This window comes from Prunus avium, chromosome 3, assembly GCF_965620075.1.
Source record: "Prunus avium chromosome 3, drPruAviu1.hap1.1, whole genome shotgun sequence".
NCBI classification, from domain to species: Eukaryota; Viridiplantae; Streptophyta; class Magnoliopsida; order Rosales; family Rosaceae; genus Prunus; species Prunus avium.
In genome coordinates, this window is record NC_142286.1 from 7,597,473 (window position 1) to 7,669,561 (window position 72,089).

The 72,089-nt window shown below is 38.6% G+C and overlaps 3 protein-coding genes, 1 long non-coding RNA gene and 1 pseudogene across 4 annotated transcripts in view; 1 reads left to right on the forward strand and 4 right to left on the reverse strand.

Moving 5' to 3' along the window:
• The first annotated feature begins 4,437 nt into the window (after nucleotides 1–4,437).
• Nucleotides 4,438–8,600, forward strand: LOC110773708 (putative disease resistance protein RGA3). The gene is made up of 4 exons (XM_088249969.1): nucleotides 4,438–7,480; nucleotides 7,612–7,674; nucleotides 7,832–7,894; nucleotides 8,366–8,600. The coding sequence occupies exons 1-4, from the start codon at nucleotides 4,525–4,527 to the stop codon at nucleotides 8,380–8,382; spliced, it is 3,099 nt and encodes a 1,032-aa protein (XP_088106095.1). The 5' UTR covers nucleotides 4,438–4,524; the 3' UTR covers nucleotides 8,383–8,600.
• Nucleotides 8,601–31,488: 22,888 nt separating this feature from the next.
• Nucleotides 31,489–32,557, reverse strand: LOC148295531 (uncharacterized; annotated as a pseudogene).
• A 5,133-nt stretch (nucleotides 32,558–37,690) lies between these two features.
• LOC110770798 (protein LURP-one-related 5) lies at nucleotides 37,691–38,920 on the reverse strand. Its single transcript, XM_021975017.2, has 2 exons — nucleotides 38,464–38,920; nucleotides 37,691–38,282 (listed from the first exon to the last, which is right to left on the reverse strand). The coding sequence occupies exons 1-2, from the start codon at nucleotides 38,716–38,718 to the stop codon at nucleotides 37,872–37,874; spliced, it is 666 nt and encodes a 221-aa protein (XP_021830709.1). The 5' UTR covers nucleotides 38,719–38,920; the 3' UTR covers nucleotides 37,691–37,871.
• Nucleotides 38,921–67,148: 28,228 nt separating this feature from the next.
• Nucleotides 67,149–68,061, reverse strand: LOC148295532 (uncharacterized). The gene is made up of 2 exons (XR_015834695.1): nucleotides 68,009–68,061; nucleotides 67,149–67,879 (listed from the first exon to the last, which is right to left on the reverse strand). It is a non-coding gene; the product is annotated as an uncharacterized LOC148295532 (long non-coding RNA).
• Nucleotides 68,062–71,373: 3,312 nt separating this feature from the next.
• LOC110770797 (protein LURP-one-related 5) overlaps nucleotides 71,374–72,089 on the reverse strand; it is a 1,425-nt gene continuing 709 nt past the window's right edge. Inside the window, exon 2 of the mRNA XM_021975016.2 lies at nucleotides 71,374–72,032. Within this exon, the coding sequence (XP_021830708.2) occupies nucleotides 71,640–72,032 (393 nt within the window). The 3' untranslated portion in view covers nucleotides 71,374–71,639. The remainder of the gene's footprint in view (nucleotides 72,033–72,089) is intronic.

Sequence of the window (72,089 nt, forward strand, 5' to 3'; positions counted from 1 at the left end):
TCTTTGTGTGATTGAACATGTAGGCCTATATTGTCGAAATCACCTCTATGAATTTCAAGCATGAAATCAGCAAGACAAACTCATGATACCTGATGAAATCAAGATAACCAGGTTGTCAATTAACACTTGATAAAATCTCAAAATGAACTTAAACATATGCGGATGATCCTAAATCTAAATCCAAGAGGAATACTTCTGATCATCATCTTCAAAACCGAATGCATAACCATGTATGCATGGACAAAGCGAATCCAATGTATGCCTAGTAGGGTTGATTGCCTTGCCCCCACTTGGAATATTGTTTGTGGTTTGTTTTTACATAAGTACTGACACTAGGAAAATAGAATTAGCCCAAGCCCTCCTTTTTGTTTTGTTACTAATTCAGATTTTGGCTTTACTTTCCTGGTTTAGTAGAAAGAAAATTAGCTGCAAAAGAGGGATAAAATGCCCAAAACCAAAAGAGAAAGAAAGAAAGACAAAGGATGCCTGTAGAATTGTTGTTTACTTTTCTCTATTTGTCTCATTTACATATGTGTATATATTTCTAATTCCTTCGATTTTTAGACCATGTATGTATAGATAATTAGTTTTATTTTATTTTAGTGGATTTTAATTTGTAAGGATTGAAATATACAAAATTCTATAGTGAGGGTATCATATATGGACTTCTAATGTGGACCTTCATATTAACCACATGATCATTTCATTAAACTTTAATAAAGTTACTATTCATATGAATCATGTGGTTAATATGAAGGTCCACATTTATGGCCCATATATTGCACCCTCACCATAGAACAACTCATTGAAATATAGATGAAGTCGATAATTACGGGTTATTTTGCCCCCACATAACCAAAATCATGAGCTACTTTTCAATGATTCACCTGGGTTTTTATCTGAACTATTGACTTTCAGCCCAATTTTGATTTTAAAAGCCACATATTGATCCAAGCAGCTGAAGATTTTCACGGCAGTTGAATTTTCTTTCAAGTAGACCAACTGGATGTTACATGAAGTGCTTTCAAATGGATGTGGAAGAAATCACTGGAATTCTTGCGCCTTTCCAAATGGCTTCGCCCCTCTGCAACAATGAACATTGTAATAAGTCCTCCTAAAAATTGGGGTAAACTGTCAAATACCACTCTGAACTATTACGCTTGTCGAAATCTCCACCCTGAATTATTTTTTCAGCTAATTTAGCCCTCAAACTATTTTAAATGATCAATTTAGCACCTAAAATTGTCAAGTTTTTAGACTTCCATCCAATTTTATGTTAATTATAAGGGTAAGTTTGTCATTTTACAAGGACAATACCAAAAAATAATAAAGAAAATGTAAAATCATGATTTCTTATCTCTCTCTTTCTTTGTGCTTTTTCCTTTTCCGTCTTCTCACTCTCTTTCTCTTTTCTTTCTTCTCTCCCCGTCTATCTCTCTAGATATGCCCTCTCTCTCTCTCTCTCTCTCTCTCTCTCACTTTTCCTTCTTATTCTTCTCTCCTCTCACTTTCTTTCAAGAATCCGATTCAAAGTAGGCGTTGTCTTCTTCCCCAAGTGCACAACGCCTTCTCTGCAACTGATATTCTGATATTTTGGTGCACCCGCCCCAAATTCAACACCATCAGCCAGTTCAATTTGAAGAATTTCATCCCAGCCTTGAACCATTTTCCACTACACCTCCAACCAAACCCAGAATGCGTTGGACACAAGAACTTCATGAAGCCTTTGTGGAAGCTGTGAACCAGCTTGATGGTAGTGAATGTGGGTAACACATGCTACCATGTTTTGTTTTTGGTCATCATGTTATAGTTCTTCATTTCCATGGGTATGAGAAGTGACAGCTTCTTTTGTCATTGGCTAATAACTAACAACAGGAGCTACTCCTAAGGGTATTCACTCAAAAACCCTTGTGGATGTGGGATTGCAGATAGAGAATCTTGGGAGGAAGGGGCTGGGGAAGACGTTGATTGCCTTTCCCTTTTTTTTTTTTTTTTTTTTTTTTTTTTTTTTTTCAATTTTGTAGTTTTAACAATTTAATTATTTTAAACTTAAAAAAATTAAAATTTAATTGAATAGTGAGTCACATGCCTAACATGTGACATTTAGACAGAAAATTGGATGAAATTGCATGAAAACTAACGACATGGGCTAAATTGACCATTTAAAATAATCTGAGGGCTAAATTGGCTGAAAAAATAATTCATTGTGGAGATTTCGACAGCCGATATAGTTCAAGAGGGTATTTGGCAGTTTACCCTATAAATTATGCCTTTATTTATGTTCTATTTTCCCCATGATATATCAGGCCACCCTATCCTTAAAAAAGAAAAAAACAATACAAAACCACAAAAGAAGCCACTTTCTTTAGTCCATTTTCTGTGTATGTACTTTTCCCAACTCAAAACAAAATTAAGTGAAATCTCAGATGACAATAGAAAACAAGACTGTGAGAAGGGGAGCAAAAATTCATATGCTCATAAAACCATCCTCATCATGCTCTTTTACCGATTATACGACACAAATTTCTCACTCCTATAATGAAGTTTACATCTCTTTGCTTTCCATTTCAATGAAATATATACCACATAAAACAAATGTGGCACTGGATATGTACAATACATATTTGATACTCAAACCACTACTTTGTAAAGTCCATTCACAAAGGATTGGCCAAATCAAGTATGTACGTAGACAACTAGTTTTGTAACAGCTGCAACCACAATGGAACCAGCCACCACCTTCCCCAGATATTCCAGTAAAATGCAGTAGTGCAATGATTGATGTCAGACCAAATTAAGTGGGCAGTGGCATTGGTGAGAATCCTAGAAGACAAACCCTTTCATTGGAGCTTTTTATGAAATTGGTTGTCTATATAAGACATGGAAATGCAAGTTGATCAAGGCTTTTAGTACATGGCGTGACAGTTCTAGAAGAATGAGCTGCTATTCTTGGATTATATGCATTATGTGTTCTTTATTTGTTTGCTAGTTTGTATAATTGTCATTCGTAGGAATATCTTCTCCTTTTTCTTTTCCCTTTTTTTTCGTCTTTTGAATTGTATTTCCCACAATTACATGGTTAAGTGAAATGTCATATATGTGAGCTTTTTATATTTAATTTAATACTAAAGAGTGTTTTAACTCGTTAGACTCGAGTTAAATTTAAAATGAACAACTTAATTATATGGGTACAACATAATTATATAGTACACACTATTGAGTATAAGTTCATTATTTCGAATAGAGAAAGTGTGCAATTATGGTAAGTGGGCCACTTTAACTTTGGAAGGGTAAAGTGAGATTTAACTGAAGTTTCAGCCAGCACAACAGTAAATAAGCCTATTTAGAGTTGGAGAATTGTTATACAGATTTTCTTTGATTGCAATATAACTGCTTTGTGGGAGCACTATTTATGCTACAAGGTTTGTAGAAGGCTCATCGGTCAAAATCACAAATAGGATTAGAACAGAAAAATCTTGTGAAGATTCTCATAAGAAAGAAAAGTCATCCTATGAAGATGATTGAGACATTGAAGACTTATTCATCTTGTTTGTATAGTTTATTTCCCTATTTCTTCTCTTGTTCTATCAAAATTTATGTCATATGGACTTTTGCGTCAAATTTGTATCTTGTTTTAAGCCATTCTCTTGTCTGTAGCCTGTCATGTTGGTCTCCGTATTGAAGTTGTTGTGTTACCCAGTTTAATGTGTTGACGATTTCATGTTCTCAAGAATTTTAGCCTCCGGGATTTCATCATTTCTCTTATTTTTGCGTGCCAGCCCCTCAGACAGAATATTAAATGTTTTTTCTTCCTCCTTTTGGCGTGATGTAACTTTGGTTGCTTTCCACCCTATGGACAATAACATTATTTGTTCCATGTCCCGATTGACACTGTAGGTAGCACAAACTGAGACTTTTTATACTTGATGGACGTTGAGTTGTAAACGTGTCAAAGAAGTTCTTAACCATTAAGGTATGCAAAGTCAAATTCACCCAAATGGTTCATAGCAGTATCAAATCCAATTTACCAATTACAAGCAACATTCTCTAGTCTTGTTCTTATAAAACTAGCCTAGACCTCACTGGTTTTTAGCTTATCGGGAAAAAAAGGAAAAACAACTTGTCGATTTCAGCTTCACTTAGGAGATAAGAAGCCATCAAATTTTTTTAGTTTTCGAATAAGAGGCTGTTTGGAGGATGCTTCGACCAAGCAAACAAGAAAAGAATAAGGGAACAAGGTAGGGGAAAGAAAAAGTAAGGAATTAAAAGAGAAGAAACAAACAAGTTAGGGAAGAGATAAATTCTATTCTTGTTGATTGGCAAGTGTGTGTTTGTTGTCGTCGTGGTGCCTGAATTGACTTACAAGCATTCTTCATCAGCCTCAACATTATAAAACTAGCTGGGGAGAAATGAGAATGCCTACAACAATTCCCAACACTACCTTGTTATCATTTGCATTAAAAGATTTCTTCCCTTTCCTCTTTCCCTTTTTCTTCCATAGAAATCCATTTCTAGAGCAAACAAATGGCTGAAGCACTCATTTCCGTGCTCCTAGAACAGTTGGCCGCAATCATTAAAAAAAAAGTAGAACAAGAGGTCAGACCAGTTATGGATGTTAAGAAAGAAGTGGCAAAACTCACCCGCAATTTCAAAGCTATTAAAGCTGTGCTCGAGAATGCAGAGGAGAGGCAAATGAAGGAGGTGGCTGTGAGATACTGGCTGGACAGTTTGAAGGATGTATCCTACGAGATGGACGACGTGTTGGATGAGTGGAATACAGAAATTCTGAAACAACATATTCAAAAACAAGAAAAAGAAGCCGGTAATGCTGGTAGTACTAGTACTACCAATAAGGTATGTTTCTGCATTCCTGCCCCTTGGTTTTGTTTTGGCCAAGTCCGTCAAGTAATTCTTCATCGTGACATTGCTGTGAAGATAAAAGAACTGAATGAAACATTAGCTCTGATTGCTAGTGAAAGACAAAACTATAACTTTCAATACATGAAAAGAGGAGTTGAACAAATTGAACGACAAAAAAGTTCTTCTTTCGTTGAGAAGACATTTGGTCGAGTCGACGAAAAGGAAATATTAGTAAAAAAGTTGCTGAGTGAGAGTAGTCAAGGAGAGGCAACCAGCCTTGTCATCCCTATTATAGGGATGGGAGGAATTGGCAAGACAACTCTTGCCCAACTTGCCTATAATGATGAAAAGGTTCAAGCTCATTTCAACACTAGAATATGGGTTTGTGTCTCAGATCCTTTTGATGAGATCAAAATTGCCAAAGCCATCATTAAGGGCCTGAAAAAGTGGAATACCCCAGCTTCAAATGAGTTGCAAACACTCTTGGAGTTTATACACGAGTCTATTAAGGGCAAGAAGTTCCTTCTTGTCCTAGATGATGTGTGGAACAAAGACTATACAAAGTGGGAACCATTAGAGCTAGCTTTACAAAATGGAGCTGTGGGTAGTAGAATATTGGTGACCACAAGAAGGGAGGATGTTGCAAGGATGATGGGAGCATCCACTGATATGGTCAATTTGGAGGTGTTGAGTGAAGAAAATTGTAGGGCATTGTTCTATCACATTGCACTGACTGATAGAGAAAAAAATGAGTTTAAAGGGTTAGAATCTATTGGTAAAGAACTTGTCAAAAAGTGTAAGGGCCTGCCCCTTGTTGCAAAGACATTGGGTGGTCTCATGCGCTACAAGAAAAAGAGGAAAGAATGGGAAGACGTTTTGAATAGTAAGATATGGGAGTTAGATGTGGTTGAGGAACAAGTTTTCCAACCACTGTTACTAAGTTATTATGATTTGGCCCCGGCAATTAAACATTGTCTTTTGTATTGTGTCATTTTCCCAAAAGATTATAACATTGTCAAAGATGAGTTGATTGAGTTGTGGATGTCACAAAATTATCTTAATTCAATCGGAAACAAAGAAAAAGAAGCATTAGGCGAAATGTACTTTGATAACTTAGTAATGCGCTCTTTCTTTCAAGAATTTGAGAAAGATGATCTTGGAAATATAACGGGGTGCAAGATGCATGATGTTGTGCATGACTTTCTACAATTTCTAACTAAGAATGAATGCATAGTCTTGGAGGCTGAGGGTGGTAATAATAAGAGAATAATGGAGTTTGATGGATATAAGAAGGTTCGTCATTTGACATTAATGTTTGCACCCGAAGATCCACTAAATCCGATTTCCTTGTGCAACTGCAAGAATTTACGGACTCTTGCAACTTTTGATTCAAAGATTACTAGTTTTGGTCAAGAGTTAATTTCACAAGTAAAATGCCTTAGAACGTTGAATTTGAGTCGTAACTCCTTGAAAGAAGTTCTAAATGAGGTTGGAGAATTGGCACATTTGAGGTATTTTGATCTGTCTTATAATGTTGATTTGATGAAATTGCCTGACACCATGTGTAATTTAATCAATTTGCAAACCCTGAGACTCATTGGGTGCAGTGGACTTAAGAGATTACCTGAAGCCATGGGAAAGCTGATTAACTTGGAGCATCTTTATGTTATGGATTGTGATAATCTAAAGTTGCCCAAGGGGATTGCAAGGTTAACAAGTCTACGAAGGCTTGATGAAGTTCGCATCGATGGCGATGATGACATTGATAACAACAAAGAAGCATTATTCGAGTTAAGTGATTTGAGAAACTTGGACAAGCTTCGTGGGAGTTTCCGAATAGAATTTCTGGAGAATCTCAAGGACGCGAGGCAAGCCGAGAAAGCGCATTTGGTGAACAAAAATTGCCTTCTTAGTCTGGAATTCGAGTTCCCCCTTGCTAGAACAGGGCAGCACATCGAGGAAGAAACAGTGAATGCCTTACAACCACATCCAAATCTGGAATCCTTATATATTCATTGGTACAATGGCACCACACTCCGACCCCATTGGATGACGTCATTAAAAAAATTGAGAAGCCTTACCCTCCGATATTTCGAGTATGTTGAGTTTTTGCCTCCTTTGGGGAGATTGGAGTCCCTTGAAGTACTGAAGATAGAAGATTGGCGGAGCTTGAAAAAGGTAGGAGTTGAGTTTTTGGGAATAGATGGAACAATGGAAACGCAAACATCGTCGTCATCACCAGTTATTTTATTCCCAAGTTTAAAAACACTTGTATTCGGCTTGTTGCCGAAGTGGGAAGAGTGGGAAGGAATGACAGGGTGGAGTGAAGAAGAGGATTCTCATAAGACAAATACAATAATGCCCTGCCTTTCGTCCTTAGAAATTATTGATTGCAATGTGCTTAAAACACTGCCAAACTTCTTACGAAATACACCACTGAAGGAGTTGGTCATCGACTACTCTCAAACACTTGAACAAGGTTGCCGAAAAGGTAGAGAAGAGTGGCCCAAGATTTCTCACATCCCAAACATCAAAGTTGATAAAGAATTTGTACAAAAAGACGGAGTTTACCAAACTGATGATGATGAGACGTCAAGTGCCGCTTCCACCTCTTCTTCTGGTAATGTCTATTAAGATTTCATTTTGTTAATGTCTATCTATATTATTCATTTATCATCACAAATTTTCTTCTTTTCTTTATGTTTGTTTTTTCTTTGGGAAATTCCATGTCTATTTATTCGAATATGAAAGAACAAGAACAAACTGATGATGAATCCCTAATGGAGGAGGACCATGCTGCTTCCGCCTCTTCTGGTAATTATTAAGATTTCTTTTTGTTAATGTCTATTTATATTATTCTCTTTTTTTTGCCAATATTTATATTATTCATTTATCATCACAAATTTTCTTCTTTTCTTTATGTTTGTTTTTTCTTTGGGAAATTCCATGTCTATTTATTCGAATACGGAAGAACAAGAACAAACTGATGATGAATCCCTAATGGAGGAGGACCATGCTGCTTCCAACTCTTCTGGTAATTATTAAGATTTCTTTTTGTTAATGTCTATTTATATTATTCATTTTTTTTGCCAATATTTATATTATTCATTTATCATCACAAATTTTCTTCTTTTCTTTATGTTTGTTTTTTCTTTGGGAAAATTCCATGTTTATTTATTCAAATGCCAAACTGATGATGTGGTGGGTGTAAAGTAAAGACAAATATAAAGTGGTTGGAGAATGTTTTTATTTTTTTTATATTTTGCAAATATTTTTTAAGAGGATATATATTTAATAGTTTGAAATTCATTGGGTTATGTAGGTATTAAAACATTTCTCTAAAATTGTCTCGGACTATAAATCCTCTATGTGCCGAGAACCCCCATTTTCAAATTCCAGTTACGTACTCTACTGCTTATTAGATGAATGTTTTGCAGAAATTATATCTATTATATCTACACTTATTGAAACTGAAGAAGGTTTTGATTTTCTTATATGTCAGCAGTTGAAGGTATTTTCTAGCATGCAAAGAGGGAAGTCTCATTTGAATTCACACTTTGAAGATAATCTTGTCGGAAGTGTGTATGTTATATAGTAGGGAAAATAATTATAATATCCGATATGTATGTATAGCCAATAATTCAATCATGAACTCTGTTGAGATGTTTTATTATATTATGATCTCTGTTGAGATGTTGTTATATATCACTCTAATCTGAAATATCAGATAATATGTACAATATACCCAAATAATTCAATAATCAACTCTGTTGAGATGTTATATTATATTCTGATGATCTCCGTTGAGATGTTATATATCACTCTGATGTATGATCTGAAATATCATATAATATGTATTGTATAGCCAATAATTCAATCATCAACTCTTGATAGTCTAAACTACTCTAATCTATGAGGAGAGGAATCGAACTCGGGCACAAAGAGGCTGACACATTGCTCATGGTCGACTGGCTACATCTGGCTAATGCTACTGGCTTTTATATCTGATTTTCATGTAATATGGGATTTTCTTATCTCAATAGCTGAAGATTTTCACGGCAGTTGAATTTTCTTTCAAGTAGACCAAATGGATGTTAAAGGAAGTGCTTTCAAATGGATGTGGAAGAAATCATTGGAATTCTTGTAGCAGCTCCACAAAATTGATGAAATACAGGGCTCCTAAAGTGAGTGAAACTTGTCACGAGGGTTTTCCTATCCTAGCTTCGCCCCTCTGCATGGCTCTGCTTGATCAAAAATAAAATGGCTACAATAACAGGAGTTGATATCATGATAAGAGCCTGTATGATGTTGGGTCTGGTTATCTCAGGAAAAACTATGCTTCCATACTTTATAACAGCTGCAACCACAATGGAACCAGCCACCACCTTCCCCAGATATTCCAGATCGTCCTGTTTACAACTAAGAAAACATTTAGACCATGTGAATGTTTAGAGAACCATTGCATGTTTTAAAAAAATAATAATAACAAAAGATATAGTGGTGCCTTTTAAATCTTGTGGTTCCTGATTAGTTAGTAAGGAAGGAATTTTGGGCAGATTTTTTATAATCTTCTCTTCCAATAAATCGGGTTCTCTTGTGGCATCTTATCAGCTCCATTCCCTCCGTTTTAGCAAAAGGAGTCATGTAGCCAATCGCTATCGGTTGGGACAAGATTTAGTTGAGTTCATATACCAGGTGTATTATTCAGTCCTTTCAATTTTCAGTTAATTGCTTGCATCTACAAGGTTGGACTAGTCATATATATACACCCAAAATCTACAATTTAGGTCAAATGTTCTGTTTGCTATTTTGCTGGAGAATCACTGGTTCCATGAGCCAACAATTAACATTGTAATAAATCCTCCTATAAATTGCGGCTTCGTTTCTGTTCTATTTTCCTCATGACATATTAAGCTACCCTATTCTTCAAAAAGACAGAACAATACAAAACCACAAAAGAAGCCACTTTCTTTAGTCCATTTTCTGCGTATGTACTTTTCCCAACTCAAAACAAAATTAAGTGAAATCTCAGATGACAATAGAAAGCAAGACTGAGAAAGGGAGCAAAAATTCATATGCTAATAAAACGATCCTCATCATGCTCTTTTACCGATTATACGACCCAGATTTCTCACTCCTATAATGAAGCTGACATCTCCTTGCTTTCCATTTCAATGAAATACCACAGAAAACAAAAGTGGCACTGCATATGGACAGTACATATTTGATACTCAAACCATTAATTTTGTAAGTCCATTCACAAAGGATTGGCCCCATCAGGTATGTACTTAGACAACTCAAAGCATGTTAGATTGGTTTGTGAAACATGTTTCTGTCAGACTGGCTAGGCAAGAGATAACAAATCAGCGAATTTGAAGTCACCCATAGAAGAAAACAAACTTACTATTTTTATAAACAGCTCCATCTGGTCAAAGTTTTGTCATTTATTTTCTTGAATAATAGAAATTGAAATCTTCACATGAAATTTGAAAACTAGACTGTTAGGAGGGGACCAAAAGTTCATAGCTATTATGCTAAGAAAACCATCATGCTCTTTATTTGGGCTTGAATCTCTCTACCAGACACAGATCTCTCATACATATAGACTGAAGCTTACCTCTCTTTTTTGTACCAAAAAAATTAATTGTAGCATTGAACACAGACAATTCATAGTCGATATGCTTGTACAAAATGAACAAAGTTGCTTTCTATATAAATTATACCATCTGACCAGAGCTGCTTCCAATCTCAGAAATGAACACCTAATAAAACCAGAGAAAACATTTCCCACCAGACCGAACCCACGAATTAGACTCTTAATATTTATAAGAAAAATTAGGTATTAGACACAACAATCGAGACATAGAGTATTTCGGTTTGGATTTTGATACATAGGAACCAAATTTTATTTTGTTAAAACAGCAGGGTCAGCCTTGTTAGGCCGGTTTAATTTTTAAGGTGAAAGGATCAGTTTATCCTTTTATAGCCTAAGCATCTGCTAAACCTAAGAACAATCGTCAAAAGCCACATCTGTTCTTTTCTTATGTGCCAGATGAAGTAGTCAAAGCATGGAAAGTAGACTCGAGAAATCAGTCATTTAGCTTTCGGTTTGCGTTTCCTGAGCTCTGTTCCTCTCTTTTCCATTTCTTCTTCAAATTTCACATAGCAAATTAGTGCGATTTTTCATGTTCAATTTTTTGCGTGATTTCAGGTTCTCTTAGTGTGCGGTCGCTTGAAATTTGTTGAAAGTTTTGGATTTCTTGTGGTTTTTGAATTGGAGCTTGCATTGATTAGGAGGTATGTATTTTTTGTCAGATCTGAGTTTATTTTCGAATTTTTTTCTTTACTATTCTACTTATATTTTTGTTGGGATTGTCGATTGATCATTGTTTTCATGGTGGTTCTGGTAGTATCTAAGTATTGCATGTATGTTTTGTTGTGGAATAGCAACTGTATTTTTGTTTTTGTTTTTATTTTGGCTTTTAAAAAAATCAGATTTGAGTTTGAGGTGCTGTTCGGTTGGGGATTTTCCTAGAATATGTTGATTTGATTTGTTTAGTTTGTTTGTTACTAGGTTCTGTCATGTAGTTTTGGTCTTCAGGTGATGACTTTGGTAGTGTTTGACTCAAATTCTGCAATGCCGTTTCCGTTTCTGGATAATTGGTTTTTCTAGAAATTGTTGTGTAGTTTTCGTTTTATGTACCCTTGTTTAGGGATCATTTATATTTCAGTATGAATGTGTATATGGAACTTATACAATTCTATCAATAATTGATATGTCTTTGGATTGTTTTAGTACTTTCATCATGGTTTTGACTTTTGGTTCATCACTTATTAATAGGTGAATTTTTGCACAAACTCTGCAATGCATGCAGTTTTCGTTTCAATATATATGTATTAATATATGGATTTGCATTTTATGAATATGTGTGTATCTATTCTGTGCATATATACATCAACATGGTCTCTAGCCAAAGTGATCATTGGTTATGTTGATTATTGCCCAAGATGCTGATAACATTTAGTATACATTTCCTGTCATGTATGCTCTGTTTAAATTTGGTCTTTAAATTTATGTAACTTTGATTTTGTGCATCTTTTCTGTACCTATGACAAGAAATCTTTGGATATAAGTTTGTTAACCACTTCCTCCAAAACTTGCACTTGTTGTGTAATGCATGTTATATCATTTGCCCCTACCATTAGAGGTGGACAAAAAATTGCCACCACTTTCGGAGGCAGGCTCGTTTTACGGTGAAGGAGTTTCGGGATTGATCATTTTTAATAATATACTTTGGCCTACCAAATTATAATGGAGATATAATTGTTAATTTCAAGTTTATGGCATGAACTACATTACTGTTTCTGAGGTCAAAGTTTGTGTGTGAATTCAATTTATGATTGCTTATATTAGAGATAGTTCAGTGAATTTTCATACACGTGCTGCATTGTAGTTTTGCATACACAGCACTGCAGTTTTGCAAACACTGCATTGCATTTTCCGTTTAATTACAATTGGCTAAATTGTTTTATCATTTCCTAGCATTGGAAGTAGAATCTTATGAACATTAATAATTATATATGATATTATGAAATATACTTTGTTTTTCAATAATGAAACATGGAAGATTACATTTTTTAAATTGATAATCCCACATAAATATGAGAACTTTTGGGTTTTCTAGAAACTGCAGTGAAGTTTTCGATCTTCTTCTTCTATTGAAGTTTTCATGTTTGGACGTGAAGCTAAGTTTTTCTGCTGTTGAGGTATGTATTTTCTTGATCAAATTGTTTTTTGAATTTTCTAGTTATTTTTCAGTTTTTATAAGTTGATTTTTCAACTCTTTGATGTAGTTTTTGTTTTTGTTTTAGCTTTTTATTTATTTATCATATTTGAGTTTGAGGTGCTATTTGGTTAGGGATTTTTGTAGAATTTGTTGTAAAGGTATAAGTACTTTGAATCTCTTGTTCGTTTATAATTTTGGTATTATTTTGTTGATTTTGGCGGTGAACATTGAGGACTTCACTTCATCACTCAAGATCTTATCGACATCCAATGCCCGCATGAGTTGCGGTTCACGTCGGTGTCTCCCATGACACGGGCGTCGCTAGTTTACCTCCTCGTTGTCTCTATAAAGCAAATCTCATTGGTTGTCCTGCCTGTGCGGTGTATTGATGGACTAAGCTTGCGAGGGGGTTCTCTGCGACTTGTCGTCGTATACTAGCTCTTCTGGAGCGGGTCGGTGAGCGCCTTTCTTCAAGCACCTCCTGGGGTGGATCGTTAGGTTGATTTCCCTAGGGGCCTAGCCTGGCGTGAATGCTTTCTTGTGGGCCCAGGCAGGCATGGACATCGGATCGCTGGCCCAACCTTTCGTTTACATTGGTCCTTGGACCTAATCTTGCACGGAGGCTCAATCTGCTTTGACTGGAGCTTGTGGATGCTTGTGGCATGCCAGCATGCTAGGTAACACGTTCTTACCCTCCTCCTTGCCTTCTGGTTCCTGCTAGACCTGCCTGTGACCTTTTGAGTTGCCAACTGATGCATCCATTTGTTCTTCTCTCTTCACCATGGGATCCAGGGCCAAGGTTTTGGACCAAGTTGATCTGCCTGAGGAACTGTCCAACCAAGTTATTTTGGTCATCTACTCTTTGAGCCACCTGCTTGGATATGGATCGGAGAATTGTGTCGAGTCCAACGGCACGCAGGCTACGATTTCATTCGAGGCATATGCAGGTGCATATGTCATGCGCAGAGGCAAATGAGGGAATGGACGTAGTTGTTCCACGACGGAGCCAAAGTTGGTTGAATCGTCATGGTGGTTAGCCTCTAATCCAACCATGAGGCCATGGGGATGATGTCTGGATCCGGTCGCAAGGCCGTTGTTGTGTAGATACAGCTGCACCAAAATGGATTAAGCTGCATCCTCAACTTGTGATACTCGCAAGTGCACGAGCCGTTCGGTAGTATAGCGTATGTAAGTGCGAGGTCGATCCCACGAGGATTGGTGATTGAATGATCCCATTCATTTTCCCTACACAAAACAGAAATGAAAAAGAAAGGAAATAAATAAAACAAGGAAGAAAGAAAATAACTAACTCAAGTAGATAAGTTCCCAAGTTCAATTAGATTAATGGATTGGTTCTAGCTAAAGTATGATTAAGCCATGGTGTGTGGTCATAACCTTGTGTTCCTAATTCCCTAATTTGATCATTTGTTGTCTAACCTAAAATTAAGCATTAGGAACCCATTAAGCATAGAAGAACAATTTAAACAACCAAGCATGTATCTAATCCCTGTTGTCGAATGTCCATACATACTCTTCCTATTCATAGTTCAATTCGAATTAAAGCATGGTGTCTACTCTTAATTCAAACCAAGATAGCTAACATGCAAGCCTAAATGGTGATCAATCATTCAAACTAGCATATTAACTTATAAGCATAATGAATAAGAACAAAAACCATAATTGAAACTTGGAAACTAATCAAACTTGAGACTTAAGAAATAATGTACATAAGGAAAAGTAAAGTAGAACTAAGAAATACTTAAGCAGAATTTCAGCACAAATATTTCATTACTACAATTGAAAACTAGAAGATGAAACTAAGAGAATTTGAGGGAGAGAAGGGAAGGGAGCTCTAGAGAAGTGTTTGAGAGCTCCCCCCCTTGGGGTGTGTTTACAAGCTTAGAGAACTTCACTATTTATAGGCCTAGGGGAAGTGAAAATCTGAATTCAATATGGCTAATGCATACAACACTTGTTTTATAAAATCTGAAATGGTTGATGCACTTGTATTAGAAAATCTAAATTGGGTGATGCACTTCACCAATAGATCCCACCAGCAGCCCTAGCTCATCTTCATGTCACCATGACCAAGCTTCCAACCAGAAATGATAGCTCATACCTAGCTCACCATGACCAAGCATCCAACCAGCACATGCTGAGGTCAGCATGACCAGCAACTTCAAGGGCTTACAACTTGGGCTTCTCTTAATCAAATTAGGACTTTAAGCACTCGAAATTGAAGTTCAGAATGTCTTCTTTCCAGCCATATATCATTTGGGCCAATCCAAGGTCGGAGGAGGAAGTTAAGGCCAAAACAAATTTCTAACTCATTTTGCGCGCTGATAAAATCCATCCTGAGCATGGCACTGTGTTTGCTAGGTAACAGACTCCATATTTATCCAATGGGGCTGAATTTTGGATATGTTATAGTACACACCCATTGGAACAACTTTCATGAAGAATGTTGCATCATCCGAGCTATGTAGGTTGCTGAAACAAAGCTTGCAATATGACCTACGAAACTGGACTGGCAGGGGGCTGTAGCCAAAATTGAGTTTGTCTTTAAGCTCTTCTTCCCTTCATCCAAATTAGGCCTTAACATGCTTGAATTGCATGAATTATGCTCTCTAAAGCCATCATTATTACCTAAAGCTCAATGAACTGAAAGATAAACACAAAAAAGATTAAAAGCACAAGTTTAACTCAAAAACATAACCAAATCATAAGCTAGAAGGGTACAAAATGATATACAATTATGAACCGATCAGCCGTGAGGCTACAAGTTTACGGCAACCACGAGGACATGTGCTTGAACCATAGTCTCGGCCATGGAGCCTTGTGGCGGTGCTGGGCTCATGGTGATGGCGCCATGTGGTGGAGCGATTGTGACGGCTGGAACTGTGGTGGAGCGACTGTGACAGCTGGAACTGTGGTGGTAGCCACTGTTTCGGCGGTGGAACGTGGTGGAAGGCTTGACACCATGCCGTCGTGATGGCTCGGACCCATCACGGATTGAGTCGTCACAGTGGTCTTGCTTCTCGTGCGCTTGCTTCCAACCACGGTTTTTTGGAAGGCTTCAGTTGAGTGATGAATAGGAGGAAACAGATTCCTTTGATTCAAGAACACACGTTGAGTATAACTCATGGTCTCAATGAAAGCACCAAATATGTTGGAGCAAAATTCCACACGGGGAATATTCACACGTAGATTCTTTGACCCTCGAACTTCCTTCTATTTCTTTCCTCGATCCCTGCGAAAAAGATCGGAGTAAATAAACCACATCTAGGGGTGTTTGCAAAGGCCCTCCAATGTCAAAGTTAGTTTGATTGGACCTTGAAAAAGATACAACAATAGCTAAAGTGGTCGGAGTATTCTCTCACAAGTCGGGTGACCGAAGCTGTGTGCGGTGGTGGTCGAAGTCATAGGGAGAAAGGAGAGAGAGAGAGAGAGAGAGAGAGAGAGAGAGAGAGAGAGAGAGAGAGAGAGAGAGAGAGAGAGTGGCGGCAAGGGAGAGAGTTGTTAAGGTTTTTAGAATTACCTTGTGTAGCCATGTATTTATAGTGCTCCTTGTAGGCTAGGGTTTGAAGAATAATCCTTATTTAATTAGAATTATTCTTACTCAAAAATAGGAGATTGGAATTAATCAAGGAGATTTGGTGGAAATCTCATCCTTGATTTAGGGAGATCTTCTCATCTTAAATCAATTATAATTTCTCTAATTAAATAAGAATTAATTAGGGTAACTAATTGACCTAGGGAATTTCCCGTTTCCACGTATCACCTGCACATTGATCGCCGAAATATATGCTCCCACATCTCTCTGCACCATATTTGATGGGTTTGTTTTCAGTACCTTATTTCTTATATGTTTTGTTGCACTAGAAATGCATGTGAAGCCTTAATAATAGGATGTTCTTTCATGTGTTCTTGCAGCAATAGAGAAGCAGCAGTGTCAATCAAGTTGAATGACTCGCCACAATTAGAGAAATAGGTTTTTTTCCCGGTGTGGAGACCTCTACCTTGCCCACTTCTTCAATGACTTCAATGTGAACTATTATCTTAACATAGAAGCACCACAAGAGTTAGATTTACTTTGGGATCACTACTACCAAAAAGGCAAAAGACGATGGGAATTCACCGTCGTGTATCCGGTTTTCAAACCGTCGTGAAATCGACCGACATCTTTTCCAAAATAAAACCACGATGCTAAATCCCCATTGTTGTTATAACAAACAACGTCATTAACAAATTACAACCGACGTCTGTGTACTAAAAAATGAGCCAAAAAAATTGTCGAGGATAAGAATAGACGACCTATTTTAAAAAACAAACGTCGTTTACAAGGCAACACATGACATATTTTAACAGAACATGGCCGCAAGAGACGCATACCACGACGAAAACTAAAATTCACAGCCGTTACATAAACCTTTCAAGACACATGATCAAACAAGAAACGTGAAATACAGTTATGACGTCTTTAAATAAATAAAAGACGACATCATTAATTCATACTACATCACCATTATTTATATAACCGTCGTGAAATAAATTTTCCACTTCGTTTTTTTCCATTAATATTGACGTGGAAATAGCGGTTAGGGTAATTACTTACGACACATGTATTTCTATAGACGACGTTATATTTAATGAACAACGTCGTCCACAAATAAAAGACAACCATGTTTCAGAATTTATACATCATCTTTAAAAACACGATCGTCGTCTAATATATTTTAGACGGCACAAATTTTCAGTCGATCGCCGTATAAATTTATATTAACGACATGATCTGAAAATAAACGACGTGGAAAATATGTTAGGGTCATGACTTACAACACATTTATTTCTACAGGCGACGTTGTATTTGCAAATTTTTCAGATAACCTTGAAGCTACAAAGGCATCCCAGTCAGCTTTCTCAATGAATTTGTATATTTCAGGGGGTTGGGTTAATTTCTCCTTCTCCTTGATGAATGGAATGATATGATGCCTCGTTAGTGTAGACTTGAAATCCTTCCATTTCTTGGCAGCAGAAGATAACACCAGTTTTTTGCCCCCTTGACCAACCACAAAAGCTATGTCAACGGCTTGCCAAATCTGCTCTTTTATATCCTTGAATATTTCAGCCCATTTCTTGTCCACAAGTGGGACTCTGGAGCGTGCCAACACACCAATGTAGGACTGCATCTCAGTATGTGCAGGGCCACATGGTTTCCCCCTTTTATTGTACTCAACAACAAGCTTGATTTTCTGAAATTTTCTCTTCACAACACGGGGCATTGTGCTTATACCCCGACTTGACTTTGGCTCCTCAGAAAATATTGTCGCGCTGCCTGGTTATGTCTCAGCAGATGAAACAAACTTCATCTTCTTCGAGGACTTGGCTTGAGGATTTACAACTTTAAGCTCCTTACATTCATTTTTTTTCAAGCCAGAGTCCTTACTTTGAGATTAAGAAACCATGGTTACAGACAAATCAAAGCTGCAAGTGAAAATATTTCAATGAAATTAAGAAAAAACGGGACAGTTATTTATAAAAACCGACGTATTATAATATTTCAAACGACGTAAGAACATAACAATCGACGTAATAAAATATTTTCACAACGGTACTTAACCACCGACGTGATTAAATATTACAACGATGTTAATAATAAACAACCGACGTCTTATGATATAATTACAAAAAACAGAGGGTTAATTACAATAAACAAACGACGTTGTTAAAAACATTCGACGTGGTATTGCAATTAAAAAGACGTAAATAATAATATACCGTCGTCTCTACAACAGAAAAACAAATTTGGAAAAACGTAAAATATTTTCAACCGAAAAATAATTAAAATGATTTTCAAAACAAAAACCATTGTTCAGAGAAATCAAACCTGCGATGAATATATCCTAAAAAATCAAATACAAAAAAAGACGATCATTTTAAAAAACAACATAGAACACTTTCACACGACGCTAGGATGACTGACGAACCGTTGTGGTCTATAAATCTAACCACGTAAATAAGAAGCCATCGTCATCTTATTTAGTCGAAGTAAAAGAAACAGAGTAGTGTTCAAACTTGGAAACTTTCCTTCTTTGTCTGCAAATTTTATCAAACTTGGCAAGAAAAAATGTAAAAAGATTTAAAAAACGAAAATGATATGCGCATGCAAAACAAGAACAAAAATAGTGAGAAATGCTTACCCTTTGCGTGCAATGAAAGTTTTCTCCTGGAGTTTGGTGTTTCAGTTCAGAGACGAAGACAAAGAGGAGAGGAAGACGAAAAGTTTTCTCTCGGAGATACAGAAACAGCGCTTTGAGAATGAAAAATGAGATAAGCTTGAAAGTTTTTCTCGGGTTTGGAAACAGTGCAAGTGTAGGTCAGGTAGGCGAAAAGTTTAAAATATTAACATACATTTTCATAAAACGATGCGATTAATAGAATGCGCCCTAGTATGCGACATTATACGGCGCTATAGGTTTATACCGCCCTATTACATTAGTTTCCACGACACCTAGTTTTAAGAAAACGCCGTTTTTATTTCCAATTACACGACGCATTTGTCTTCAAAAAGATGTATCCCGTCATTTTCAAATTTACCCAACGCCCTTATACTCAATAATAACGACGTGAAAAATATATAGCACGTCGTTTGAAATACGCATACCGACATGTAACTTTTTTAAGTACACAATAAATTAGTTTTCCAAAAAATTAAAATGTCATTTTTTTTATATACCGTCGTTGTTAATTAATTTATACGACCTGATTTTAGTTTTAAACGACGTTTATGTTTTCATATAAACGTTGATAATTTAATATAACCGACGTGGTATAAAAGATTAGTTTATAAATAAGGGTTTTTCTGTCTTTCTTTCGTCTTCATTTTTCAATTAGGGTTTCAACTTCTTCTTGCCCTTGGCTATGTCTCACCTCTCTGGAGGCACATCACCTCTCTGTCTCACCTCACTTTCATTTTTCAGTTTGGATGTTGATGTGTGTGCGCGTTTGTGTATCTGAAAGACACAAACACGCTCACATCATCTAAAAAATTGTCTTTCTGCTGCGGTCGTCATTTTTCTGAAAGCAAATGTTTTGGATGTGGATGTGTGTGTGCCTTTGTGTATCTCAAAGACACAAAGACACACACATCATCCATTTCCAAAATATTGCCTCTGTGTGTTAGTTCGATTATGATGAGGAACATAGTTCATTCTGGTAAGACTTCACTTTAATTTGATGGTGACGACGGTTTCCTATATAAACTGTCGTGGGTTATCACAAATCTTGTCATACTGTTTATCTACCGCCGTAGGAAAAAAAATCCAATAAATAAATCTTAAAAAGCAATTAAAATTAAGACGACGATTTATAGATAATGATAGACGTATAAAGTCAATTAATACGACGGTATTTTTAACTCCACGAAGTGGTAAAAAATTTGTACGTCGTTAATTTAACAAACCGTCGTGGTTAGTACAAATTATGCGGACAGTAGAGTTATGGATATCATCGTAGTATACTGTAATTAAAAAGTCGTTAAATTTATATTTACAGTCGTGGTAACTTAATTTAAATCAGCGAATTTTTTGGTAATTAACCGTCGTCGATTTCTTTGAATTAATGCGTCTCTGACTAAGAAAATTGGGTCGTTTTTATTTATGAGTTAACACAGCGTCTTATTTTTAAATCATCTTCTTTACTTTCTATGGCGGTGATTTCATAGCTGCAGTCGTTGTTTTTAGGTTCAGATTTTAACTCGGAACAAAACCTTTGTAATAAGACGACTCTTGTTTAATTTGGTGCGTCGTGGTTTAAAAATATCTATGCATATACCGGTTTTTTAGGTGTTTAAGTTATGTTTCTAATACCGTCGTCTTTTAAAAAACAACGACAGTTTTTTGATCTACCGTCGTTGTTTTCTGGTCGTCTTTTGCCCTTTTTGTAGTAGTGGATATTGAAAATGTTATTTTGCTATTTTGGACATACATTTGGTATATCGATGGAACAATGTAATTCTCAACTTTTATTAATGGGAATGTAAATATTTAATTTTATATTATAAATCAAAAAGAATATAACAGGGAATTGTGGTAATTGGATTGACAAATATAGTACTACTGGCAAAATTAGGTGATGACTTAAGACTTAAGAGTCACATATTGCAGAAATTTAGACCTCTTAAATAAAATATTATTGTTGGAAAAACTATTTCCGATAACAATCATTGGTCAAAAATAACAATTCGCACAAAGAAAAAAACTATTTGCGACAGTCATATAAGTATTTGCGACCACATTTATTGGACGGAAATAAATTCACATGGTCGTTTTGAAATCCTATTTCCAACTGACATTTAACCAATATCGACAACTCGTGGTGGTCGGAAAAGAAGTATTTCTGATGGAGTAGTCGGAAAAGAAGTATTGCCAACAGGAGCAGAGGCACATTGGGACCAGTGCCGTCCTAGGCTCCCACTCAATTTTATTTTAAAAAAAGAAAAGTATTATACTGTTATTGGATATCCTACATTAATTAATATATTTATTGTACCACATGGGGCGTACCAGCTAAATCCCACGTCTCCTCTAAGGCCACCACGCTTCATTGTTGCAATCTCATTCCCAAAAGGTTCAACATGTTATAAAAATAAAGAAACTGGAGTATGGAAAGTACCACTAAATATTGGTAGTAGAATTATATCTGCTCTTGTGGTGTTTACACTGACAGAATTTCCTCTAAGATAGAACTCACTCACTAACACTCAGATTTCTCACTCTTCTTTCCTTCTTCTCTTCTCAGTTGGTGTGTTTTACAAATGATCGGATTTGTCTGACTTTGATTTCTTGACTCTTCTGAAGCTCATGTGTGTAGATAAACTTTGGTGATATGTGCTTGGTCTTGTCACCCTTGATGTATCCTCCTGTGATCTGAGAATACAAGCTGCATTGTCCTCATTCAGGATAGTTGGAGTGTCCATTACTGAGGGTAGGGCACATGTGCTTCGGATGTGATGGATCACTGACCTTAACCAAATACATTCACGACTGGCTTCATGGAGAGTAAGTATTTTTGAGTGATTGGAAGATGTGGCTACCAATGTTTGCTTTGTTGAGCACCATGAGATTGCAGTTCCTCCACATGTAAACACATTCCGAGTTTGTGAGCATCCTTGATGTGATTCATAGAGGTATCCTGCATCAGCATATCCAACAATACTTGGAGAATGGGTTGGTTCATTGGAATAGAATAAGCCCATGTTTGTTGTCTCATGAAGATATCATGGGATATGTTTGATGCTGGTCCAATCTCGGCTTGTTGGAGCAGAACTGTATCTTGCCAACAAATTTACTGAAAATGCTATGTCTAGTCTGCTACATTGTGCTAAGTACAATAAAACACGTATTGCACTAAGATATGGTACTTCTAGACCAAGTACCAATTCACCATCCCCTTTTGGATGGTATGGATCTTTTTTAGTGTTAAGCAACCGAACGACCATTGGAGTGCTAAGTGGATGGGCTTTATCCATGCCAAACCGCTTCAATACTTTTTCAGTATAAGCTGATTGATGCACCAAAATTCCATTAGCAATATGCTCAATCTATAAGCCAAGATAATATTTTGTCTTTCCAAGGTCTTTTATCGCGTTTGAGATAATCGGGATTCTTTTGGAGCTCTTCAAGAGTCCCAATTAGATTCATGTCATCGACATACACTGCCACTATCGCAAATCCAGACTCTGATTTCTTAATGAACACACATGGGCAAATAGGATCATTTATGTATCCTTCCTTTAGTAAATATTTACTGAGATGATTCTACCACATTCGCCCAGATTGTTTTAGCCCATATAATGACCTTTTCAATTTAATTGAGAACATGCCTCGTGGTTTATTCCTGGCTACTTCAGGCAGCTTAAGTCCTTCTGGGACTTTCATGTATATGTATGTATTCAATTCTCCATATAGATATGCGGTGATGACATCCATAAGTCTCATTTCAAGTTTTTATGAAACCGCCAAACTTATTAAGTAACGAAATGTGATGGTGTCCATTACTGGAGAGTATGTTTCTTCATAATCAATTCCAGGCCTTTGTGAAAAACCTTGTGCAACAAGTCGCGCTTTATACCTTGCGATCTCATTTTTCTCATTGCGCTTTCTTGTAAATACCCATTTGTAACCTACAGGGTTCACATTGGGTGGAGTTGGAACAAAAGGTCCAAAAACACTCCTTTTTTTGAAAAAATTTAATTCTGCCTGGATTGCATCTTTCCACCTAGGCCAATTCTGTCTCTGTGTGCATTCATCAATGGAGCAAGGCTCAATATCATCATCTTTTATCATCTCAGTAGCCACTAAAAATGCAAATATATCATCCATGATTATCTCGTTTATGTTCCACAATTCATTAGTGGATGTATAATTTATGGAGATTTCTTCACTTTCAAGCACAACTGCCATTTGAGGGGCGCCTGTCTCACCAAGGACGTTTTCCCTTTTAGGGAGTACCTGTGCCTCTTCGAGGGCATTTGAATTATGAATTGTGGGCTCTTCAATTATTTCATTTGGATTCATTTTGACCATCGACTTCCTCTTTCGACGGACTGAGTCCTTTGAGCCTAATGGTCTGCCACGTTTCAGGCGTGCAACAGATAAATCATTTGTTGGCAAATTATTTTGTCCATTATGGACATCAATCCTTGCAGGTGCATTTGCAGCTGGGATATGTGATTTCGTCACCTTTGTTGCATCATTAAATGCGTCTGGCATCTGATTTGCAATACTTTGGAGGTGAATGATCCTTCTCACTTCGTTTTCGCATTTAGCGGTACGAGGATCAAGATGAGACAAAGTGGGTACATCCCACGATAATTCACGTCGTTCTTCAGGAACAAGTTTGCCTTGTTGTTCTTTAGGAACTTATTTTTCTCCCCCTAATAGTGGGAAAATTGTCTCATCAAAATGACAATCCGCAAACCATGCGGTAAAGATATCACCTATTAGGGGCTCCAGATATCTGATGATAGATGGTGAATCAAAACCAACATAAATTCCCAATATGCGTTGAGGGTCCATCTTAGTACGTTGCGGTGGTGCAATAGGCACATATACCGCACAACCAAAAACTCTTAAATGTGAAATGTTTGGTTGATTGCCCAACATGTTATAAAATATGCAAGTAATGGATACCCACCGTGCCTAACTGTTGATGCTATATATCTCATCAATGATGTATGTATCAACTTACCATTGTAATATTATAAGGAACTATTGTGCCTATAAAAAGGCATATGAATTAATAAGAGATAACAAGAAGAGAAACCGGATGAACATTTCTATAGTTCTTCCTCTATCAATATTCTCCTAAATCCTCTCTAAATTCCTTCAGTTTTATAACACGTTATCAGCACGAATTCGCTTTCAATATACCAGCTGAATTCTCTGATGAATCCCATCTGCTTCAATACTTTTCTTTCTCAAAATTCCAGCAATCAACCTCTCAACTGTAGCAGAGAGTATAGCCCTCTCCAAAACATGTCTACAAACATATAAGAGAAGAAAAGGTTAAAGGAAACACAATCTAGATAAACACCACCTGTGCCCAGAAGAAAGAACAATCGTTACACACCTCGTGTCGGCAACTCGTTACCTGACTCTGTTAAATTAGATGAAGGAAGGTGCAGTCAATCCCATAAAAGACCCAAGGTAGCTGTTGTCTGCTAGAAAGAGAGAGAGCTGCTGACTATCACGAGAGAAGCTGCTAGGAAGGATTGTTGACAAGAATGAAATGGAAGTTTATTCTGTGACCACCCAAGAGATAAGCTATGTTTTCTTTATGTTGTTTATTGGTTATATTATTATAACTAAAATTTACATTATTCATCATGCTAACCATCCAAACCTGTAAAGGCTTGTTGGAACAGATGTATTGGAGCTTGTGCAGATGAAAGGAAGAAAAGCAGTCGAATTAGGACGCCCTGATTTCTTGTTTCACTAACATATAATATCGTATATATATTGCAGGTGTGATGGTGGCAAGTGGAAAGGCAAAAACATGCATAATATTCATCACGCACTAGTTTTTTCACTTGCCTGATTACATATATCATATAATGATATAATATAATATTTTATGTCAGGAGAAGAGAAATTGATTTAGGGAGACAAGCAAACGTGACATCCTCCAACAATTTCCACTTTGCAGTTTATGTATATTAATATAATAAATTAATTATACTATCTCCACTTGATGTTGAGAACCCACCGAAAAAGGGGTGAAAAAGGTTGCACAAAGCCAAACTTTATATACCTTATATTGGCATATGGATATTAGTGAAACCATGATTGACAGAAGCAACCACTGTCACCTTATTATATATGGTTCACATTTATAAGGAAAGATAATATTGGTAAAATTTCCGAGTGAATGGAATATCACTATCCAAGAGACATTTCTCCGTATATTGATTAAAATCCATATGCGTTATGACGGAGCTGAAAAAGGACTTAAGACCCGAAGATCTTGATCCTTAATATAAAAGGACCAGAAGTTCCTAAATTCATGCATATCTAAAAGGGGCAAGAAGATAATTTTAAGTGGCGGTTTTATCCCCACATTTATTTACTTTTATTTAAAGTATGGAGCAGAATTAGTGCACATACAAGCACATTTACTTTATTATTGTATGATGCGGAATTAACCCTCATACAACAAGCAATTTACTTTATCGCTCATTTACTTTTATTTAAAGAATGGTGCGGAATTATCGCCCATACAGCAAGCAATTTACTTTATCGCTCATTTACTTTTATTTAAAGTATGGTGCGGGATTATCGTCCATACCAGCAATTTATTTACCAGCAATTTATTTACAAGTAATTTATTTTATGAATTAATTGTGTGATATGATGAGTCTTACAACATACAGAGATCAGGACCAAAAGTCCTTTGATCCTCATCATACAACTACATCAGGACCTGAAGATCCTTGATGATGATAATGATATGAGAGTTGGAAATCTCTCCGGTACTATATGTGTAAACAAGTGATCGGACTTGAAATATCCTTGATCCTTGACATGTAAATAAGGACTTGAAATTCCTTGATAATATAACAGTACCGTATGCATGAATAAGTAACCATTTTGGGTAAACTATCACTATCTACAAAAAGGGGACCTGCAGTTCCTTAGACTCATGAACAAGCAATTAAATGAGATGCCAGAAGTTCCTCAGAACATGGATAATTATGAAAGAGTCTGAAGTCCCAAAATGTGAACATAAAGTTCCAAGGATGTCCATATATGATTTTGGCCTGAAGCTCAGAATCTAAACAATGTTAAAGAATGGATAAGCCTTGAGGTATCATTACAAGAAATGACATACCATATGTTTCTTTGGTATAAGAAGTTGATGAATTTAGCAAAGAATGATTTTGCCACAATCAACACCCCATGAGCTGAATTAAAACTCCCCATATTTTGGTATGAAATATGACCTGAGCCGGAAGCTCATGAATCTCAATATTTCATAAATCCTCAAACTAGAAAGTTTTGAGTGCATCCACACAAGTGTCCACATGTTTGAACTTGGAGTTCATATGATTTAAAGGCTTAAGTGGATACTATGAAAATTGGAATTTGAAGTTCTATATTACAAAGGAGAATTATTACATACTCAGAGTTGCTAAAATATTTAAATGCCTCATATTTGGGCATCTGTAGGAGAATTTTTGTGTTCCTCATTCTCCTCATGAACTTGCAACACAGAAACAAGTTCCTCCAAATCTTTATTACTTTTCTCCAGTCTTCTAAGTTTTTGATTAGCCTCAGTCAGCATTCTGCGCAGTATTATGACTTGAGATCTAAGTGCCTGCACCTCTTGTGCTCTGGCCAGCAGTCGTTGTCCCAAGTTGGTCACTGATGCAGTATACTGCATGCCAGCGACCAGAGAGTCATTGACAACATCACTATCTGATCTCAGTGCTAACACTATTTGCTCCTGGGGAGCAGTATTCAAATCAATATTATTTTGGGGATAGGAAGACATTTTTGAGAAGAAGATGTGGAAATAAACCACTTAAGTAATGGCAGAAAGTAGGAAACGTATTCTACTGATGAACCGTGCATTGTAAGCATCATATATATAAGTGAGTAACTGACAACCATCCATATAATTAGACTTCTTGTTCCACAAAATCTATTCTGCCCACTCAAGCTTGTCGACCATGGTAAGGTATTCGATCCGACCTTTGAGATATTTTTATGTATAAAAAGGATTCAATTCTTATCGTTTTACTCTTTGCATAAATTCCGGATTGTCTTATTGAGAATTTTATGAAAAGTAATCTGATTGATTAGAGGCTAACGTATGGTTTCGTTTAAGCTACTATTTTATTTCTGCTATATATATTCCCTACTATTAGACAGTTTCAAAATACCCTTTGTTGTTGCTTTCTAAACAAAGGATGAGATATCAACCTGAGTTCTCTCAACAGTACTTGGCATGCTCAGGAATCCTACAGATTTCCTTGGAAGCAAGATTATCTTTGATCAAGACCTTCAGAAGCAAGATTATCTTTGATCATGATCCACTACTCTATTAAAGTAGTTGTTTGATCATGAATCAGCCTCGTTCACCGGGCTTCTGGGTCAAATTATGATAGAAGAGAGGAATAAGAGATCCACATGCTTCATGGATCAGAATATGGAACATGGTATGTTCCGATCTGAACATATATGCCTCTCTCACATATGATAGAAGAGGAAAATCCATATGCTTCATGGATCAGAATATGGATGATATATCATCAGAACATGAAGCATGGTACGTTTCCATCATAACATGAATCTCTCCAGTATATTTCATGTTCTTCATGTAACCTCTCTACATCCTAATGATCAAAGGAAATTTGTAAGCCTCACACTTTTTATAGATTGTTGTGAGTTTGCTTTTATATTATAAGCATTTTCCCTATCACTTGTTGTTGAGAACCAGAGATTCTCTGATATACTGTATCTTTGTGATTCTATTAAGGGAAACTGAATTTTCTGTCTTTTGTTGTCTCCGAAAGAATATGCTTATAATACTTTTGGAATCGTTTAGATGAGACCATTTTTCCCGTCGTTAGGGGGAGAATTGGGGTTAACAACGTAAATGATTATGGAATATATTGTCTCATCAACGCATGATTATACTACTTGATATATGTAACAAGTATGAAAGATTAATGCAAATTCTGAAAATTGCAAAACACTGCATATATTAAAGGCTCCCAAAGAGTAACTCATGGGTATGACAGTGTGAATTAAATGCACGCCTAATGCGTAGCAAATAGAATGGATTGAGGTTCCAAAAAGGACAATCCATCAACATGTCAATATGGTGCACGCTGAATGCGTAGCAAATTGTCTAAATTTATGTCCCAGAAAGACAATCCATTGACATGGTAAAATTAGTCTGTGGCATGCCTAAAGCATGATAGATATATGTGTTCTAAATGTTCCAACTCCTGGGATGGAGATTATTCACGCCCTATTTTAAACACTCCAGAGGAGGTTATGATCCACATTCTCACATAATTCATCTTATAAGAGATGTATGTTTAGAAGGAGACAATGAAAGTCCCTAAAAATTGCCTTGGGTACCCGGGAAAAGGCAAAGAAATACCTATTGATGCATGCGCATGCACATAAGAATGGTGAGATCACAAATTGATGAATGATATTCTTGGTTTTAAAGTAGCTACTCAAATCATCAATGGGCTATGTTGAATGGAACCACGTTCAATTATCAAATATTGACAAGATCATTGGCCAAAATGGAAAGAGGCAAATGAACGTGAAAGAACATATATGAACCCCAAAAGATGTTAACCTAGACGGTTATACATGGGTGTTTGAAATAAATTGGAATACACTCACTTCTATATGACATAGAGTTTCTGGAAGAAACTTGGAAATATGAGATTCTCCATACTTGTAGATGCAACCATGATGAAATTATTGCATATCTATGGAGACTAACACACTATCTTTAAGGGTTATTAAGTGCACGGAACATATCGCCATAAGCGATGTAAAAATGGGACAAAATAGCTGGGTATAAAGCTATATAGTATGTCATGAAGTGTAATCCCTGAAAGAAAATCCTTGAAGGATTCAAAATTGCATGAAGCAAGTCCCTAAAGGACAAGTGCATGAAGCACAAATTTTGTACTCAATATTGATATGAAAATAGTATATATTGCCTCAGTGAGTACATTCATTATGAAATGTTGCAACACATTACAACTTCTGAAGAGTTGATAATTGGTTAAAACTCCTAAAAGAGTTCAAGAAATAGAGTCTTGACCTAAAGATCGAGCATTGTGCCAATGAGATTCTTGGCCACCAATCAATTTATACTAGGAAAGTATCGAAGCATTTTTATGTGGATTATCCGTTGAGCACTTAAATGATTTCCTGATAACTAGACATGGTATTTCCAGTTAAAGCTTAGCTCCATCACCATTACAGGGAGGGTGATGTGACGCATATTTAATGCTATCTCCACAGATTAACATATACGGGCATATTCTATACAAGTAAAACTTGCAAATAGCCCATGATTTATTAAATACGCGGATTCTGGAAATTTCTCTAATTTGCATAGAGATTATTCACTTGAAGTATATTTACTTATAAGGATATATTGATTTCATATCACTTACAGGAATTCATGATACTTATATCTTCCACTCACTCCGAAAAGTTTTCCTTTCCAAAGAGATAGTCATGAAGATATCAGGGGGAGATATTCATCTGACTAAGCATCTATATACATCGAAGCTACAAGAGCAAATATGGTGCAAAGTATTACCAAAAGCCTACTCTACAAGAAAGGAATGTGCTATCAATTTCATTTGTGATGGGTCATCAAAATATGAAGTTATCAAAGGAAAGTAATTCTTCAGGGGGAGCATCCATCAAAATTGAAAGTCAGATTTATTCACTAAAGGTGTATCAAAGCTGTGTCAACCACAACATTCAGAAAGATGGATTATCTTAAAGATATTTTGCAAAGCATCAGGGGGAGCGTGCAATCAATGAAGACCTTCATACACTGTACTCTTTTTCCTTCGTCCAGGTTTTTATCCCACTGGGTTTTTCCTGGCAAGGTTTTAACGAGGCAGTGTCGCACGCTAGTCAGTGTTCATTATACACATGACAAAGTTTTATGCTACACATGGTTATGTACTCTTTTTCCCTTTGACCAGTTTTTGTCCCACTGGGTTTTACTGGCAAGGTTTTTAATGAGGCATATTCCATGCACGGTGGATATCCAAGGGGGAGTGTTATAAAATATGCAAGTAATGGATACCCACCGTGCCTAACTGTTGATGCTATATATCTCATCAATGATGTATGTATCAACTTACCATTGTAATATTATAAGGAACTATTGTGCCTATAAAAAGGCATATGAATTAATAAGAGATAACAAGAAGAGAAACCGGATGAACATTTCTATAGTTCTTCCTCTATCAATATTCTCCTAAATCCTCTCTAAATTCCCTCAGTTTTATAACACAGCACAAGTTGTACTGGAGAATATTGATTGTTGGCAATGGGGCTCAACCGCACAAGTGATGCTACATGTAAAATGGCATATCCCCAAGCAGAAACTGGCAACTTTGTCTTCATTAGCAAGGTGCGAGCTATCAATTGAAGACGCTTAATCAAAGCTTCTGCCAAGTCATTTTTAGTATGAAGATGAGGAACAGAATGTTCAATGTCAATGCCTAGTGACATGTAGTAGTCATCAAAAGTCTGAGATGTAAACTCACCAGCATTATCGAGTCTGATTGACTTGATGGGATAATATGGGAATTGGGCTCGTAATTTAATTATTTGAGCTAAGAGCCTAGCAAATGCCATATTTCAAGTGGACAACAGGCAAACATGTGACCATCGGGTAGATGCGTCCACCAAGACCATAAAGTACCGAAATGGTCCACAGGAAGGATGAATAGGCCTACAAATGTCCCCTTGGATTCTCTGTAAAATTGATTGGGATTCAACATCAACCTTTGGTTGTGATGGTCTGATCACCAACTTCCCTTGTGAACAAGCTTGGCAAGAGCTGTCACTTGATAATATAATGTGTTTTGTCAACAAGGGATGTCCTTTAGAGTTGATGATGATCCTACGCATCATGGTGGATCCAGGATGACCCAATCAGTCATGCCAAAGCTTAAAGGTATTTGAATCAATGGAATTCTGGTCCATGACACTGTGTGCCTCAATTGTCCGTATGGTTGTATAGTACAACCCTGATGAGAGCGCACAAAGCTTTTCTAATATACACTTCTGGGAATCACTGGAGGTAATGCAAAGATATTCCATGTGTTCCCTCATTCTTTGTTTCAACATGGTAGCCATTCAAATGTATATCTTTGAAACTCAACAGATTCCTTTTAGAGTTAGATGAATATAAGGCATCTTGAATAGACAGTATTGTTCCATTTGGTAACATAACTTGGGCTGTTCCTGAGCCTTCAATCAGATCTGCAGGACCTGATATGGTTGTTACCTTTGCTTTTGTAAGTATCAAGTTTGAGAAATACTTTCGATCTCGAAGGATCGTATGAGTAGTCGCACTGTCTGCGAGACAAATATCTTTGCTAGAGCTCTTGTTTTGGGGGCATCCGTAATTTATATCCATGCCTTCAAATAAATAAAATAAGCTGAATCAATAAACAATTATTCAATGTAAAGAAAAACATTGCCACTTTTATTGGATTGAAATGAAGATTAAAAACAATGCTTCAGATAATACGAGTGCTACATAAAGGAATTTAATCTAATTCGGACCCATAAACTTCATTCCCTCTTTCAATAACAAAATCAGAAACATCTAGATGTGTCTTGTCTAACTGACGTGATATTTCCGATGGGCCATCTATGGTTGGCGAATCTGGTACAATATGATCAATGTAATTTGTCTCCACTTTCCTGTTCTTAAGTGAAGCTTGATAGAGATCCGCCAAATGCTTCGGCGTACGGCATGTACGCGCCCAATGTCCCTTTGAACCACATCTGTGACAAGCGTTTTCAACATTTCTAGGCATATGGCTTGTCTGCGCCTTCCCCTTATTCCAGGATGCATTTTTGTCATTCGTGGATGGATGGCTCCTTGGACCCAAGCCATATGAATGGGCACCACAATCTTTTCTACTCCCTTGCCAGCGGCCACGCTTGCCTCCTCGCCCATGTCTATGGATACTGTCACGAGATGAGATGGCATTTACTTCCTAAGATGCAGCATTTACTTCAGTAAGTGGTGCTGAGCCCGTTGGGCGAGATTGGTGATTTTTCAACAAAAGCTCATTATTCTGCTCAGCCAACAGAAGGCAAGATACAAGTTCAGAGTACTTCGTGAAACCACTATGCCTATATTGCTATTGTAGGAGCACATTTGAGGCATGAAAGGTACTCAGACTTTTTTTCTAGCATATCCTCCTCAGAGATATTTTCACCACATAGTTTCATCAGGGAGGTGATTCTGTGCATAACTGAGTTATACTCAGACACTGTCTTGAAATCTTGAAACCTCAAGTGTGTCCATTCGTATCTGGCTCTTGGAAGGGTTACCATCTTCTAGTGATTGTATCTTTCACATAGAGCTTTCCACATAACCAACAGTTCATCAACCACCACATATTCGCTTTTCAGCGCTTCATGAATGTGACGGCGAAGAAAAATCATGGCCTTCATATTTTCTTCAGGTGATGCGTCACTTCCATCTACTATTGTTTTTCCAAGGCCATTGGCTCGCAGATGGATCTTGGCATCCAGGACCCATGATGGATAGTTGTCCCCAGAAATGTCCAAGGCAGCAAATTCCAATTTTGTCAGGTTTGCCATCTTTAAAAAAAAAAAAAAAAACAATGGGATGCATTAGAACTTGCAATAATCTTTAGGCTTAATATATTTTTGAACTTCAGGCCAAAAATATCTTGCATATTTGACCCAAAACTTCATACTCGAGATCTGGGACATTAAGCCATTTATTAATAGGAACTTCAGGCCCTATAATTGTTTGAGGAACTTCAGGCCCTCATTATTCATGTATATTAATTGATGATAAAAATAAAGTGCTAATAATAAATTTGCTGGTATGGACGATAAACCTGCACCATACTTTAAATAAAAGTAAATGTGCAATAAAGTAAATTCATAAAGTAAATTTGCACCATACTTTAAATATAAGTAAATGTGCGATAAAGTAAATTCATAAAGTAAATTACTTGATGTATGGGCGTTAATTCCGCACCATACTTTAAATAAAAGTATATGTGCAATAAAGTAAATGTGCTGGTATGGGCACTAATTCTGCTCCATACTTTTAAATAAAAAGTAAGGCAGTTGTGTGGACGATAAACTCGCGCCACACTTTAAATAAATACTGCCGTATGGGTAATAAACCTACTCCATACAGTAAATAAAGTAAATGCTAAAGGCAGTTGTGTGGACAATAAACCCGCGCCACACTTTTAAATAAATGCTACTGTATGGGTAATAAATCTACACCATACTGTAAACACGCAGTAAATGCGTTGACAAAACCACCACATAATATATATGAAGTATATATTATATATTGTGGGCAATACAACTGCACCACTATTCAAGATATAACAATATGGGTTTTAAGACCACACCATCATTTTTATTACGATAATATGCGTTACAACGTGATGGGTAATGAAATTACACCACCATAAAATAACAGGATGGGGTATAAAAACCGCACCATTCCAAATTACAGTACGAAAAAAAATAAATTAAACAAACATGGATGAAACAACATAAAAATTGTAAAAATACAAAAAAGAAAGTTTGCATGCCATTGTAGTAGTAAAGTGAGGAGACACATGACAGAGAGGAGGCAGAGAAATAACCACATAGTGTTAGGTTGGGAAAATTTAGAAGTAAAGAGGAGAGACTATCGTGCTAATAATGTGTTATAAAAAATAAAGCAATTAGAGTATGGAAAGTACCACTAAATATTGGTAATATAATTATATTTGCTCTTATGATGTTTACACTAACAGAATTTCCTCTCAGATAGAACTCACTCACTAACACTCAGATTTCTCACTCTCCTTTCTTTCTTCTCTTCTCAGTTGGTGTGTTTTACAAATGATCGAACAAACCTATTTATAGGTAAATTTATACAACATCATTATTGTATCTCAACTTTTTCTTTATGTGGACTTGGTCTCCACTAACTTTACAAAACAATAACTATTATTATATTACTTTTTTACACAAATCCCTAAAAACCTAAGAGGTTTTCACCCCTTTTTCTCTTTCCTTGGTTCTTTCTCATTCCTTGTGAGTTTCTCTTAATAAACTCCATATTATATCAAGTTCTAGTTAGGTTAATTCATTTAATTAAAGTGTTATAATCTTTCCTTTAGTTTTTATTGTTTTCTCCCCACCTATGTTTTTTTAAGTCTCTGAAATTTTGATTTTTTTCTTTATATTTCTTTTTATGGGTCTTTCAATTTATGTGTAGAGAGAATACTATGAATATTGTGAAGAATTGGTTACGCAATTGAATGGGGGATTTATGGATTAATGATTGTTTGGTTGCATATATTGAGAAAGACAATTTAGGGTTTGGTTGTTATGCAACGATTTCAAAATATGAAAATTTGTCGAGGACAATTATGATTGTAATGAATAGGCAATCTATGATTTTTGATGTTTTGGTATGTCTTGTGAATTCGAATTTGTTATTGTTTATATTTCGTGAGAGACCCCCACACACATGAAATCCTGGCTTGGTCACTGATTGTCAACCAAATAATTACCGACGACCTTTGACCGAAGTTTGTCGTCGCAAAAGCGAATTTCCAACTAGAAAAGGTCTTTACCGACCACAAAGTGCCCTCGCTAAAGACATTCTGTTTTGTAGTGATTTGTGAGTTTTTATAATGAATGGGCTTTGAATTCAAAAGTCTTCATTTGAGTTTGCAAATTTTCAAATCAATCAATCTAGTCTTTAATTTTTTGGCTCACGTTTCAGTTGGGTCGCTTTCATCGCATTCCGTCCAAATATTCGTTACAATCAATCATGTGACCAACTTTAAAGCTATTTTATATTACATCAAAATACAACCTATCCACCTATGACAAAAAGTAAATCTCACATATTTTACTCAATAAGACAATCTGCTCTCCTTGATGGAATCCAAATATAAAACCCTATAAATCGAGAGAATATAGTCTTGTGATAAAAACTCTAAATTTGTGGATTTCTCAATAGTTTTTAAATTGCAAGCGATTATATCCTATTGACCCACAAACAAAAGTACTTCATATCGTTTTGATTGGGGTTCTGAGAACAAATTGCAAGGGTCTACATCTTCTTGTGGTGTTAAAGCAAATGCTCTTCGAGAGTTGACACACAAGACAGCTACAATTAGTTTCTCTTTCAAGGCGCGTTGCTCAGCAGCACAACCAAACTTTTATTGATTTATGCATGTTGCTTTAAAATACTATTTAACCACGAGTAAAATAATCAACGCCCGTACTATTTAATGAGGCATATTTTACGGAAGCACGTTATATAAAATTGTGTATTATTTGTATTATTCACAAGTAAATATAAACAAAAAACACTTCTTCTTTTTGCGCATGAATATTTTTTCTTCTTCCAAAGAGGCGAGCTACGATTTTGGACCATCCTATTCGGATCACCCATATCTTTGAGAAGTATGCTACTAATATATTTCTCTTGGTTTTTAAATCGAGATGTACGACATTTATTGATGAACAGGAGAGAGAGAGAGAGAGAGAGAGAGAGAGGGCTATGATTAAGATAGTTCGCCATTTTGGACTAACCCAGCTGGATCATCCATATATATATATATATATTTTTTTCAGAAGCATTGTACCATTATATATTTCTTTATTTTGGGCATGAATATTTCCTTTTATGTGCTCTCGAAAAGCATAGTTAAATAATATTCCTTTATACAATAATATTAATTTTCAGCAGTTTATTTTAGAGATATTAATTAGTCATATACTCATTATTAACACTAATGATATAAATAAACATTACACCATTTAATTTCTACAAACAAACCCAAAAAATGATAGTTTGTCGTATTGAATTTAATTTTAATTATTAAATTACTTTGATGCTCTATTGAGTGTTTTGGTTTATTTATGAGGTTTTGGGCTTGGCCTTATTTTAAGAAATCGATGACAGTTTTGTAATTTATAAGAAGTTAAAAGCCTCTTTGTTATGTTGTAAATGGGTTTTAGGTGTGTTTCTAAAGTCCATTTCATATAAGGTTTTTTTTTTAAATAATAATAATTTAGGCCCCTATATTGGGTATAATAATGAATCTCCTTTTATTTTACTATTGTCTGTAATTTTCAGTATTTTTCTTCTCCCAATTTCATGTTGTACAATTTTTTATTATCAAAATAACAAGAAGCGACATGGGCGAGAGCTTGGAAGTTGAAACGAGTGAAAGAAAAAATGATAATTTGCCTGCCCTGCGTCATATATACAGAGAAATTCGACCTAATATACATGCACAGTTAAACGTTGTATTTGCTTATATGGCAAGGACATGGAATTAGCACCTCTAATATGGGGCCATACAGCAGCTTGACCAAGGACTTTAAGGCTCATTTTTCCCATATCACCAATTTTATTTTTTTGCAGATATCTTCTGTTGAAATAATTAAACATCTTCCCTTCAGCTTTGGATTTGATTCCCAAAATATCTCCCTTGATTCATGGTTTATGTTTTTTAGTGGGACAAAATATAGGAAAGAACTTGCATGCCAATTTCGCGATTGGTGGGTCAAACTGAATTATTTCGAGTGCTGTTATTTCCATTTATGTTCTATTTCCCCACGTATCTTATCTTTTCACCTACCATACTGTCGATTGAGAAATTTTGAGAAACCAACCATATGTATCATTTTAACTGAAAATCCACCTCTAAATTCCTTTACGTACTTTTTTCTCTTTGAGTACAAGCATACTTGTATCAACCTTAGAGGGGAATCAATCCGGGTTTTTTTTTAATAATTATTTTATTTTATTTGTAATCTTTGATTTCGAGTTTCAACTCACATCATAATATACAAATTTGAATAAAAAGATTGCTATTACCAATCTGCTCCATTAATTTATAGCCAGCTGCAAAATGTTTCTTCAACAATTGGCTAATAATATGGTGAAGAGAGGGTCGAAAAGGAGAGGAAGAAGAAGAGGGGTAAAGGGTTTGCCAATTAATTGGGAGGAGAGTGAGTAAATGGGAGCCGTTGAAAATTTATTCATAAAGTTAATAAAAATATTTATTAATGACATATTGCTTCAGATGTCATAACATTATTATAGTCCGTATGTGAGTTGAGGTTTTCTTCCCTTAGAAGTAATTTTACAAAGGGGTAAATTTATCTTTAAAATTTTGAAGATAAGGTAGGGGGGAAATAGTAGCACTCATTATTTCAATTAAAATGAACAAGAGTCGTGGCCGTTGTTTGGTGTGTTGAGACTCGACTTATTAAATTGGACAACAGTACAACATATAGGTGTCTTACAAGACCCATATAAAAAGGGTGTGACTCATAACAATTGGGGCTTTTAGGTAGAACTCATAACAATTGACTTGTATTCAACTCCAATCCAATCTAAGTCGGGTCATCAATTCCCTAATTTAAAATAGGGATCGAACAAAAAAGATAGGCGGCTAGGTGGGATAAGTGTGGGATGGGAAGTAAGAGCATGATTGAATTATTTGAGAGGGTAGCATGGGAATAATCGTGGGTGGGAAAATAATATTCTTATTCTTTCGAATTTGATTAGGTGATAAAATAAAGTAGATAGGAAAATAAGATGGAGAACAACAGTGCTTTATCCTGCTTATCATGGATTTTACTTTAAATTAAGGTTAAGTTGACTTTGCCCATACTTGATTAACGATTCGTATTCTCTTATTTAAATGGGTTAAGTCAACCGCGTAGATCAATTTGACCCACTTGAGGTAATTTTTTTTATTGTTTTTTGCTTGCCTAGAGATAAATCTCTTGTTAAATTATTAAAGTAGAAGAAAAATACAAGCAAGGCCATCACTCGAAAACAAGAAAGTGGGGTCCCATGTCCTGAAATACATTCCAAAGTGTCGAATCGACATTTCCTTTTCTAATCGTCTGCGGTGGGGTCCACCACAACCCCATCATCACCATAATCATCAACGTTGATCTGATCATCAGCGTTGATCTGATCGAGAACGAGCACCAATCCCATAGCAAACGCGGCGTCGAAGCCGGGCTTGACGCAGAGAGCGAAGACGTCCTTCCCGAGCATCGTGTGCGTGGAGGCGTCAACTTTGCGTTTAATCTCAGCCACTAATTTCTTCTCCGCGTCGAAGATCGTGCAGGACCGCTGCAAGAATGAGCCCTCGATCTGGTACTCCTCGCCGGGGTCTCCCAAAACCTCAACGGTCACGGTGGACCGCCCGATCATGGAAGATCTCCGCACGCTGAAGATGTGCTTCTGGCCGTCCGTTCGCTCCCCCACAAACCCTTCCCACCGTTGATGCAGACTCGGTCGCTGTAAATTAAACAGGTTTAGGTCACTGAGTTAGGAAACCGTGTTCATGGACGAGTCACTGAAAATTATTACGTTAAAACGGCAATAAAGCAAAAAACCCATTATTTGATTGGCACGTAATGAATCTATAATTCACTGAGTTCACTCAGTGAGTCAACTCGTCCATAATATTTTCTCATACCTTGCGGCGCACAGTGAGGAGGCAGCGGCCGTTGGGGTCCATGAGAACGAGTTCACAGCTGTCACGCGCGTCCTGGGCATACGAGTCGACTCGGAGGACGACCTCGCCTTTGCAGCCATAGACAATGAAGCCGTCGCCGGCGAAGAAGACGGAGGTTTTGGAAACGGTGAGATGGGTCTCTTGTTCATACACGAACTCAGATTCCACAAGTGTCCCGTCTTTCATTTTCGTGTCGTCGATGATGTTGTCTTTCATTTTCGTGTCTTGAAGCTCTTGAAGCTCTGGCTTTGTAAGATAAGAAATGAAGCTCTGGTTTTTTTGAAATATTTGACGTTATGAAGAAAAAACTTATTTTGAAGTGAAGAAGGGGGTGTGTATGTGTGTATATATGAACACTGAGAGGGACAAGGCGAGGGCTTTGGAGCTTTGGATTGGTTTTGCGATGTGCCTCAATGACATCAATATTTACGGCTTATAAATATGGCCAATAGGCTATGGTGATAGGGTCATAATGCATGGTCACACACACACACACTCTCTCTCTCTCTCTCTCTCTCTGCCTTTGTTATGGACAGATAGGCGTCTCTCTCTGTCTCTCTCACTGTATCTTTGCTATGGACAGATAGGCGTCTCTCTCTCTCACTGTATCTTTGTTGTGGACAGATAGGCGAGCGTAAGACTCGAATATACATAATACATGACTCGGTTAATTTAGTATAAATGAGTCAACAGCTCCCTAATGATGAACGGAGCACTTGGTGTTTAGTGACATTTAATCTTAACTGTGTAAGAAAGAAGAAGTCGTGAATTCAGATTCCATTAATCATAGTTTATCCGGAAAATAAAAAAATAAGTGTCAATGATAAGTAATGTCGACGCAACTATACAGGCCATAGGCTAAGCCTAATCCTTTTATTTTAATGTTTCCTTGTATCAGTCGTTGCCATGAGTTGTAATTATACAATTTGTTGCTTTTTTTTTCTGTACTTGACAAATTTGGGTGTAATTAGGTAGGTATTAATCTTTTCTTGTAGGCCACTAATTGTAACCCTGTATTTCCACAACAACAAGAAGGAAATATCTGAATTTTAGGGCTACTTTTATTATCTGACATGGTACCAAAACAAAGATCCTATGCTTGGATATTTTATCTTGTTACTCATGCCCTTAGGCCACGTGTGGTGGCTTGGCTTGGACTGAATTGAAGTTGAGTCCAAGCCAGTCCATATGAGCACCTCTATATAGAACTTGTGTGTCCAATTTAATAAGTCCAATCCCACCATACCAAACAACAATCATGCGTTTGGTTCATGGAAAATGGAGCTTGGGAATGATTTCCCATGTTCGGACCTATATTCATCATGAGGCATAAGGATAATTGACTTTGTTAAACCCTTTATTGTGAGCTGCAGTAGCACTTGATTTGTCCAAAGAAACCGGAGGCCCATAACCACTGTAGTTTGTGTATAGAGCATGTGCTGGTTTCTTGCCAGCTTGTGAAAATCCGTTCTGGACATTATAACGTATAATTTTGGTTTTTTTTCTGCTAAACAAAGTATTCATAATCAAATATTTGATAGCCTAATCTTGCTCCAAGGAGAACGATCTCGATGTATAGATCACCCAATGAACGTATCTTTTAACCCCCAACCGAGATCTATGCCCACTATTCAATTTCAATATAGCTTTAAGGTTTTCAACTTGTTGCTTTTGTTCTTGTATGATTCTGTCCACCATTTTTTTTGGCCACTAGTTATGCATATGATATCAGTTTATTGTCGACATATACACAAGCGTATGTGACTTTGTATTATTGTGCTTCAATCTGATATGAGCTGATATTGATCTTTGCTTTGTTTGTTTTCCAAGTCATTTCCCTTTCTGCATTCTCCTTGGTTTCATTTATCTTGTTTTACTTTAACTTTTGCAAAAGATGTCAGAGGTAGGTCTAAGACTAATGAAAGCAAAATTCCTACTCTAAACCCTAGTAGGCTTCGACCCAAAAAAAAAAGCCCTAGTAGGCACCACTCACTCCCATGGCCCATGAGCCTTTGTTTCCACCTAAACCAACTTCTCGGTTGTTAATACATCTTCATCTCTGTACTTCAAAGGAACATTTCAAGGAAAAATATGAGTTGGCTCAAGAACCCTCATGGTCAAAACCGTGGTCGACCATCAATTGATAAATTCTGGTTGCATTGCTAACATTCAAACAGAAGAAACTAGTAAGATCCAGATTTCAGTCAGTGCTGTTGTGGATCGGGATGTAAAATTAACATTGATTTTTTTTGTAGCACTAATCGATGCTATTTTCTGGGCTAGATTTTTTTTCTTATGTCAATCTGATTGAAACAAATATATCAATTGGGACAAATTTACAGCCTCTAAAAGTTTCAGTATTTCTGAGATGGACGTTTTTCTGATCGTCGACAAAAACTGGTTGAGTTTGGTCTGGATTTCGATTTAAAACCGAAAGTTACAATCATCCAATTATTGTAACAGTTCTACAGTTTTCACTCATTTTCAAATCCAAATCACTTTTTTTTTTCGATTGGTTCATATCCAAGTAATTAATTGAATCAATAAAACTGATACATGTTATGAAAAAAAATACTTGAAGACAAGAACAGGTTGAGTTAGACAAGGACGCCGTGCCCGTGGGAGGTGAACTCTCTCTCTCTCTCTCTCTCTCTCTCTCTCTCTCTCTCTCTCTTTTCTTTAATTTGTTAAACTCTTTCATTCTTTTCATTTTTGAAGTTGTAAGGAAGCTAAATATACATAAGAAATTATAAAACAGTTAAGACTGCCATGAGAAGTATACACTGTCTGGAGACGCAATTGGATGTAAATAGAATCCAATCAACTTGTATTGACATGACGCATATATAGAAATAGGTCAATTTCGTTTGATATATACCATGACATCCAATCAACATCAAACCAATATCCATACCCAGCAAGCAACATCTATCCCTACATGTATTCCTAATCATTTTGGTTGCCCGATGGGGACAATTGCCACCCCGCGCAAGCATATCTGGGTCAGATGCTGTTTTAGCAAACCAACCACAACTACAAAAAGAAATGAGAGATAAAGAAAGAAGCTACAAATTTTATTTTTTCAGCAAAATGAAATTGGAGGAATTAATTAGTCAAGACATATATACTTAGTTGGTAGGTTAAGCATAGATGCTGCGGTGGAAAGTTCAAGCACGATTTGTCACATCCATTACAACGTTATGTGTGATATTTGTCTTCACCACAGGTGCGAAACAGACATACCCACAATCAGGCTCTTGCTAAATTACAAGGGAACACGAGCAGGTGCAAAAGATCGTCCTAGCCTCGTCAAAATAAACTGTGGTCGACCAGCATGTAGAATAATAAAACTAGATGATTTCATTCATTGGATTTAGATGATTATAGTCACGTTTAATGTGCTTGGCACACGAGCATGAAATACAGGATTAACGGCAATGTATGGCCTCCATCAAAATTTGGTTGTTATTTAGATTTTATCATTAAGATGATTAATGAAGGTTTTTTTCTTAATAACACCAATTATTATCTAGACTTTTCTATTTTACTATTCTTTTTGGAATTATTTGTCATCTTATTTCATTGTTTAAAGTCAACATGCCTTATTGGAATTATTTGTCATCTTATTTCATTGTTCCGTCCTTACTACTACTCTTTCACGCGTATTAAACGACCATGTTGCTTGCGCTCTAGTGTCGACATCGTCATCGCCTGTTGACAAGTACCTACCATGAACACCAAGCACAGGTCATCGTTGCTGCCCTGTTCTTCCTCACTCACAGTTGGGGCTGGATTCTCTTTGTCCTTGCAAAGCATTTGTTATTTTAGTTAGTATGAGATTACAGAGAGGATTCTTATTAATTACAATATATTGGGAATCAATTAATTTTGATAATTTTCGTGGATAATGTAAATCTTTTTTTAATAAAACATATCATTTTTTGAGTGAATTATTATTAAAGGAATTACTTATACCCAAAATTTGATCTTTGTGTTGAAGAATGTAAGTCCCACATCGGAAATTGACAACATATAAATACAATATATAATATAATATGACCGATTTTGTTATTAATTTTATCGATGCCTTTTATGATGAAACCTTACACCTACTGATTAGACTTGAAGGTTTGATTATTAGCTTTCTCGCACTAGCTATTAGCTTTCCAAATTCTGCAATGTATCAAGCCACCCAAAATGTTCCACCATTGCCATTGCCTTGTAATGAAACACAGTATGCCATGAGGGGCTCAAAAAATGCCCCTCACACAGATAAGATTCCGGTTTGCATGCAATCAACCTTTAAAGAAAGGTCATGTCACACTTTTATTGGGGTTCTAAAGCTAAAGAAAACCCCTTTGCTTTTGCTTTAACAATTATTGTCTGCATATGTTCACATGGTCTTAATGCAAATTCTAAAGAGTAAAGTTGAGACCATATTGATTTATTTATGCATGTTGCTTTACAATAATAATTAAGCGAATAATTTGTTTTGCACATGAATATTTTCCGTATAAAACAGAGAGAGAAACAGCTAGGGTTAAAGAGATTTTGCGATTTTGGACCAACCCATTTGGATCGTCCGTATCTTTTGAGAAGCATGCTACAATTATATATTTTATTCGTAATACGTCGATATATATATATATATTTTTTTTTCGAAATCTTATCTCATTTTATTAAAATGCCAAATAGACAAGTGTACAGAGCACAAACCAATGGCACAATAGAACCATAACACAATCGAGAAAGAACATCTAAACTCAAACCAAGTCTAGAACAAAGTTCGTAAACCCAGCACAATAACAAAAAAAACTCAAAATAAAACAACACACATAGTCTAGTGGCTCAACCCAAATACAATCATAGCCCAAAAATAAGCATACAGCCCAGTTCACACCCAAAACTAGAATTTTGGCAAAGCTTAGCCTAAGCACACAAAAATCGCCACTGTTGACAAGAGGACAAGGAGCACACCACCGCTGCAGAAAGTGAAAGGAGACATTACAGCTAAAATATGAAACCTAATATGAGAATATTTGTTTGTGGGAATTTTCTGTGTATTCTTCTCATTGTAGGAGGTCATATTTATAATACAACGAAACTTGAATTGGCAAGTAAATAATAAATTCCTAAATCTATTTACAGTAGGAAATCAGGAATTAAAGTAAATCAATTACAATTATAATAGGAATTCTTGGTGTGTAAGGAAAGTAAGTCAATAGTCCACAAGTCACGCCAACACTCCCCATCACGTTGGTGCATAGATGTCGCCAATGCCCAACTGGTCCAGTGAATTGTGGAACACTTTACTGGAAATTGTCTTTGTCAAAATATCCGCCAATTGATCCTCGAACTTTACGAAAGGAAACTGAATCACTTTAGCTTTGAGCTTCTGTTTGATATAGTGTTGATCTACCTCAACATGTTTGGTGCGATCATGTTGAACTGGATTCTATGCAATAGCTATTGCAGCCTTGTTGTCACAAAAGAGATTCATTACAGATGTAGGTTTATACCTAAGTTCAGTAAGCAACCTCTTTAACCAAATGAGTTCGCAAATTCCTTTGGTCATACCTTTGAACTCGGCTTCCGCACTAGATAAGGCGACTACCTTCTGTTTCTTGCTTCTCCATGTAACCATCCCACATATGTGAAGTAACCGGATGTGGATTTCCTATCTGTTATACTTCCTGCCCAATCTGCATCTATGTAACCATCAATATTCAGATGACCATGTTTTGAGAACATAAGTCCTTTTCCAGGTGCAAACTTCAAATATCTAAGTATCTGAATAACAGCATTCATGTGGTCTTCACTCGGAGAATGCATAAATTGACTGACGACGCTCACCGCATAAATAATGTCTAGCCTAGTATGAGACAAGTAGATCAATCTTCCAACTAACCTTTGGTATCATTCTTTGTTAGTTGGAACTTGATCCAGGTATTTTCCAAGATGATGATTCTGAACAATAGGAGTGTCTACAGGTTTGCAATCTAGCATTTGTGTCTGTCAATAAGTCCAAGACATATTTCCTTTGAGAGAGAAATATGCCTCGTTGTGATCGGGCCACCTCAATTCCCAAGAAATATTTGAGTCCACCTAGATTCTTCATCTCAAATTCAGTAGCCAAATAGTCTTGTAGCTGAGATATTTCATGTTTATCTTTCCCAGTCATAATCATGTCGTCAACATAGATTATTAAAGTTGTTACCTTCCTTTTCTGATGTTTCAAGAACAAAGTATTATCTAAGTTACTCTGTCTGAAACCATTGTTCTTCATTACCATGGTGAACCGTCCAAACCATGCACGTGGTGACTGTTTCAGTCCATACACGCCTTTCGTAATTTGCATATTGTTCCAGTCTGAGTAGTATTATATCCAGGAGGAATGTCCATATACACCTCCTCCGTGAGTTCTCCATGTAGGAAGGCATTCTTTACATCAAACTGGTGTAGTGGCCAGTCCAAATTAGCTGCAAGGGACAGTAAGACTCTAGCTGTGTTCAATTTTGCAACTGGTGTAAAGGTTTCTTCGTAATCTAGACCATAAGTCTGTGTGTACCATTTCACCACAAGTTTTGCCTTGTATTGCTCGATAGATTCATCAACGTTGTGTTTTATGGTAAACACTCATCTACATCCGACAGTCTTTTTTCCTCACAATAAAGTTTCCAGTGTCCAAGTTTGATTCTTCTCAAGAGCCTTCATCTCTTCCTTTATAGCTTGAACCCACTTAGGATATTTAAATGCTTCAGCAACCTTGGTTGGGATATGAATAGCAAACAACTGATGCACAAAGGCCTTGGGTGGTTCAAACAGCTTCTCAGTGGATACATGATTCTCAATTGGATACTTTGATGTCTTGCTAATATCTGGTGAATAACGGTTTGGTGGCTTCCCACGATTTTTTCTGAAAGGTAATTGGTATCCAATAGATTTACCCTCTAAATTCACAAGTGTAGGAGGAGTAGTTACCTCAGGGATATTCTCAGGAGATTGGTCTGTTGGTACTGTTGAGTTAGAGGGGGGGTCTTGTTGCGTCGATACAGCTGCACCAAAATGGATTCAATTGCATCCTCAACTTGTGATACTCGCAAGTGCACGAGCCGTTCGGTAGTATAGCGTATGTAAGTGCGAGGTCGATCCCACGAGGATTGGTGATTGAATGATTCAATTCATTTTCCCTACACAAAACAGAAATGAAAAAGAAGGGAAATAAATAAAACAAGGAAGAAAGAAAATAACTAACTCAAGCAGATAAGTTCCCAAGTTCAATTAGATTAACGGATTGATTCTAGCTAATGTATGATTAAGCCATGCACTTCACCAATAGATCCCACCAGCAGCCCTAGCTCATCTTCATGTCACCATGACCAAGCTTCCAACCAGAAATGATAGCTCATACCTAGCTCACCATGACCAAGCATCCAACCAGCACATGCTGAGGTCAGCATGACCAGCAACTTCAAGGGCTTACAACTTGGGCTTCTCTTAATCAAATTAGGACTTTAAGCACTCGTAATTGAAGTTCAGAATGTCTTCTTTCCAGCCATATGTTATTTGGGCCAATCCAAGGTCGGAGGAAGAAGTTAAGGCCGAAACAAATTGCTAACTCATTTTCCGCGCTGATAAGATCCATCCTGAGCATGGTTCTGTGTTTGCTAGGTAACGGACTCCAGATTTATCCAATGGGGCTGCATTTTGGATATGTTATAGTACACACCAATTGGAACAACGTTCATGAAGAATGTGGCCTCATTCGAGCTATGTAGGTTGTTGAAACAAAGCTTGCAATATGACCTACGGAACTGGACTGGCAGGGGGCTGTAGCCAAAATGAGTTTGTCTTTAAGCTCTTCATCCATTCATCCAAATTAGGCCTTAACATGCTTGAATTGCATGAATTATGCTCTCTAAAGCCATCATTATTACCTAAAGCTCAATGAACTGAAAGATAAACACAAAAAGGATTAAAAGCACAAGTTTAACTCAAAAACATAACCAAATCATAAGCTAGAAGGGTACAAAATGATATACAATTATGAACCGATCAAATACCCCCAAACCTAGATTTTGCTAGTCCTCAAGCAAAACAAAAGGAAACGAAGATAAAAACAAACAAGAAGTTAACTAGACCACTTTCGTAGGTAACTCGATTGCATTGAGCATATGCAACAAGCCTTTAAACCTCTAGGCATCCCTAGTAGGAGGAGTTGTGTCTCCTGAGGGTTTAACAGATACGATACCCACAAACGTTTTACTGACTCTGTAAAACAAGGTAATTAGAAAACTTAAAAGATTGTTAGTCCTTAAGCAAAATAAAAAATAAAAACAAAAAAAAATAATTACAATAACAAAAACAAAACAAAAAAAACAAAACAAAATTACAAAAATAAAAAGAACTCAAAACAATCTTTCCGAACATTTTCTGAAGAGAAATGACTCATGCACATGACTCAAAAGTTTTAACAATAAAAGCTCAATTTTTAAACATTATTCACAAAGCGGCAAAGTTAAAAACATAATATGCTCAAAGTGTGGTAGTGTGATAGCCAAATGCAACAAATTCCCCAATCTTAGTTTTCACACAATTTCAAAAATCATACAAAGCACAAGTTCAACTTCAAATCTCACCAAAGTTGTCCTCTCACAAATGAATCACTCGGAAGAGGGCTATAATGCAACACTCAGTTATAAACATGAGATTAGAGTTAAACCATAAAGACTTAACTCGAAATAGAAAGATGAAGAACTTGCATTAATATGATCTCAAGAAGGATGCCAAACACTTAAAAGTAGAAAAATGAATGCAATTCAACCACATGACATTTAAGATCAATTTAGGTCTTTAACATAGGTTGTAATGGGGCCAAGGGTGTAAGGTGAGTAAGAAATGAAAGGTATGGATAAAACAAAGTCCAAGGAACTCAAAATATAAGAGCATAAAACAATTGTTTACAAGACTTCGAATCATCACAATGAGAATTTATTTTTCTTTTACATGATCAAAACTCCTTATACCTTTATTTACATTGATTCACTCCTTTCCTGAACAACCACCAATTTATTTTGAAGGCCCAAAAATGAATTTTCAAACAACCGGCACTTAATCACAACTTTCTCTTTTCTTTCACCAATTGTGTGATTTTTTTTTTTTTTTTTTTTTGGATGTAATATCCCTTCCCAAACTTAGCTTGAAAAACACATCCGAATTAGAGCTCATGAATTCCTTAGAAAGGTAAATATTTGTTTTTCGGGCTAAGGCGAGGAAATATAATTGGTAAAATGAAAGAAAAGGTTTACATGTAGGCTCAAAATGGTAAACAATGGAAAATCATGCTTAAGCATGCATAAGGTTAGCTTGAAAGGCACAAACGATCCAAAGAGGGCCTTAATATCACTTCTTAAATGTCGTGAAGTCAAATTGCATAAGAATGAATGACTTTTAAGTGTTCAACCAAATCAATGAATAATGAGATCAAACAACAACTTAGATGACAAGAAATTAAGAGTATGTGTATAACACTCATGAAATGAAGCACAAGGCTCAAAAGCTCACTTTATATGGTTGGTTATATAAGTCTATTTTATGCTTCATACAATTCTTTAGATCATGCAAATCCTTTAATTGGAAAATTATGAAACAAATGGCAAGTGTAAAGAAGGTTTCAAGCATATCATGCTAGAATGATGCCAAATTAATTAATTAATTAATTATAAAAATTTACAAGGAAAAAAATAAATAATAAATAAAATTCAAATTTTTATTTAAGTCATGCAACATTTATCACAATCTCATCAAATGTGTTCGGAAAGTGACTAAACAAAACAAGATTCAAAACAAGAAAGAAATTTAATTTTTTTTTTTTTTTTAAATTTTAAGAAAAACCAAGTTTACTTGCTAAACTCCAATACCCCCAAACCTAGAAATGAACATTGTCCTCAATGTTTAAAAATTAGCCACAAACAATGTCATAACAAGAAATGAAAGGTACTAAAGTAAATATAAATCACAAAACACACTTGAATTAAAATACACAAATAAAATAAAATAAAAATAAAAATTACAAAACAAACAAACAAACAAATAAATAAATAACGAAACAGTAAAACACTCAAAACAGTAAGCCCTAAACAGACAGTCTTACGCAAACTAAAACCCAAACGTTTGAAAGCCCAACCCCAAAGAAAGTTAACTCACTTTGAAACCAAAACAATGGTGAAAACCCGACCCACAATGAAATCCAAAGGCCACACGTTTTAATTTTAATTTTTTCTTAAAAAGATAAAACGTGAATTATGAGCGCAAAGCGGGATTTCTAAAAAGAGGGAATGTGGTCCCTGATGTCGTCTCATGGATAGTCATGGGCAGACTGAGCGAGACACGTGTTGACAGATAGAAGCGCCGCAGATTTCACAAGCAGAAATTACGGGCTCATGGAAAGGCGCGAAGGCTTTACTGAACGCGTCCGTTCAGAAAAGACATGTCGTGATAAATGAGTTGGGTATGGTTGGAAAGCGAGAAGGTTGTGGGACTCGAGGAATGCTGGAGATTCAGAAATGCTTAGACGCTGCAATGGCTAGGGTTTGTCAAAGACTATGTATATAAGAAGGAAAAAGATGGGGATAAAAACAAAACCACAAACTCAGAAACACAAAAGAGAAAAGAAGAAAAAAAAATCAGAAATCAAATGGCCTCTTCCTACCCATTTTCGTTGGATCTCAACCTAGCTCCACCGACTCAGACATTGGGCCAAGCAGCGGCACCAGTATGGATGCCCTACTTTGGCTCCTCCCGGGGGCCTGTGTCTGTCAATGACTCAATACTCCTAGACAACGATGTTGCTATTGGAGTTGGCAGAAATTTAGTGACTCCCAAAGATATACGTGTGTTCGGGACAAGGGATGACAACCGGGTCACGAGTGATGCCCTGGCACTGAGCGTGCAGAGTACAGCATGTGTCGCAAGTTTGGGTCATCGCCTACTTGCGAAGTCCCATGAGGTGGAGGTGCTCAAAGCTCAGTTGGCGGCGGAGCGAAGTATGGTTGAAGATTGTCAGAGTGCTATAAAAAGCTTGAAAAGGGAAAGGTCAAGGATAGTGGAGGTGAATCGACACCAGCTAGAAGTATTGCGGGACGAGAATAAAAACCTATCAAAGATGGTAGAGTTGTATTCTCGCGACATGCGAAAGCAGTTGGAGGACCTAGACCGACCGGGTAAACGCAAGAAAGCAGATCACGAGAGTAGTTACGCTCAAGCTAAGATTGCGATCTTTGGGAGCTCAAGTGATGAGCCCCAAGAGGCTGTGCGTGAAGACCCAGAAGTGGACATCCAGACGGCCAAACTAAAAGCTCCTATGGTCGAGACACCGAGCGCCAAGAAGAAATGATTTCAGTTTTTATTTATTTATTTATTTTTAAAGTTTTTTTTTTTTTTTTATATATATAAAAATGTTATGCTATCTCAAAGAGACGATTGACCCTAAATTTAAAGAATGACAATCAAACAAAAACACGAAAACCCAAACATGAAATTTTTATTAGTTAAGTAAACACACAAATAGCTGCTTCTTCTTTTAAGAGAAAAACTTAAGGATGACCAGTTAAGGGCCTCAGAAAACACAGCCAGGGGTTCCGGGAAGGTTGGAGGGGTCACAATGGTCCCGCTTAAAACCCGAACTTCTTAGACACCGAAGGTGCCGCCTAAAGAACTCCTAGACACTGTATAGACTGCGGTTGCTCACTGGAGTTACCAAAAATTTAGCTCCTTCAAAGAATATCCTATGAGTTTTAAATTATAAAACCTAATAAAAACAAAATAAATAAATAAATAAATAAAAACTGAAATAAACACGCAATTCAAACAAGAATTTAAAAGAAGAGATGGGATTCTTGCACCAGGTGTCCAAGACGCATCTTTAATTTTGTCTCTTCTTCCAACTAAATTCTTGAGAAACCTGACAAACAAGAAGAAAACAATTGAAAAAAAATAAAATAAAATAACAACTGAAAAAAGCAAAAACACAAACATCAGAAAACAGGGAGGCAAAAGTAAGTGAAAGTGTAAGCATGCTCCCTTTTAAAAAAAAAACGTGCTCGCAATTTGCGCCGGAAATGAAGGGATCCGAGAGAAAAGAGCACAGGATAGCACCCTCGAGATCCGAAGTGCTTTCGGCTCCCTCGTCTGTATAAGTCTATTTAAACTCATCTCGGTGAAGTAGAAGAGCACCCCGCATTTCTTCCTGCAAATTCAGAGAAAAACATCAAAAAATCCAAAAACAAAACAATGGCATCCTCATGCACTCACCTTGATGATCTTAACCTTGAATTGTCCCTTGCGCCACCGAATGCGCAGATAAGGGTTCCTCCAAACCATGTCTTCCCAAACTCCACATATCATCACGGTACGGCCTCAAACTTTGCTAAGATAATACCGAACTTTTCTGAGGCAATGCCGAACAGAGCAGCGCTGCTGGGAGGCATGATTGGTAACAAGCTCACACCGACAGATCATCTGCATGTGGCACATAGGTCTGACAAGGCAGCGGTGGAGGAGTCCCACAATTTAACTGTACTCCACGCGGTCTCGGCTACCAATTTGGGCATGCGATTGCTGGCGAGAACACGGGAGTGTGCCGCGATGAGCGAGGAAATTGCTTCCTTGAAGGCTATGGTGGCGGACTTGCAGAAGCGGCTCTATTGTGCCAATCAGCACGTGGAAGCACTGCAGAGAAAAAATGAGGACCATGTGGAGCTGCTGCAGATTCTGCAAGTAAGAGAAAACAGAGGCATGCCATGAAGATGAAGATGAAGATGAAGAAGTTGTTTTTATTTTTAATTTACTTGAATGTTTTTTTTTTTTTTTTTTTTGTTTTAAACTTTTTATCTTTTTGAATGCAATGTTTGAATAAAAATGTGTTTTTAACACTCAGAAATAAACTAACTAACCACACCACGTAAATAAATAAATTAACCTAATAAAACAAAAAAAACATAAAAGAAAACCAAGAAGTTCCAAATTGAATTTTTTAAAATTTTTGTTTTTTGTTTTTTTTTTGTTATTATTATTTACAACTAACTGACCACACAAAGAAAAAAAAACAACAAAGAAGTTCCAAATTGCAATTTACAAGGAAAAAGAAAAACCCAAATTTCAAATTTCAAATTTTTTTTTTATATTTATTATTATTGTTTTTAAAACACACAAATATACAAGCAACTCACGGATGACCAGTTAAGGGCCTCAGAAAACACAGCCAGGGGATCCGGGAAGGTTGGAGGGGTCACAATGGTCCCGCTTAAAACCCAAACTTCTTAGACACCGAAGGTGTCGCCTAAAGAACTCCTAGACACTGTATTAACGGAAGTGCTCACTGGGGTTACCATAAGTCGGCTCATATGAAAAATCTTTTTTTATTTTTTTTTTTAAATTTTTAAGATAAGAAATAAAAACAAATTAAGATAAAATGAAACAACAAACCATAAACAAAAATGAACTAAGTACTGTAAAAAAATTCAAACAAACAACATAAATTGTTGTACTAAAAGAAACAAACCAAGAAACCAAAGAAAAAAAAAACAAACAGCACTTTCTATCACCCGTTTATCACCATTTGGACAGATTCGTTTCTATGTTTTTCAGCTTCGACCTCTGTTCAGTTTTTAGGCTATAACTTTCCAACCGTAAGTCCAAATTTTACGTTCTTTATATGGTTGGATTCAACATAGAAAAACAAAGAACTCAACGCAGACCAAAAGGCAAAAACAACTACGAAAATAAACAGAATTCAAAGAAAAGAAAGGATTGAAATGCTCCCCCTTGAAGCGATTAGGTCGAGCATGGATGCACTTGGAGGTCGCGACTTCTCCCACTGCTCCACACTTCCCATTCTTTGAAGTTGCCATCTCTCTCCATTTTTATTGAGCTATTTACATTGCTAAAACAAACACATACAAAAACTTGAAACGGAATTAAAGGATTACGAAATATATAAAAAAACTAAAAATGAAAGGGAAAAATCAACACAAGTCCAATTCCATGCTTCAAAGCAACAAGCACCAATGGGTTGTGTAAGCTGGGACTTAAACCCAGTTCTCTTGCTTGTTGGGCAATTGTCCTTTTCTGTTGGACTACAAACACAACTTGTCCATTAACGTCATTAACTTTAAAACTTGAAATTGTCTAGTTAAGAAAAAAAAATAAAGTAGGAAAGCCAAATAGAATCAAACAATGTTACCGATCCCCGGCAACGGCGCCAAAAACTTGTTGCGTCGATACAGCTGCACCAAAATGGATTCAATTGCATCCTCAACTTGTGATACTCGCAAGTGCACGAGCCGTTCGGTAGTATAGCGTATGTAAGTGCGAGGTCGATCCCACGAGGATTGGTGATTGAATGATTCAATTCATTTTCCCTACACAAAACCGAAATGAAAAAGAAGGGAAATAAATAAAACAAGGAAGAAAGAAAATAACTAACTCAAGCAGATAAGTTCCCAAGTTCAATTAGATTAACGGATTGATTCTAGCTAATGTATGATTAAGCCATGGTGTGTGGTCATAACCTTGTGTTCCTAATTCCCTAATTTGATCATTTGTTGTCTAACCTAAAATTAAGCATTAGGAACCCATTAAGCATAGAAGAACAATTTAAACAACCAAGCATGTATCTAATCCCTGTTGTCGAATGTCCATACATACTCTTCCTATTCATAGTTCAATTCGAATTAAAGTATGGTGTCTACTCTTAATTCAAACCAAGATAGCTAACATGCAAGCCTAAATGGTGATCAATCATTCAAACTAGCATATTAACTTATAAGCATAATGAATAAGAACATGAACCATAATTGAAACTTGGAAACTAATCAAACTTGAGACTAAAGAAAAGAATTTACATAATGAAAAGTAAAGTGGAACTAAGAAAAACTTAAGGAAAATTTCAACACAAAAGATTTCATTACAACAATTGAAAACTAGAAAGAGAAACTAAGAGAATTTGAGGGAGAGAAGGGAAGGGAGCTCTAGAGAAGTGTTTGAGAGCTCCCCCCCTTGGGGTGTGTTTACAAGCTTAGAGAACTTCCCTATTTATAGGCCTAGGGGAAGTGAAAATCTGAATTCAATATGGCTAATGCATACAACACTTGTTTTATAAAATCTGAAATGGTTGATGCACTTGTATTAGAAAATCTAAATTGGGTGATGCACTTCACCAATAGATCCCACCAGCAGCCCTAGCTCATCTTCATGTCACCATGACCAAGCTTCCAACCAGAAATGATAGCTCATACCTAGCTCACCATGACCAAGCATCCAACCAGCACATGCTGAGGTCAGCATGACCAGCAACTTCAAGGGCTTACAACTTGGGCTTCTCTTAATCAAATTAGGACTTTAAGCAATCGCAATTGAATTTCAGAATGTCTTCTTTCCAGCCATATGTTATTTGGGCCAATCCAAGGTCGGAGGAAGAAGTTAAGGCCGAAACAAATTGCTAACTCATTTTCCGCGCTGATAAGATCCATCCTGAGCATGGTTCTGTGTTTGCTAGGTAACGGACTCCAGATTTATCCAATGGGGCTGAATTTTGGATATGTTATAGTACACACAAATTAGAACAACTTTCATGAAGAATGTGGCCTCATTCGAGCTATGTAGGTTGTTGAAACAAAGCTTGCAATATGACCTACGGAACTGGACTGTCAGGGGGCTGTAGCCAAAATGAGTTTGTCTTTAAGCTCTTCATCCATTCATCCAAATTAGGCCTTAACATGCTTGAATTGCATGAATTATGCTCTCTAAAGCCATCATTATTACCTAAAGCTCAATGAACTGAAAGATAAACACAAAAAGGATTAAAAGCACAAGTTTAACTCAAAAACATAACCAAATCATAAGCTAGAAGGGTACAAAATGATATACAATTATGAACCGATCAGGTCTTCAACTTGTTGTTATGTATTGTCTGTAGGTGTAGGACTCGGATCAGAAACATCTTTACAAGGATCAGGCAAAAACATCTTCGCGGGGAGCAGGTGGGTCAGGCAATTGATCGCTATGAATGGGCAATTGATCACTTTTCGGCAGAGAGTAATCTCGTGCCCCAGACTCGGGACGATCGATCATTTCTGTACAGAGGAGAATTTCTTCATTTTCCAAGTTGCTCCAATTCTACTCTTCACTTCGTATCTTTCCACGAAGCATAGAATTGGATGATGGGTCATGGAAGAACAGCTCAGATTCCAAAAAGGTCACATCCAAAGTGACAAAGATACGTCGGGTAAGAGCGTGATAACAACGATAGCCTTTCTGATGAGTGGCATAACCCACAAAAACATAACGAAGCGCACATGGATCAAGTTTGCTACTTTAATTTTTGTGGAGATGAACGAAAGCCACACATCCAAAGATTCCGGATGTGAGTACCAAAACAGAGGGCAGGGGCCCGTGTTGGGCAAGCACTTGTAAGGGAGTTTTAAAGGTCAATACACTAGAAGGCATGCAGTTGATCAGGTGAATTGCGGTAACAATAGCATCATCCCAGTGATGGCGAGGAACTTGAGCGTCAATCAGAAGTGCTCGGGCAATTTCAAGAAGATGTCGATTCTTTCATTCAGCAACACCATTTTGTTGTGGTGTTTGAGGACAAGTCGTCCCATGGATAATTCCATGTTGTTGGAAGTAAGTCTGAAAGTCATGATTGACAAATTCTCCACCATTTTCTGAGCAAATGATCTATATTTGAGCATTGAACTGAGTTTTCATCTGTTTGTGGAAAAATTGAAAAGGTGAAAACACTTCGTTTTTATTCTTCAGGAAATAAAGCCATGTCATTCGTGTACAATCATCTACAAATGTGACAAACCACCTAACGCCAGAATGAGCAGTGATAGGTGAAGGTCCCCAAACATCAGAGTGAATTAACTTAAATAGAGTAGTACACTTGGTCATACTCAACGAATAGGGCACACTGTGACTCTTGGCCAAAATACAAGTGTCGCATGTGAAGTCAGAGTCCTTGAAACTTGAAAATAAATTTGGTATAAGATGTTTCATATAACTAAAAGACGAATGTCCCAATCGATGATGCCACAACCTGTCTGCCGCGCAAATCTCACGGCCTGGAGTTCCGGGCCAAGGGGATGTGCGTTAACACGGGGTTTCCTGCTTTTGGGTGCGGTGCGATTGTGCGCGGGCGTGCCAGCACGGTTTACCGTGCGTTGATGTTTCGATGAGTGTTGGATGGATGAATGGTGCGCCTGTTTGATCTGTCTTCCTAGTCAAACGATTGTAGCCGAGAGAGGAACTGGTCTTGGCTGTTAGGTTCACGGCCTGAACTACAAGACCGTCGAGTGATGGTGTTGGTGGTGGATTTTGGGCGGTGCTCCGGCGCGCTGCTCAGGGAGCGACGGTCGTGTGATATATAGGGTAAGTGAACGAACAACAAGGATGGTGCTCCGGCGCCTTGAAAATCAAGGGTCGTATGATATATTGATGAATGGATTCTGCTTACAATCTAACACTACTCCTAGGAAAGCAAGTAAAGATATTGAAAGTGCATTACAGGAAAAAATAAGTTGCTCCGTGGGAGGCTTGTTTTGGTGTTGAACCCTTTTGATTGTAGCTCGAGTCTTGTATTTATAGGAAGAGTCCCTGGATGAGTAATCGAGGCTGAATTTACGCATAGTGGAGTCTGATTAGCGCAAGTGGGCAGTCCAATCGACATTTGGGATCGTGAAGTATGGTGGTGAGACTCCAGAAATCCCGGTGAATCTCGGCCGCCGCTCTCGATCGTGGGTTCTGAACCTCTGGCCGTGGAGACGCATTTATGGCCTGGATAGCTGGTGAACCAACATCTCAAGCTGTCAGAATCCTTGTGAGAATGTCCACGTCTAATCACTCTGATCTTCATCACAAAATCCTAACTTCAGTCACTTCCCACCTTCCCTCATGCATTAAATGCTACTTTGTGGCCAATGGGTTTGCTGCATTAAACAGACACTACTTCATTAAATAAAGCCTGGGACCCTGCTGTCACGTGATGATTTGCCTTTAATGTCTTGGCCGCAATTTTGTTCGGCCTCGGCCTCGGCCTACGCTTGAGGCCGAGATGATCATGCCTTAGCATTTCCTTCTTTTATTTTAGGAAGGCGAAATACCCTGGCGAAACGCTGCGTTTCAGCCTCTGCAAACAAGTCCCAGGGCCGAGAGAAAGGGCTCCTTCGGCCAGCTCATGGCCGTGATTTATCAGGCACAAACATTGCCCCCACATCCCTGGATTCTTCAGCCTCGGCATGGGTAGGGGCCGAATGGATTCCAAGGGATGGACCCTTTGCAATCCTTTCTGAAGTGATTGACAACTGGGGCATTAAATGCGCAGGCCAGTCGGCGCATTCCGCGCATTTAATGCCTCAAGCACGTCGCGCAGGCCATCATTGCCCAGGGCGTCGCTTCGCTTTGTCAGAGGAAGCGACGGCCTCTGGGCTTTTGACACGTCGTTGCGCCTGTTGAGCGTGCTGACAGAACGTTACGTCTCTCGAGAGAGACACGCCCTTTCATTTCGAATTCTAGCGCCAATATAAAAACCCAGACTTCCTTGCTTTCTCTTTACGCTTTCAAAATCTTCAGACGCCCAAGCTTTGTCAAAGACCCATTTCTCCAAACTTCAAAAACCCATCAAACCTTCGCACCTCCAAGTTTACCAGAGAACCCCTCGTGAGCTCGCGATTTTCCCAGAAACTATAGACCTTATTCCCCCTTTCAAAACACTCACTTTAAACCTTCTCCAATGGCCTCCAATACCCCCACCTCTGCTGAAGTTAGGTCCCAAACCTTCCAAACTGAATTCGAGGCTATTTGCCGAGATATTCAGGGTTCGATCCTCCCTGACATCATCGCGCCCTGGGCCGACGACGATGGCACCCCCACTGATTCCTGCGTTCTCGGCCCCTCCATTAATGGCGGAATGCCAGAGAGGCTCGTGGCCCATCTGAAGAACAACCTGGTGGATCACTCGGCCTTTGACAGGGGAGACTTCCAGGACTGGGACGTCCTCAGGCCGCAGCAACAGTGGCCAACCGTGACCCCAGACTGGGAAAAATGGCTGCCGAGGATGGAGCAGTTCTTCGGTCAACAATTGAAGGATCAAGGCATCTACCACTTGATCAAGCTATTTGATCGGCCGCTCGTCATGGATCGGTCGCTCTTGGCCGCAGCCCTGTGCTTCTGGTCGTCGGCCACCAACACCATGAACTTTCGGTTCGGCATGATGACGTCGACCGTTCTAGACATGGCCTTCCTGTTCGGCCTGTCCCCCCTCGGCGTGGAAGTGAACGCCGCCCTCATTGCTCCCGAGGTGGAAGGGAGCTTTAAGGCTACGTGGCATACTCTTGCGAGAGTCGCTGGGAGCAAGGCGAAGAACATGCTCAACTACTCCAGCTTCTACAGCAACTTCGGCGTAGACGACAGTGATGAAGACGACGCCGTTGCCCCTCTCGGCGAGGTTGAACACGCCGCGTTCTTGCTATACTAGTTGTGCAAGTTCGTGTTTTGCACCCAAGCGAACAAGGTCACCCTGGAGTTCGCCCACCTGGCCGATTACCTAGCGCAGGGCGGTAGGTTAGCGCTCGGCCCGTTCCTACTCGGCCATATATACCGCACGCTTCATGACATCGTCACCGATTGGATGAAGCCGAAGCACGGTGGTCCACTGTGGGCCTTCCAGTTCTGGCTGCAGGCCTACTTCCCATAGCTGAGGGGGGTGGCCGCCTCCCAAGACAACGAGCCGCTGGCCAACGCCATCGATCGCGCCCCCAAGAAGCATAACGCCACGGCCTTCTGCTACAAATTCTTCTACAGCCTGGTCGAGAGAACTGGTACGCAATTCCGAGTCTGCCTTGCTCAGCCGTTCCCTCTGTTCTTGACCCACGACCTCTCCGTCGTTCCTGATGTTGAGACGGAGAACGATCTGAAGGAGATCTAGGGCTCCTTCCTGGTCACACGCGACCTCCATTAAGGCCTGTCCAAAGCCGTGGCACGGCAGTTTGGCCTAATCCAGACGGCCCCGCTCCTTCCTCTTTCAACGAACCGGCTATCGTCCTGGAGGGCCGACGTCTCCCAACAGCACGGTGTGGCTGAGATCACCTTCCAGCTCCAGAAGGGAATGACCTTCCTGACTCTGACGCCTTGGTCGCGCCGCAATGCGTATGACGAGGATGGAAGGGTCTGGTATGAGGAGTGCATCTCTGCCAGATTTATTCGGCCTGTTGAAGAGGCCGTGAGGGCGGCTTTGACGAATGCAGATTGGGACCCTCTCACTCCCAAGGGCAGCAAAATGAAAAAGGTATCAGCTGGGCCGCCTCGGCCAAGTGCCCCGGCCGTGGTCGCCCCCAGGGTACCGGCCCCTTCCTTGGCTAGATCAGCGGCCGTGGCCTCCACCGCGGCCCCATCATCAACCGTGGCCTCCACCGCAGCCCCAGCTCCCAGGGCGACGCCTGTGGTGGGGGGTCGCAAGACGCTAGCGCATAGGACCGTGCCGGCCTCCCCAACGTCTCGACCGTCCACTGCTGCTGGTAGGCCTTGCTTCTTTTCCTTTTTATTATTTATTCTTCATTGGCCTCTCTAAACCACTTCTGTCTTTGGTCATCTCACTCTTGTCCCTTTTCCCTGTATACGCAGCCCCGGGTCGCAAGAGGAGTCGAGAGACGGCGGGTACCGAGGCCGCGCCGGCCCAGAGTGCCGCGGCCGAGATGGCGGCCGTGCAGCGGCCGAGGAAGAGGACCCTTTTTACCTCCTCGGAGGGCAGAGGTGAAGAGGAGGCTCCCTCCGCGACTGTGAGTGAGGCCCCCCCTGCGATCGTAAGTACCACTCCCTGGCACCCCTTTTTATTATTTTTCATATTTTTGTGCACTCTGGTAATCTGGTTCTTCCCTCAGGACGTGGTAATAGTCGAGGAGGAGGCCACGGTCGAGGTGCCGCCCATGACGGAAACGGCTGCTGCCCACATGGTGGCCGAGGAAGTGGGAGCCGCAGGGGCAACGGTTGAGGAGGCGGCCGCTGCCGACGAAGGGGCTGAGGCGCAAGATGCTGAGATGGCGCACGCAGAGGTGCCGTCCGCCGAGGAGGCTGCAGAGGGGGCGACCGAAGAGATCGCCGAGGAAGTCGCCGAAGAGGCCGCTGAGGAAGTAACCGACGAGGCCGCCGAAGAACCTACTGTGGACGTGCTAAGTGGGTCTTTGACGCCCACCCCTCGTCGTCCAAGCGGCATCTCCTTTCGCTCAGTAAGAATCCACTTTCAATATACGCCGCGACCATGCCGCCTATGCCGTCGCTCCAAGACTCAACGGTCGTGGCCGAGCCAGTGATGACTAGAGCCACGGTCGTGAGTGTGCCGAGCCTCCTGCGGACTACTTCGGCGGTGATGACCGACCTTTCGCTCCCCGTGAGTATTCGACCTCCTTTTTGTTTATTCCTTTACATCCTAGTCAACTATATCTTACCCTTGCTCCCTCTTATGTTCAGGAAGCCACCTCCTCCGACGATCTTGATGAATTATACGCCAGCCTCCATGAGGAAGGGGGAAGCTCGGCCTCGGCTCCTTTGGACGAGGATTCCAAGACCGTCATTGAACGGCTCTGGGAGTTCCTTCTCCTGGATGTTCGGCAGATGACCGCTGTTGGAGCGATCTCGGAGTTTAGGTCCTGCCTGGATACGGCCATGGCGCTCGGTCTGCTCGACTCGGCTCAACTGGATGAACTGCAAGCCCGCCTGGCCGAAGGCGAGGAGATGATCGGCCGGTATGCTGAAGCCGTCACGCGGATGGCCGAGGGGAGCTCGCTTGAACAGGATCTGGAGGTGATTAAAGAACAAGTTCATCCTGCAATGGCTCGACTGAAAGAAAACGACCTCGTCGTCCAACGAGAGAATGAAGAGCTTGCGCAGGTTGAGGCCTAGATTACCGAGCTCTCATCCTCCAACGCCGAGATGGCGCGGTCGCGGCTGGGAGCGAGCTGAAATCCTCGGCCAAGCGAATCCTCAAAGCAGCTACTGAGACGAAGAAGGCCCTGGCTGAGCGGAAACTGATTCGAGTGAGATGGCAAGCGGACATCAATGGCGGGGACATCGCTTGGAGAAGGATCACCTGCCTTATCTGGGGGATGTTCAGCGAAGGGGTCTAAGCGGGCGAAAAGCGGCCACCTCAACTATTTTTTCTTTTCTCTTTTTGGGATGTAAATAAATAACCACATACAATTTTAACTTATTTACACATAGTTTTATCTTTTGTTTTATTTCGGCCGTGGCTGGCCGTTTTCTGTTTGTAAGTAATGACCCCTTTTTTGTTTAAATACAAGGGCCTTCTTTTCTGAAAAGCTAGATGTATGCTGTTGTTTTATTTTGACCGCGCCGTTCGCTTACCTTAACCGCCTACCTTCCTCTTTTCTTCTTTTTGACTTTTTTGTCATAGGTCCTCGGCGCCATCTTCTTTTGAATTTGCGCCGAGTTGTAGGCGTCGAGTTCCGACTGTTCTGAATTCTCTGAACTCCTGGGCCTCATCTGCGAGTGGCCCTTCTTTTCTTGGCCACGCTGCCCGATACTTTGAGGAAATAGAACCCTCTGCTTTGGTATTTTACCAGGGTCATGGCCGTCGACCAAGACATAAGGGGTTATACCCCTGGCCGAAATTTTTGAGATACGGCGTGCCCAAAAAACCTTAGGAAATAAATCGTGCGCATTGCTAAGTTCTTTGGACAAATGCGGCCTTGGGTAATCTGGTGCCCCCAGCTCTCCCTTTATTAAATCGTCTTTCACAATAGGCCGGATGTCCTTAAACCGAAACCCTTGACACGGCCTGCTTCGCTGCGCATTGTTTCGTGGCCAATCTTGCCGGGCTGTCTGAGCAACGGTCTCGGCCGTTATGGCCGAACCGGGTAGTTTTAATGGAACATCGTGGGTTTGGCCGAGATAATCTCGGTCGGTTAGCCATCGAGGTATGGTCACCTGATCCTACTGATCTGCATCATAAAGGGGACCTAGGCTCGTTTGCATTGTCGTCTGAATGGCCAAATCGTGTATTTGCAATGATAGTGCAACAGTCGTGCCTTTTTGCTCGCACCGTTGTGGTAACACTTCGGTCAAACTGCTTTGGCCGGACCGTTCTTGATCGGCCAAAGTATGGGCTGGGCCGAACTGCTTGGCCATTGGTACCGTAGGACTCCTTCCGAACGCTTTGGCTAGAGCGTGGAGCGGGCTACATACTTTCTTTGCCGGTTGGTTTGGTTCGGGACTCTCCCTTGAGGCCTAGGACTGCCCCCAGCCGTTGGTCGGGGGCAAAGAACGCTGGCCGTAGCCTAACGCTGGGGTATGGGAAAAGACGCCAAGGTTGCCGCTTTCGCCGTAAGGCTCAATCCTTTCACGTTCCTGGCTTCTATATCCGGCTCCAGGGAGTGTTGCGGGCGAAGTCATCGGCATTCTCTCCTGGAAAAGCGTTCGTAGCTCTGAAGAAAATCTGTCCATCGTGGCCATGAAAGATGTTTCCATCCTGCAACCCTGCCTGGACATCAAATCCCCCATTCCTGCTTGTTCTTGTATGGACCCGGCCGTTCGATCCGTCATTACTGGAACGCTGGCCGAGATCCCGACCGTATGTTCGGTCACGGTAAATGATGAAGTGGACTTAGGAGTCTCAGAAGTCATTTCGACTGCTTTGTTTTTTAGCTTTGCCTGTGCCCTAGTTTCCACCATAAGTTTTTGACAGTCGTCCCACTGGGCGTGCCAAAAGTGTCTGCCTCGCAAATCTCACGGCCTGGAGTTCCGGGCCGAGGGGATGTGCGTTAATACGGGGTTTCCTGCTTTTGGGTGCGGTGCGGTTGTGCGCGGGCGTGCCAGCACGGTTTACCGTGCGTTGATGTTTCGATGAGTGTTGGATGGATAAATGGTGCGCCTGTTTGATCTGTCTTCCTAGTCAAACGATTGTAGCCGAGAGAGGAACTGGTCTCGGTTGTTAGGTTCACGGCCTGAACTACAAGGCCGTCGAGTGATGGTGTTGGTGGTGGATTTTGGGCGGTGCTCCGGCGCGCTGCTCAGGGAGCGACGATCGTGTGATATATGGGGTGAGTGAACGAACAACAAGGATGGTGCTCCGGCGCCTTGAAAATCAAGGGTCGTATGATATATTGATGAATGGATTCTGCTTACAATCTAACACTACTCCTAGGAAAGCAAGTAAAGATATTGAAAGTGCATTACATGAAAAAATAAGTTGCTCCGTGGGAGGCTTGTTTTGGTGTTGAACCCTTTTGAATGTAGCTCGAGTCTTGTATTTATAGGAAGAGTCCCTGGATGAGTAATCGAGGCTGAATTTACGCATAGTGGAGTCTGATTAGCGCAAGTGGGCAGTCCAATCGACATTTGGGATCGTGAAGTATGGTGGTGAGACTCCAGAAATCCCGGTGAATCTCGGCCGCCGCTCTCGATCGTGGGTTCTGAACCTCTGGCCGTGGAGACGCATTAATGGCCTGGATAGCTGGTGAACCAACATCTCAAGCTGTCAGAATCCTTGTGAGAATGTCCACGTCTAATCACTCTGATCTTCATCACCAAATCCTGACTTCAGTCAATTCCCACCTTCCCTCATGCATTAAATGCTACTTTGTGGCCAATGGGTTTGCTGCATTAAACAGGCACTACTTCATTAAATGAAGCCTGGGACCCTGCTGTCACGTGATGATTTGCCTTTAATGTCTTGGCCGCAATTTTGTTCGGCCTCGGCCTCGGCCTACGCTTGAGGCCGAGATGATCATGCCTTAGCATTTCCTTCTTTTATTTTAGGAAGGCGAAATACCCTGGCGAAACGCTGCGTTTCAGCCTCTGCAAACAAGTGCCAGGGCCGAGAGAAAGGGCTCCTTCGGCCAGCTCATGGCCGTGATTTATCAGGCACAAACACAACCAGATTTTCTTTTGTTTGCTATCATAGGGATGCGTCACACTATTAGCCATGCCAAGACTGAAGTCATCTACATAATATAGCCCCCCTCTCTTAGTACCACGACCAAGAATCTGATTAGTGTGAATATACTGAAGCAAACAAAAACTCGGGGAAATGAGTACACAACAATTCAATTGTTCATTAAGCTGACTAATGGACACCAATTTATTGGATAAAAATGGAACAAGTAAAGTATTAGATAGTGAGAGAGAGAGAGAGAGAGGATGAGAGTACAACAGTACCAGCCCCTGTCACAGGATAAGTAACTCTATTGGCATTAGCAATACAAGTTCGCTGGGGTTGTGTAGTATTTAGAAAATCATTAGGATCAAACGTCATATGATCAGTTGCACCGGAATCAATTATCCAACTACTGAAATCAATCTTATCCGAAGTATGGAATCCATAACTAGTATCATTACTGGTCGTATCGTGTTGTATTCGATCTTTGAGAGTAGCCGACCATACGAGGTACCCATGCAATTTAAAACAAGTCTTACGAGTGTGTCTCATATCACCACAATACGCGCAATCTCGTCCATGTGTCGGGGTCGTTAGTCGGGAAGTCATAATCTGTGCAACGGAAGATGCATAGGATACAGTAGGAATCCGGATCGGGATCTAAGCCTGAGTCAGGGCCGGAGTCGGAGTCGAAGTCGGGATTTGGGTCTGAATTAGAGACAAGTTCGGGGTCGGGGTCATCATCGAAGTCAAGGTCAGAGTCGTCGTCGTAGTCGAGGTCGAGGTCGTCAAAATAGGATCTTGATTCAAAATCGAGTTTGGGGTCATCAAAATAGGATCCTGATTCAGGATTGGGTTTGGGGTCAAAGGCTGCATCTCTATGAGATGAGCCACTTGCGCACGCAACTCGTCTATGGTTGGTTGAGAATGAGAGAATGAGTCGGTGGTGCTACCTCCATGAGGGTTGAAAAATCATCAACCCCCATAGCAGCGGCGGGGGTTTGAAACTAGACTCAGCAATTCCAAGATCACCACTCTGATACCATGCTAAAATAGGAAACCTAATATGAGAATATTTGTTTGTGGAAATTTTCTGTGTATTCTTGTCATTGTAGGAGTTCATATTTATAATACAATGAAACCTGAATGGGTAAGTAAATAATAAATTCCTAAATCTATTTACAGTAAGAAATCAGGAATTAAAGTAAATCAATTACAATTATAATAGGAATTCTTGGTGTGTAAGGAAAGTAAGTCAATAGTCCACAAGCCACGCCAACAATCACCACCGCACAAAAGACCCACAAATCTACCACCAAGACCAGAAATTCCCTAAACCACAAAGCCATATCAACTCAATGACATCCACCCATGAATCACCAATTCCACCAAGCATAAACCCACCTATGCCCTACAGAGAATGCAGCAACCAATCAAAGCAAGACCAAGGGAAATTAAAACCCGAAGTCCAAAGAATCAAGAGAGTGGAAGGAGGTGGTGCAAGCACCAGAGTAAGAGCTCTATACACCTTCCAATGGGAATGTGAGAGATCGCATTTTGGATTAGCAGCTACAACCCGCAAGAGAGGCCAGATCGAAGAGGGAGAAAAAGAATCCAATAGGTAGATAGATGGAAGATGTTAGGACAAATTTGAGTTTAGAGAGAAATTGATGGAGAATTGGGGACACATAATTAAAATAAGACAAATAGCCTCAGATTCACCCACAAGAGTGGAAAGAAATCACCAAAGAAAGCAAAGAGGGAGGAAATGGTGGGAATGGTGGAGGATGTTGAGAATGGTAGAGGGAAGAGAGAGGAGAGAGGAGAAGAGAGGAGGAAGTTGAGAGGATAGTAGAGAGAAGGATGTTGAGAGGGGAGGAGAGGAGAGGGAGGAGGGGCAGTGACCTCCTCCTCCACCTTGTTGAGAGCATATACTTCATTAAGGTTAATTTTGTCATTTGCATAAGTTTTTTTTCTTCAATGAAAGGGTATACTAGTCATTTGCCCCATGAACTTGTACCTAACTTTCGATTGACCCCCTATCCTTTTTTTTAGAAAATTAAGAATATGAACTTCTTCTTTTTTGCCAATTTCCCTCTTGCCATCTAAATCTGCAACATTTCATCCAATTTGCCGTTAAAGATGAGGGCAAAATGGTCATTTTGTACATTAAAAATAAATAAAAAATGAAAAAGAAAGTAAAAACCAGAAAATTCAAATAATACTCTCTCTCTCTCTCTCTCTCTCTCTGTCTCTCTCTGTGCAGGTGTAGACGAAGAAAACCCAAGGGAGAGGGGGTAAAAAAACAGAAGGAAGGAGTTGAGGGTAGGGGTTTGTGGGGGGTTGGGGGATTGGTTTGGGAGTGGAGGGTGGTGGTGATGGGGGAATGGGAGGAGAAGAAAAACCCGGAGGAGAAAAGGGGTGGCTAGGTGTTGCATTCCTAAAAGGACACAAATTAATGTGCAAACAACCAATTAAAAATACCCGCAAGTGCACGAATCTAATGAAGTATAGATTATGTAAGTACGGGGTCGATCCCACGAAGAACTTGTCGGCTCCCTATAAGTTCTAATTTGAGTACGTAAAGAACACTTAATTGACACACCACAAATACGCAAATGCAAAATGGAAACTAAAAATAAGTAAAGAAGTGCAAAAGAAATGAAACAACACAAGAAAACTAAAGAAAAACACAAACAGCATTTTCTATCGCCATTTTATCACCTGTGAACAGTGCCGTGAACAGTGAACAGTGACATGAACAGTGCTGTGAACAGTGAACAGTGACGACCGGTCGCGTGAACAGTGACGACCGGTCGTTTTTCGGCAGAGTCGAAATTTCAATAAACGTGTGATGAGCGACCGGTCGTGAACAGTAACGACCGGTCGTTTTTGGGCAGATTCGTTTCTCTGTTTTTCAGTTTCGACCTCTGTCCAGTGTTTTGCCTATAACTTTCCAACCGTACGTCAAAAATTCACGTTCTTTATACGGTTGGATTCAGAACAGAAAATGCAAGAACACAACGCGGACCAAAAGTCCAAAACAATTACGGAAACAAATAAAATTCAGTATCAAAGACACACCACGTATCAAACACACAACTCACACACACATTGGGGGGGGTTTTGATTTGTTTCAAGTGACCTATTTCTATTGCATGAAAGTAAATGGACTTTGAATTTAAATGAGAAAGGCAGAGATGAAATATCAAAGAGTGGAATTAAAAAGTAACAAACACTAGGGTTTCGGAATCCACCCTAAACAATTCTACCCAAGTTCATGAATACTCAAGTGATGAACTCTAAACGTGTTGATGAAAATGTTCGCAATCAAGGCCATGGGTCGTGGCTCAAGACGCATTGATTCTCTCTAATATACGTAAAGTGCATGGTTCGTGCTACAATACTTGTGCCCTCCCCATAACCGAACCTAGGTATGGTTCGTACTTTGATTCAATTACAAGGAGAACCCATTAAGTTCAAAGAGAATATGAACATCACAAGAATCCTAATAGCATGGTGTTTACATTAGGTATTCAAGAAACCAATTCACATGGATGATTCTTACTTCATCCATTTATTGCTTAGGATAACATGAAGATACACATAATCCCAACAATCTCAAGAAGCATGCTTTCAAAGATGGCCAACCAAGGAAAAACACACATCAAGGATAGATTAATTTGGTGAATTGGAATTCATCAACAATATCTAGAAATTCATACACTCAAGTATCAAAACAATAAGGTAATCATGTTTAGGGCTTCAACCTAAGCCCTAGCTATAGAGTTTAGTTGCTCATACTTATTTCAAATACAAACTCAAAATGAAATTAGAAAGAGTTTACAGATTTTCAGAAAATGATGAAAGCTTCAAGATTATCAATGGTGGAAGTCTTCTTCTCCACTTTTCTTGGCTGCACCTTGGCTTTCTCCAAGCTCCAAAAACTCTCCAAAATCTGCTCTCAATCTGTAGAATTCAGAATTGAATTGCTTTCCACGTTCAAAGGCTCCCTCCATATCTGATTGCCAATTGCTTTTGCTCCTTTTCCCATCTTTTCCTACTCACACTTTTAATATAAAACTCATTCTTTCTCTAAAGCTTTTGCCCATTGTCCCCTTGCCATTATGAAGCATTGACTCACAAAGATGCCAAATACTTCAGAAAATATCTCTTTTACAAAGGTAATTCCTTGTTACCAAGAGTTATGGTAACAAGAAAATCAAAATAACACAAAGGAGGTAAAAGCTGGCCAAGTTCGGATTTCCAGAGCTGTGGTAACATGCTGGATTGGTTGGATAGGCAATACTTGTCCAATGGAGCTCAAATTTGGATATGTTGTAGTTAACATCCATTGGAACAAGTCTCATGAAGATCATGACCTCATCCGAGCACCAGAGCATGTTGATCCCAGGCCAAGAAGTTGACCTACGAAAATGAACCAAAAACAGAATTTATAACTAATAACGCACTTTTAGCTCATTTTCATTCCAACCAAGGTAAAATCTAAGAAAACACAAAAATGAAGTAAAAAGCTATAAAATGTCAAGAACTAACTCAAAATAGTGGGTGAATAACATGAAAAATTATGTATAAAAATGAACCGAACACTAGGTTTGGGGGATGAAAATACAGAAGAGGGAGGTGGGGGGAATGGTTTGTGAGGGTCGGGGTTGGTCTGGGAGTAAAGGATGGTGGTCATGGGGGAATGGGAGGAGGAAAGGAGGAGATAGAAGGGGTTGGCATTAGGTTTACTCTTTTTCTTCAATTTTTTCCAAAAAAAAAATTTTTAACTAAAAATTGGATGAAATGTTGAGAATTTAGATGGTAGGAGGAAATTGGAGGGAAAAAAAAAATCATATCCTTAATTTTCTATTAAAATAAAATAAAATTGGGGGTCAATCGAAAGTTAGGTATAAGTTCAGGTGGCAAATCACTAGTATACCCTTAATGAAATCATCAATTTTTGGACAAACAATCAATGAAAAGGGATTTTGTGAAAACAAACTGAAACCTCAGCGGGTGTTCGTGTAATTTTTGAGACCTAAGGGGGTTTTGTGAAAACACAAGAAACGTCAAGGGGTGTTAGTGTAAATAACTCTTCAAATTTTTCACTGTCTTCATCATCTTGATATTATCGATATTATAATGATATTTTGGCCAAATATTACTGAAGGGTGAAAGAAATTATCGATGTCGATATTTTCCGATATTATCATCGATATTTTCCGATATTACCGTTGATATTATCGATACTTATAAGTTACGTGTATGGATATATTCCAAAATATCTTAGATCCGAAAAATGATAATATCCTCGATATTATCGATATTTTAGTCCTTGAAACCTACCCATTTGGATCATTTACTTGTCTACTCTTCCTTCTCTAGTCTTCCTTGACTTTAAATTATTTTTTGGTCGTATTCACTAATTCAAAAACTGAACGAGGATACATGTCCCAAATCGAAATTGAAATGTCCACTTTTCCAAATTTATAGTTCATATGTGTTGTTAAATTTCAAAGAGACGGACTAACCGCCAGGCAAGATCCTATACCCAAGCTAACATGGACTGTAGCCTAGGTGAGTTTATTTTTTGTAGGCAAAAATAATACCACAGTCCAGCCCACTTAACATCCCCATTCCAGCCAATTAAAATCTCATTAACAAACATACCCCGCATGTTTGACCAATAAGTTAATAACAATTACAAAAAAATTAAAACTAACCCCGCACACAAATAAAATCTCATTAACAAACCTACACTACACCACGTCTCACTAATAAATAAAAAATACAAACTAACCCCACATGGGACCATTTATGCCAAAAAAAAAAAAAACATTCATCCTCTCTTTGCTCAATTCCCCAAGCCCTGTTCTTCAACAAAAAAAAAAAAAATCATCCCTCCTTGTCACGCAGGATGCGGTAGTGCATGCCAAAGTCATCACCCATGTCATTCTTGAAGACTTAATTAAAGGACGTAATCTTCAATTCTTGTTGATGTTGAAATTTTGGAGATTTAGGGTTTATGAAGTATCAATTAGGGATTTACAATTGAGACTTATGAATTATCAATTAGGGATTTTGTTAGTTTATATGTTTACATCTTCTATATATTATTCAATAGGTTATACTTAATATATGTGTTATTTGTATTTGTATTTTGCATTAGATGCATTTTGAGGAGTAAGACCCATTATGTCCCTCGTGTATTTTATATATATATATATATATATATATATATATATATATATATATATATATATATATATATATATATATATATATATATACAGTTATATATATACAGTTATTCTCTTATCCGGATGTCCGCACGTTATTATCGTGCGGATCCTATTGTAAACAGGCAAGAAAACAAAGAGGGGTAGTACAAAATACACTACGTCCGCACGATAATAACGTCCGGATGTCCGCATAAGAGAATTTCTGTATATATATATATATATATATATATATATATATATCAATGAAATTCAATCGTACTGTCGAGTTTTCTATAAGTTTGTACGTAAGGTAAATTTAGTCCACGTCATTTTGAAATCTTTGGTCCGTCTCTGCTAATGGCCCACTACTATCAATACCAATATTGTCCCCAACTTAACCACCTATAAATCCCACTAGTTGTGAAGCTTTATCTCAAAAAGTCCCGGTGTTATTAGTAATGGAACCACTTAATTAACATTGTATTTTTACTTTGTCAATTTTTGATGTGGGACTTACATTCTTCAATATTTGTGAGCCTAAAAAATAAGTATCATTGGGTTTGTGTGGCTTGATATATAAAAGTTGATGGTAATGATATAATTGAGGCATTTTAAGATAAATTTCTATAATGAAAAAGTTTGAAACAATATTGATGTTGAATTAGTATATCCATAAATTTGAGTATGTACAATCAAACTATTTTAAAAAATTATTCATTGTGCCCGAGTCCTTCAAACTTTTCTTGCTTTTATCGTTCATTATTTGCCCTCCATTACCATTTTCAAATCAGCCTTCATAATTGAAACGTCATAAAATCCTATCAATTTTGTGGTTCAAATTCAATGATATATGGTATTGACTTTTGGAAATATGTTCAACTTATTGGGTGGCCAGTTTCATCTTAGAGTTGTGAGTCATATAACCCAAGTTACAAGTTGTCTACCTGCAAACAAAACTAAATCAGGAAAATTTAGAAAATTTGTTAGAAAAGTCAAAACAAAACAAAACTTATTGGGTGGCATTCAGCCGATTCAAAGTTCACGAATTTTCTAGTCTTGGATTGTATTTTTGCTGATTGTTCTAGTCTTGATTTTACACATTGATTTGTTGTCATGTGTAGTACTCTCTCTTGGATCCCGAATTTTTGTATTTAGTATCAACGCATTTATAAACTGTTCACCAATACAAAACTCAAATATGAATTGGCAGACCAAAAAATGAGAAAATATCAAATTTTCTTGTGAAAACTGAGAGAAAAATTGAATTATATTGATAGGTAATTCATTATTTCTTCACTGCCCAATTAAATTAGAAGATGTGTTGAATTTTTGGGACAATTGAATAAATTGGGTTTATTGGCTAATTCCTTAATTCTTTTTTCACTGCCAGTTAAATTAGAAAATGCACGCGTTGAATTTTTGGCACAATTTCTTCATCCATCGTGGCTTTGGGTTGATTCATGGTCCTTATTAAAATCATTAGATTAATCTAATGGTTTGCATTCTATTAAATGCGTGTAAATGCACCGATACTAAATACAGAGAATCGGAATCCCTCTTTTTTATCCCGAAATTTTATCCCATATGGTTTTATCCAAGAACGTTTTAACAATGCCTTATGTTGCATGCTGACTCTATTGTTATTGGTTTTTAATTATTCACATTCTCTGATTTAAAATTAGTTGAGTCAACCCATCAAAATCTTCAAGTCCTCATTCATAACCCCACATGATTTATTGAGAAAGGTATACATTTTTCTGAGATGACATAAATTTATACATAATCTCATTTTTTTAAAATTATCGAAGTACAAGAAAATACAAGAAAGATCTACACCCAATACAAGAGGTCCCCAGTCCGCCAAACACTCCCAATATTCAGCTGTCAAACCTGTCCAAATACCCACAACACACTCCAAATCAAACCCAGCCAGCCACACTTTACACTCACCTGCTCCCTTTCTAACCCTCTGCGGTGGGGTCCACCTCAATACCATCATCCCCATAATCATCACCGTTGATCTGATCAAGAACGAGCACCAATCCCATAGCAAAGGCCCCATCAAACCCGGGCTTGATGCAGAGAGAGAAAACGTCCTTCCCAAGCACCACGTGGGTGGAAGCATCCACTTTGCGTCGAATCTCAGCCACTGATTCTTTCTCCGCATTGAAGATCGTGCAGCATCTCTGCGCAAATGAGCCCTCGATCTGGTACTCCTCGCCTGGGTCTCCGTACACCTCCACGGTCATGCTGGACCGTCCGATTATGGACGACCTCCGCACGCTGAAGATGGGCTTCTGGCCGTCCGTTCTCTCCCCCTCAAACCCTTCCCACCGTTGATGCAGACTCGGCCTCTGTTAATCATCATAAACCACGCATTAGATTCCGGGTTAACTCACCGAGTTCGCAAA

Bases quoted from the DNA above. Each gene is read 5' to 3' on its own strand.
- LOC110770798 (XM_021975017.2), bottom strand. From the start codon at position 38,718: ATGAAAGACAACATCATCGACGACACGAAAATGAAAGACGGGACACTT. The intron at 38,283-38,463 runs GTATGAGAAAAT...TTTAATTTACAG, and splicing joins TCCTCACTGTGCGCCGCAAG to CGACCGAGTCTGCATCAACG.
- LOC110773708 (XM_088249969.1), top strand. From the start codon at position 4,525: ATGGCTGAAGCACTCATTTCCGTGCTCCTAGAACAGTTGGCCGCAATC. The intron at 7,481-7,611 runs GTAATGTCTATT...CGAATATGAAAG, and splicing joins CGCTTCCACCTCTTCTTCTG to AACAAGAACAAACTGATGAT. The intron at 7,675-7,831 runs GTAATTATTAAG...CGAATACGGAAG, and splicing joins TGCTGCTTCCGCCTCTTCTG to AACAAGAACAAACTGATGAT.